Source organism: Hemitrygon akajei, unplaced genomic scaffold (genome assembly GCF_048418815.1).
Source record: "Hemitrygon akajei unplaced genomic scaffold, sHemAka1.3 Scf000062, whole genome shotgun sequence".
In the NCBI taxonomy this organism is placed as follows: Eukaryota; Metazoa; Chordata; class Chondrichthyes; order Myliobatiformes; family Dasyatidae; genus Hemitrygon; species Hemitrygon akajei.
This window is the reverse complement of record NW_027331948.1, coordinates 3,953,361-4,023,069: the sequence shown is the minus strand read 5'-3', so window position 1 is coordinate 4,023,069 and position 69,709 is coordinate 3,953,361. Positions and strand designations below refer to the sequence as shown.

The following is a 69,709-nucleotide window of genomic DNA, read 5'->3' as shown; positions in this document are numbered from 1 at the left end:
GATCGTGATCCAATCTGATCCGGCGGGTCGCAACCAGACCAAGACATCAACGGCCAATTAAACGACGTATTGTGAACGAAAATTATATTGGTAACAACAGTCTTCAGGAACGGAGCGGCAAGTCGATCAAATCAATGGTCGCAGTGGAGTGATCGCATTCCAGCCGGAAGGATCTTACCATTGGAAACAGAAGCTCAGCACGTCAGTAGAATCGGGGGAGGTGTCGTCCCTTTAACAGAGGCTTGGTGAACACGGGACATGTGCAATTTATTTATAATTCAGTCCAGAAATAATGCAGCTACATGCTGAGAGAGGAAAAGGGATATCAGTATCTCGATACCATTTCCGGTCACTGAAGCTATGTTTAATATCACTTTTGCTCGCGTGTGCCTGAAACAATTCGCCGAAGTAAATATTGAGTTTAATCGACAGCACAACGAACCAAGGCGAAGTTCAATTAGAGCGTTTCTGCAGCATGGCTTCAGGAAAGGTCGGGTTGGTTTCTTCACCATTTGCTTGACTGAATTGCGAAGACAGGAATGTGGGGTCACAGATGCGTTGATTCAACAAAGATGCCACCTGTTCAGACACGTTCAACACCGGGAAGCGAGGTTACGCGTGTTGAACGAAAGAACCAAACAGGGAGAATGCCTGCAGCCCGGCGGACACTGCCTTTTAGTGAGTAAGGGATGATCTCCTGCAAAACGTTTAACCTCACGGCCCCTTGCTCAGTTCAAAACTCAGAGTGGCATCGTTTCAAAGTCAAATCTAAATAATAACCAGGGTATGTCACCAGAACAAAATTAAATGGAGCATTTCAGTTGAATGCTCAGCTTGAGAGACGCCCAATCACCTGTACGTTGCAAGCATTAAAATCACAAGTGCTCTAGGTGAGGTTCGAACTTACAGCCTCGGCATTTCTCCGCCGTGTACTGTCATATAAGTACCGCGTGCTAACCGATTGCGCCACGAGAACACAATGCTGGAAACACGTGGTTTTACATATCTGGAAAGAAAAATTAGAAGAAATTCTTAGAGCATAGAGCAACGAAATATACCTGAAAATGTCATCAAATATGCATATCAAATACCAGCTATGATTTTGCTGATGATGCAAATATTGTTGATAGAATCTCAGATGAAGACGATAAAGCGTACAGGAGCAAGATATGTTAACTAGTGAGCGGTGCACAGCAAAAACCTTGCACTGTGCGTCAGTAAGACGAAAGAGTTTAATGTGGACTTCAGGAAGGATAAGACGAAGGAACACATACTAATATTCAGAGGTATCAGAAGTGGAGGAAATGAGGAGTTTCAAGTTCCTGGGTATCAAGATCCCTGAGGACTTAACCTGGTCTCAACATACTGATGCAGTTATAAAGAAGGCTAGAAAACGACTATACTTCATTAGTAGTTTGAAGAGGTTTGGTATGTCTACCAATACATTTAAGATCTTCTATAGTTATACCGTGGAGACCATTCTGACAGGCTGCATTACTGTCTGGTATGTGTGTTTGGGGGGGGGGGGGGTGGCGGAGGGGCGAGGTTTTGCTACAGCACTGGACGGAAAGAAGTTGCAGAGTGTTTTTGAATTTAGTCCGCTCCATCTTGGGTACTAGCCTACAAAGTACCCAGGAGATCTTCGAGGAGCGCTGTGTCAGAAAGGTAGCGTCCACTATCAAGGACCTCCAGCACCCAAAGCATGTCCTTTTCTCAATGTTACCATCAGATATGAGGTTCCGAAGCCTGAAGGCACACGCTCAGCGATTCAGAAAAGGCTTCTTCACCTCTGCCGTCCGATTTCTAAATGCACATTGAACCCGTGAACACTACTTCACTTTTTGAAATACATAGTATTTGTTTAATTTTTAACCCAATTTTAAGCTGTTCGATATATGTATACTTTCATTGATTTACTTCTTTATAATTATTTTATTTTCTTCTTCTATATTATGTATTACTTTGAACCGCTGCTGCTCAGTTACAACATTTCAGGACACCTACCGGCGATAATATTCTTTTTCTGAATTCCGATACTGATCTCTTTAAAACCTCTAATGTTCTCGTTTCTACCACCATACGATGCAGTACACTCCAAGCATCGACCATTCTGATGTAAAAGCTTGACTTGTCATCTCCCCAGATTCTATCTCCTCTCATCTTCAATGCATAGCATCTTGAATTAGTTATTTCAACCCTGGGAAACCGACACTCCCTTTCGACTCTGTCTCTTCCACTCATAATATTCTAAACCTCTACTAGATCTCCTCTCAGCTCCCGGCGCTCCAGAGAAAACAAACCGTGTTAATCCAAACTTTCATAAACGCACATACCCACTAAGCCAGGCACCATTCAGGTAAACCGCCTCTTCAACCTCATCAAGACCTCAACATCCTCCTGCAGTAATTGTAATGGTGCATCTGTAGAATTGTAAGCAATACTCCTAAGTAGCCTAATCACATTCTTATAAATTTGCAACATAACCTCTTCACTTTTGAACTTAATGCTTCGACCGATAATTGCAAGTTTTATCTCATAAAAAGAAGTTTGATCGATCAACCATCTTATCGATCTTCGCTTTCAGCACAAGCGGGTATAACTTGAGGACCAAAAGCACATTATCAAATTATACAAATCTTCTTCTAATTCGAGTGAAAATGAAACGAAGAAAGATACGAAAGGCAGCAGAATCATCAACCCACATATCCCACACCGCACACAAAAATAACATAACAACGGAGCTGGTACACCCCGCACCACCCGACCCTGCGCGAAAAAAAAACACAAACAAAATGGAATAGGCACATCGACCCCTAATTCCCCTCGCTGTGCACAGAAAAGGAGGAAGATCAGGCGAGAAACGCAAAACACAGAAGAAATACAAGTACAAGACTAAAAAAATGTTCCAATGCCTATCAAATGTATTCACCCCCTTGGAAGTTTTAATTTTTATTGTTTAATAACATTGAATTCAACATGTTTTCTTTAAACCGATCAACAAAAAGCACCCTTCTGTGTCAATGAGAAAACAAATGTCGACTAAGTGTTCGGAATTAATTATATTGAAAGGAGACGGGGAATCAAAAAGAAAGCTGGTTTAGGGAGCACAAAGAACGCACAAACACAGCCAGAAAAATGCGAGTGCCTGAAGTTCCATATGAGATTATAAGAAATAGCAACGAATGGAAGTATACTAGCACTGATAACATTCATTGGTATTGGTATGAATCTTCATATTTCCTTCATAGTGGATTAATATATGTCACCAATTTTCTTTCAAATTTGAAAGAGTGACCGAATGTTTGACAGAAACATGTATAAATATAGAAAGTCTACAACACATTACAGGCTATTCGTCTCGGTGTTGTGCCAAGCATGGAAACTACTCTAGAAGCTGCAAGAAATTCCCAACCGCATATCCCTCTATTTTTCTAAACTCAATTTACTTGTCTAAGAGGCTCTTCAAAAATCCTGTTGTATCCGCCTCTACCACCTTCGCTGGCAGTGTATTCCACACAGCCAGTACTCTGTGAAAACACACCACTGATGTCCCCACTGTACCTAATTCCAAGCACCTCAAAACTATCACCGCTCTTGTTAGCCATTTCAATCCTGGGCGAAATCCTCCGGCTTTCCACACGATCAATACCTCTCATCATCGTATACACATATATCAGGTCACCTCCCATCCTCCATCGATCCAAGGAGGATGACCAAGTTCGCTCAACATAAGACATGTTCTCCAATCCAGGTACCATCCTTGTAAATCTCCTAATGCAAAAGCCTAAAGAGAAACCACAAATCATTCATCAAAATACCGTCCTGCCACAAACGATGTATAGAATTGTAACAACATGCATTTCACAACTAATCACCCCTCGCTTAGATAACTAGAATATACTCACAAAACAGCAGGAAAGATGCGGTGAGGGTCTGCAAGGACATAAAGAAGAAACAATATTAGAGCGGCTCGCTGTTGCTTTCGCACATTTTTAGACGTGATTCACCAGCCGTTACGCCATGTCAAGTGATGTCTCCACTTTATTCCATTCAATGATCGGCCTCTTTTGGCCATGGGCATTTGGTAATTTATGACACAGTGTTTTCTCAGCGTCAGTAATGTGGTAGATATTGTTTCAAGGTCATAAACAGAAACATAGACCAGTAGAATTTGTCCAGTGAAACAGACACCATAGAAAGCGAGATAAGTGAACAATCACTCTCGAGCCTTCGTCAAGAGTGTACGTGTGCCAATAGTCAAAATGAAGATTGCGCGACGTGATAAGATAAACTAGACTGTGGTGCTTGTGGAGCGTGAAATACTGGCTGTGATTTTGGGTTTTATCATACCAGGGTGAGAAAGGGACATGGGCATAACCATAAAAAGGAGAGGACAGTTCAGCCGGTGCAAAACCAAAGAAACATTACGCAGTTCTTTCCCAGTCGTGGCAGGCCACTCAGTGTGAGGACGAAATGCCGTTTCTTCCATTTATGCTCTTCCTCACCATGGCAGTGGAGAAGGTCGCCGACAGAGGTTAAGGTCCTGATGTCAGTGGATTCAGCATGAAACAGAAACACGGGACTAACCGCGTGGACAAGTATTCTGCAGACAAGAGCAGCCAAACTGAGTGTTTTTATTGTTATAATGTTTCTCGTTGTGATCAATGAAAGTTATCAGTAGCCTCGGCCGGCGAACGTGCAATTACATCGTTGCGTCATTGCATTACGTCAGAATGAAGCGAAGAAAGTCAGCACATTACGCGAACATACGCTAAAACTTACACTTACAATGAACCTGTCCATCGTATTACATGCAACTGATACAGAAAAATTTTTACAAATCTGAACACTTACCTCGCTTATACTTTTTAATCTTACGTGTGAAGCATCTCTTCCTCCCCAGTATCAAATAGAGAATGACAGATTATCCGACTGATATCTGGAATGATCTAGGTTCGGACCTTCCTCGTGAAACCCCTCTGCATCGGCCCCATTGCATTCACAGCAGGAACATTAAGATCTCTAATCAGACTCACAGATTAGTTTGTGTTGCTTGGATTTCCATCATCTGCAGATTTTCTCTTGTTTGTGAAATATTACATATTATTATGTCATGACCTTTCCGGTCAGGGAATGTGTTCAACACTACATTATCAACCGGTATCTGAAAATCGTTATTGATGTTTGAACATCCATGTTGTTCTCCTTCCCCTTGTAATCCTTGTCTGCCCTTCTCTGACCGTCAGACAAACTGATCAATTTCATCGCATATCTGACGTATGGCTTATGTCTTCAACTACCATCTCGACACGGTGAAAGGCCCTTCTTATGTACTGTTCAGTTCAGACCATTCAACCGATCGAGTGTGAATGGAAAACGACAGGAAAAATGAACAGGATATATGTTGTTGTGTTGTATTTACAGCGAAAGGACGGTTAAGATTGTCAAATAAGTAAATTCGAATATCTACCTCACTGTTAACAACGCTACTAATTTCCAGCATCTGCGAAACAATTTTCACTGTTGATACAATTGCAATGAATGTAGATGTTCTGTCGGTTTAGGTATTTGCACCAATTCGAGAGACATGTATAGTGATTCAAATGCTTTGCTTCAAACTGGTGTGAACTTTGGTGGCAGCTGATTTACTATGCGAGAAACTGCATCAGTATGTAGCGCATTCAAAGTTCAGGAGGGCCTCAGCAGGTCAGGCAGCAATGGGGGCGGGGGGAGCGGAGAACATGCTTGAATATGACTGGTGGAGACAGGTGGATGGAGTAGAGGAACGAAATAAATAGCCTGGGTTGATAAGTGGAAAATGCAAAGGGCTGGAGAAGAAAAAGTTCAATAGGAGAGAGGATCATGGGAGAAAAGGGAGGAGGGGGGCAGCAGAGGGAGGTGATAGGCAGGTAAAAAGAAGAGTATAAGGCCATGGGTAAATGAGAGGGAAAGGAGAGAAGGGAAATACCGGAATATAGAGATATCCGTTTCGTGCCATAATATTGGATGTTACCAAGACGGTGCATGTGATCTTACATCTCCAACACAACAGAAGGAATGAGCCGGGGAGAGAGAGAGAGAGACTGAGGAATGATACAAACGAAGGCAAAGTAACACGATAGGAAAATAGAGAAAGACAGCGATGGGGATAGACCCTGTGGCGAATGAAAGAGAGAGAAGCTGGAAGACAGGAGAGACTGGGGGAGAGAAAGAGGTATATAAAAGGATGGGGGACAGTACGCGGGGGAGGCAGGATCGGGGACGAGAGACTACGAAGGAAGAAATTGCAAAGGAAAAGAGACTTGGTTGAGAGAAAATCTGTGGGTTAGAGATGGCGAATTGACTGGAGAGACTGGAGGAGAAAGATTTTGGAGAGAGAGGTGGTGTAGAGAGTGGCGGAGAGGAAAACTAGGGGAGAGATAGACTAGGAGGGGAGAGAGAGATTGGGAAGATATAGAGAGACAGACGAGAGAGAATGGAGGGAAAGATGGAATGGGAAGAGGGTCTCGGGAAAGAGAGTCTTGGAAAGAGTGACTGCGAGAGAAAGATTCGTGGAGAACAAAGCGAGAGTAGGATGGGAAAGGGAGACTGCGATGACAGAGAGACTGTGGCAGACAGAGTGCGGGATATGAGATATGAGACAGACTGGGAGAAGAGAGAGAGAGAGAGAGAGAGAGAGAGAGAGAGAGAGAGAGAGAGAGAGAGAGAGAGAGAGAGAGAGAGAGAGAGAGAGAGAGAGAGAGAGAGAGAGAGAGAGATGGACTGACAAACAGACAGATTGATGCTGGCACTGTCTGCACGGGCCGCTCCACACAGCCGTCTGACTTTTAGCTCTCCTTCACTGACTCAGTTTCCTTCTCCTACGTGAGATGGGAGAATGCGGAGGGAGCTTCACTATATATCTAATAGTGGGAGTGTGTGATGGTGCTGGTGTGATGTTGTGAGGCAGCTTCACTGTGTCTGGCACCGGTATTGTGAGATGAGACCTGTAGAAACAGCTTCACTCTGTCTGACCCCAGGAATGTGTGATGGTATATTGTGCCGGGAGCTAAATTACAACGAATATAAGCCTATACCGTGTGCTTTAGATTTGTGTGGGATCTTCTTAAAAGTATTTTGAAAATCCAATTATACCACATCCACTGGTTATCCCCATCCACTCTACTAGTACCATGAGCTCCCTGCCGGTTGCCTCCATACGCTCCAGTGTTTGTTTGTTTTTTTCAATTTCAAGTCTTCCTGCGCGAGAACCAACAGCTGTCCACCGTTTAGCAATTTCCTTTCAAGTTTTTGTAGACTGTAACTGGACAAATGCGCTCCAGTCTTTCACGGCGAAACTCGACACAAAACATGTCGCTTGTTTTCTGTAGATGTGTCCTGCACAGGTCCAGTAGGAGGATTCGCCCAAACACCCACTTTAAAGTGGACGGAGGCAGTTTCAAAAACGCCTAATGCGGACGCGAAACCGTTTTTACGCGAAAATGGCGTTTTCAAAATTATCCGGTCTAGTGTGGACGTAGCCTAAATCATTGGATATATTTAAAGAGGAGCTTTTGTTCCAAGTGATCTGTTTTTACAGATTCCTTTTTAACAATTTACTCTGACGTCTGCAGCTACTGGAGTTTGAATAGAATTATTATATGTTTTGATCCTGTCTGACACCACATTTTAATCTGACACCACATTTTATTTGCAACAGGAAACACACAGAGATCAGAGAGCTGTTTACTTCACTCATGCAAATTTAATCCTTTTAATCTGACAGAACATTTGCAGCAGGAAATACACAGATTGAGAACAAAGGGCTGTTTGTTTCACTCACGCAGGTATAACTTGTTTGAAAGTCACACATGCAAATTCACCCACAGACAGAGTGAAAGGAGTTCCTGAAATTGGGTGGGGTGTAGGTTCAGTGAAAGAGAGATAAAGAGGTGGGAGAGAAGGATACCAAACAGTTACTGGGTCAGAATATTCAGTTTATCTGTAAAATATTCCAAATTATTCACTCTTGCTTCTGAGGCCATTGCAGATCTAATCTGAACATCCCACAGCTTAATTCTCGCCTGTTCTCTTCTGTGTCACAGAATGTGAACAGACTGGGAACATAGGGTTTTTTTAAAAAACGAGGTGATGAGGGAGTGATGGGGAGCATGGGGAAGTGAGAGATGAGGGAGAGATCGTCTCACTCAGACAACACAGAGAAAGGTCCTTTGACCCATTGAGAACATGCTGACCATTAAATACCATTGTCACTGATTCCACACTAAACTGACAATATTGTCTACATTCCCCTGGATGTATTTTTCTGTGGTCATTTGATTGCCTGATCAATGGGTGGAATTAAATCAGGACACCGTGCTCTAAAATTAGCTTCCGAGGCTTCTCCATCTCATGATGCATGAAGACAACACACTAGCAGCAAGAGGAAATTGCCCTACCCATCAAATCGAGGCTGCTACTCATTGGTCAATCTGTCCTAGTCTCACACCAATGCACAAGAATCGATAAGCCTATGGAAAGTGATGGATACCAGCCAGTCCCCAGGAGAAGCCCACTTCACCTTTGAGCCCATCTTCAAGGAGCGTAGACACAAGAAAGCAGTATCCATTATCAAGGATCCCCGCGACCCAAACATGCTCTCTTCTCAGGGCTGCTCTTTGGCAGCAGATACAGAAGCCTGAGGTCTCACACCACCAGATCAAGGACAGTTGTTGTTACACTTCAACATCAGGCAGCTGGATCAGCGTGGATAACTTAACTCACCTCGATATTAAACAGATTCCATAACATATGGACTCACTTTCAACGACTCTTCAGCTCAGGTTTTTAGCATTATATAAGAGGGGTGAGTGATATCTTTGTGGCCTAAGGTAGAAGAAGATGAGCTATTAATTTCAATCTTTCTGCATTATCAATCAAAGTGTTGACCTGCATGTAACGAGAACGTCTTGGACCTCCAGGTGGTCCAAAGCAGGGGTGATTGGTAAGTTCGTGGCCTAATGTAGAAGGAGATGAGTTGTATGTTATATGCGCGTGCAGTTCCAACTCTATGAGTGAAAATGCAGAAAAGTTGATGTTCACAACCATTCTCATTCTACCGTAGGCTCTTTGCAAAATTGCACAAGCTGTGCCAAGTTAGTATGGAGCAGTGGTGGACAGCAATTGTGAGGTCTTGTCACAGATGTTCGAAAAGGCAGGATTCAGATTGGGCCACTCAAGGCCATTAATTTTCTGCATTTGTAGCCATTTCATGGTTGCTCTGACAGGGTCCTTTGAGTTGTTGTCTTAATAAAATACAAATTTCCTCACTAGTTTAAGCTTTATGGCAGAGCTAGCAGGTATTTAATTATACTGAATCTCTCTGTATTTAGCAGCAACCAATCCTGCTCAGTCTTCCAGTCCCTGCTCCTCATATGCATCCCCACGGCATGATGCTACCTCCACAGTTTGTCTTGGTTGTGTGCACTTTTTCATTGTTTCTATTGTATTTCTTTGTAACACTGAGTCTCTACATGGAGAAGTGGAGGGAATGAGCAAGTTCAAGTTCCTGGGTGTCAAGATCTCTGAGGACCTAACCTGGCCCCAACGTACTGATACAGTTATAAAGAAGGCAAGACAGCGACTGTACTTCATTAGGAGTTTGAAGAGATTTGGTCTGTCAAAAATATACACTAAAAAACTCCTAAGATGTACGGTGGAGAGCATTCTCACAGACTATATCACTGTCTGGTGTAGGGGTGGGCGAAGCTACTCCACAGGACTGAAAGCAGTTACAGGGGGTTGTAAATTTAGTCGGCTCCATTTTGTGTACTAGTCTATAAAGTATCCAGGATTTCTTCATGGACTGTCTCAGAAAGGCAGCGTCCATTATTAAGGACCTCCAAAATCGAGGGCATGCACATTTTTCACTATTACCATCGGGTAGGTAGTGCAGAAGCCGGAAGGGACAAACTCAGCGATTCAGGAAAAGCCATCCAATTCCTAAATTGACAACAGTGACCCTCAGACAATTCCTCACATTTTAAAGTATATTAAAAAGTGCACTGTTTTTAATCTATTCAATATATGCAAACTGTAATTGCTTACTTATTTAGTTATTATCATTTTTTTTCTTCTAAAATATGTATTGCATTGAACTGCTACTGCTAAGTTAAAAAATTGCATGACACATGCCGGTGATAATAAACCTGATTCTGATTTTGAACCTCTGACTGCTGACCGTAAAACTGTCTCTCTTTTAATACCTATCTGGTCTGAGAATGGCTACTGGTAGCATCTCGGGGGCAGCTGCTGGATATTGTGAAAAGTGACGGAGATCAGCCAGAGTGTCATTGTTCACCTTGGTACTAACAGCAGGGGGATGAGATGTTACAATGTCTGCTTTGAGAGTTGAGTTGTTGGTTGAAGATCAAGGTTTCCAAGTTTATAATCTCTGTACCACTCGCTCTGAGTTTAGAAATATGAGATTGGTCAGTAAGTGCTCGGCTAATGTGATAATTGAGAAGAGTGGACTTTGAATTCGAGTTTCTTTTCGAAAGATATATAGATTTTTGCTATAAATTTGAAGGGGGGGCAGGCACATTTATGATAATAAGACAGGACCTGGTGAATCATAAATATGAGATTCTGCAAATGCTGGAAATCCAGAATAACAGGGGCAAAATGCTGGCGGAACTCAACAGGTCAGGCAAGATCTGTGGAAAAGAGTAAAGAGTTGACATTTCAAGCTTGAACCCGAGGGGGACCAATATCATTGTGGACAGGTTTCCTAGAGCTGTCATGCAGGGTTTGAACTTTGGCAGGGGAATGAAAACCAGAGTGACAGGGCTGAGAATGAGGCAGTTGGTATACAAGTGAATATGGTGTATGGCTAAGACTGTGAAAAAGGGGAGTCAAGTTTATTGTCATTTAATTATGCACAGGTATACCGTCAAATGAGACAACATTTCTCTGTAAAGCACTGTAGTGCACACAATAACTTCGGAAAGTAAGAGTAAGATCTGCAAATGAATTGTGCATAAATACACCAAGTAAAGTGGATAAATTAAAGATTGTCGGCTACAGAACCAATGCACCAATGACACTTTGAATATGATCTTGTAGTGAGTTCAGAAGCAGAGTGGCCTGAGGGAAGGTACTGTTTCCCATCCTGATGTTTTCGTCTTAATGCATCACAGTCTCCTGTTTGGTGATAGGAAGTCAGTCAAAGACGATGCTGGATATATGGGTGGCATACGAAGAGCTGTGTCTTCATGGCGCTCCTGATAAATGTCAATGATAGAAGACCCCTATGATAATCTCTGTTATTCTCACAGTCATTTGTAGGGACTTCAGATCCCATGCTCTGCTGCTAGAAAGAGATACAATTTGTCAGGGATCCTGTAAAACTCAGTTAACATAGACGGGTGCGAGCTCACTTATCTGAATCTCCTTATAGAAAGTGGCAGTGCTGATGAAATTTACAGCTATGATGTTATGGTCATCGCTGAGATGTAGTTGAAAGAAGATTGTAGTTAGGAGATTAACATGCAAGGATACACATCGTATCGAATGGACCAGAGGTCAGAAGAGAGGGACAGTTGAAATAGGTTGGGGAAGATGTAGAATCCTTTTCAGCAATGTTAGGAAACTGCAAATGTAAAAATAAGACCTGGATGAGAGTTGTGTACAGGCCTCAGAACTTGAGCTATGATGTGTGCTACAAATTACATAGGATATAGAAAGGACATTTCAAAAACGGCCATGTATTTCAATTTGCAGGTAGATTGGGAAAATTATGTTAGCAATGGACCCCAACGAAGAAATTTGTAGAATGCCTTCTAGATTGCATCTTTTCAAGCATGTTAAGGTTAAGCCCACTTGGGTGAAGGCAAGATTGGATTTGGTGTTGTGTAATCAGGCATTGATCGTAACTTACCTTGCAGTTTGAGACGGAGAAGCTGAAAATTGATGCGTCAGTATTGCAGTAGATACAGGTAACTACAGAGACATGAGAGAGAACGTGCCAAGAGTTGAATGGAAGGTGTCGTTCGCATGGATGATGTCAGAGCAGCAATGGATGGAGTTTCTGGGATTAATTCACAAAGCGCAGTATGGATACATATCAAAGATGGTGAAATATTTTAAAGGGAGGATGAGGTCTCTGAGGCTGAAAATACGTAGTCAAAGACAGCACAAAAACAAACGAGAGGGCTCATAATAAAGCAATAATCAATGGTAAGCGAGAAGATTTTAAAGCCAAGTTCAGGAAATAAAAGCCAATAAGGAAAAAACATTGAATATGAAGTTTAATTAGTCAATAATATACAAGAGGATACCATGAGTTTTCTCAGATTTACAAAGAGTAAAGGACAGGCAGGAGTGAAATGTGGCACTGGTGAGGTAGTAATGTGGAATAAAGAAAAACAGACAAAATTAAGAAATATTTTGTGTTCGTCTTCACCACGAAGAACACCATCAGAATACCAGAATTTCATGTGTTAGGGAACAGAAGTCAGTGTAGTTGGTCTTACTAAGAGGAGCGTGTTTGGGTATCATCTTGGGCAGAACGGTATGAAAGTAGATAGGTGATATGGATCAGATGGCGAACCCCCAGTGATATGAAAGAGGTACCTGAAATGAACATAGAGGCATTAGTGATGAACTTTCAACAACCATGATGGCTTCAGAGGAATGGAAATTTGCAAACGTCACTCCATACTTGAAGAAGTGAGGGAGGGAAAAGATAGGAAATTATGCACAAGTTAGCCTGACTTCAGCGGTTCGGAAGATGTCCATTGTTAGGGTAGTTGGAGGCACATGATAAAATAAATCATAATCAGAATGGTTTCCTTCGATGATAATCTTGTCTGCCGAATCATCTGGAAAGTTCTGAGCAAATGATAGGTAGTGAAAACAAAGTAGGGTCAGTTGATGTTGTTTACTTGGATTTTCAGAAGGCCTTTGACAAGGTGACTCACAGGAAACTGCTTACCAAGAGCCCATGGATTTACAGGAAAGCCATCCGCATGATTGGAAGGGCGTCCAACATGAAGCTGAAGTTGTGAATAAAGGAGCCCTTTTCTAACTGGCTGCCTGTGACAAGTTTCCTTTCACAGTAGTCGGTGTTGAGATCATTTCTTTTCACATTCTGCTCTCAATGATCTGCTGACAGAATTATGGTCAGGTTTATGGACAATACAAAGATAGGTAGAGGGGAGTTAGTGTTGGTAGGTAGGGTGACTGCAGAGGACTTGTATAGATCAGGAGAGTGCGCAAAGTATGGCTGATAGAATACAGTGTAGGGAGTTATGTAATCATGTACTTTGTGTTACGTGACCAAGGGTTTCGTTTACTGTGGGTGTCATTTTAAAAACACCAGAATGATGTAGGACTATGATTTCAGTATAACAAGCTGCAATGGACCGCTGGAATTTTCAGCAGTGTAAAGAGAGAGATAATCTTTGGACTGAAATGCTGCTGGCAGTAGTTTGCTACGATATGGGTAAAGTCTGCTAGTTCCCCATGCCCAAAAGTGTAGGTTGATTAACGGCACACTGTGTACATTGAATGTGTTACTGTCACTTCGAATAATCCGTATGTGGATTTTCGTTGGCGTATCCCGTGGAAAAGACTTTTGTTAACCTTTACCTGGATTCGGGTGTTATGTGGTAACGACTAGTGTTGAAGGGATATTCTGTGACGGTCACATTTGGGAACGACTCAACGGATAAGCTGTTATTTCGTTTACACAGCGTGGAACCTGGGGAATCTTTCGTAATCACCTTCTCTCTACATTTTAACGTGGATTTACAAATCTCCGCCATAATTTATTCCATGGATTACTGGACCTTTCTAGTTTGTCATCTTAAGACTTTAAGAACTGTTCCTGAACTTAATAGTTTAGGAGCAACACACACGCATAACACTGTTAACTTCTGTCGATTTTGGTTAATCTTTTTTTTATATTGAGCAGATACTAATAAAGGTAATGGTTTTAACATTAAAATATGGCTCAATTTGTGTTCTATTGCTGCTGGTATGTAATATTTGGTAGAAGGATTAAAGGTTTAGACTATTTTCTAAACGCAGAAAAAAAAACTTATCAATCACCCCTCGTATGAGGATTGGCCAATAAATTTGTGAATATAGGGATGGTTCAGAAGAGTAGATTTTCAATTCAAGATGCTTTAGAGAAAAGATTTAGATTCAAGTTTTAAACTTGGAGGGATTAGGCAGCCAATTTTAAGGTAATAAGACATGAACTGAGATGAACATGAGATTCTGAACATGCTGAAAATCCGGAGTAATGCATGCAAAATGCTGGAGAACCCAGCAGGTCAGGCAAATGAATAAGCAGTTGACAGCTGAAACCCTTCTTTAGGACTGCAAAACATAGTTTAGGAAAATCCAGTTCAGGAAACACTACATCTGCACAGTGGAAAGCAGTCAAAGGGAAGCGGGTTACACATGAATCAAGAGGAGGATCAATATCCATGTGGGCTGGTTTACTAGAGCTGCTGTGGAACCTTTCAACTAATTTGACAGGGGAATAGAAACTACAGTGATATGGTTGAAGATGGGGCAGATAGTATACTGTACAAGTTGAGACGTTGAAGAAGGCTAGTTAAGTCCAGTTATAAGTTTATTGTTATATAATTCTATGTGTATGCTGTAAAAAGAGACAAAGTTTCTCCGAACCAAGGTATAAAGCACAGTAGTAAAATAGTCACACAGAATAACATAGGAAAGTAAGAATGAAATCTACAAATGAATTGCCCATATTACAGAGCATGAATTAAACTTTGTAAGGTACAGAACTAAATAACTAATAGTTCAAAAGAATGGTCTTTCAAGGTGCATTCAGCTTTTCATTTTGGAGGGGTGGTGCAGTCAATTTAACTATAGTACCACCGGACCTGGCAAATCATAAACATGAGATCCTGCAGATGCTAGAAATCCAGAGTAACACATGCAAAATGCTGGAGGAACTCAACAGGTCAGGCAACATCTTTGGAATGAATAAGCAGTTAACATTTCAGACCTGAACCCACAGGGAGCAAAATTCTTCCTGGGCAGGCTTGCTAGAGCTGTTGTGGTGGGCTTGAATTACTTTGGCAGGGAAATGAAAAACTGGAGTGATAAGGCAGAGGACAGAGCAGTTTGAATACAAGTAGATGCAGTGTATGGCTGAGATGGTGATAAAGGTTTGTCAAGTCAAGTTTGTCATTGAAATATGTACATATATACCATTAAAAGGAGACAACATTCCTCTGGGCCAGGGTGTAAAGCACAGTCATGCACATGACACACAATAAATTAGGAAAGTAAGAATAAAATCTGCAAATGAATTATGTATAAATACACAAAGTAAAATGGATAAATGAAAGATTCCTGGCTGCAGAATGAATAAACCAGTTACACTTTAAATATAATATGGCAGTGAGTTCATCCACCTAATGTCCTGAGGGAAGAAACTGTCGCCCATCCTGACCATTCTTGTCTTAATGCATCGGAGTCTCCTGCCTGATGGTAGAAAGTCTGTCAAAGAGGATGTTGGATGGATGGATGGTATTTTTAATAATACTAAGGGCCGCATGTACACTGCGGTCCAGATATATGTTCCCGATGGTTATTGAGGAGACCGCTATGACCCCATTCTCACAGTCCTCCCCACAAGCTTCTGGCCCTCCTTTGGAAATGGAGGTACAGCTGTGCCTTTTTATTCCGGGAGGTGATATTGAGGAACCAGAGTGAGTTTGCCTCTCATATGAGCATGCATTCACATCTTTTGCTACTGGCGCACAAAGGAACTGCACAAAGAATTTTCTTTGGGATGGAGTTTAGGACCTGGTGGGGGCTGGGAGGGGATTGGTGGTGGGTGGTTTCCTCCTACAACTGCTGTTTAGTCCTTGTTCAGGAGCAAGTCTGTTTGAATATCAATTTATGGAGTTTGAAATTAACACAAATTCAGAATTATCAATCCATTAACAGTATCCACGAATGGAACAGAAATACTATGAATTCACCAGCAGTCACGGGTGGCAGTTACTAAATTCCCTGAATCTCTCGGGTACAAAAGTCGATCGTTATAAAGGTAATTCTTTCTACACTTCCTTAGTGCGCCAGCAAGAAAAGATGTGTACACGCCAAGCACCTTAGAGTGATCAGTACCCAATCATTTCTCTGGTCTTATGTACGTTCAGTCTTAGCTGGTTGTTCTCACACCAGTCCGCCACCAGCTCCACTTCATCTCTATACTCGGACTCTTCATTATTGCTGATGAGGACACACCACTATTGTGTCATCCACAAACTGGATGACATGGTTTGAGCTGAATCCTGCGACACAGAAGTGCATCAGCAGGAGCCTGCGAACACAGCCCTGGGGAGCGTCAGTGCTCAGAGTAATTTGACTAGAGATGTTGCCACCCACACAGAATAACTGTGATCTGTCTGTTAAGAATCCAGGATCCAGTTACAGATAGGGTGTTGAGACCCAGTGAGGACAGTTTTCAGCCAGATATAGTATCCACTCCCTGCTGTGTCTTTCTCACCAGCACTCTGTTCTGTGCATGACACTGAACATAAAAGACAATCAGGCTATTGGGGAGTGAGTCATCCTGGTCACTGACGCACAGGGTAGACTTGTCTGTAATCTGAATTGCCTGCCACATGAGCTTCTTTCCTTTGGTATCACAGAAGGGGTTCTATATTCTCTGAGAATGCTCCCATTTTACCTTCCAGATGGAGTGGAAAGCACAGTTTTTCTTTCTCCGAAAGCTGTTATGCCTCCCCACCCCCAATCTAAATGTAGCAACATGATCCCCCAGCCATGCAAGATGGGGCCAATGCACAATGACTCCTCAGTTGACATCTTCCAGATAGCTCACAAAAATGTTTTTTTTAAACTTCCGTTACATCAGTTTTTCCCCATAAATATGTTTCTGGGGTTGTTAGAGCCTGTAATTTACAGCTCGGAAACTGGTTGAGTGATGCAACACTTTTCTCTCTCTGAGAAGATTCCAGGAAGTGAGTGCGTGCTCGGAAAAAATCTTTGAGATGGGTTGATGTTCCGCTCTATTTTGCCAGTTAAAGATCCATTATTCACCAATTAAAGCATCAACGATTGAGATAATGGCAAATGTGGAAGATGAGCCAGAGTTTAGCACTGACGGCCTTTGTTTTGTTCTCTAACAGAGAAGGAATCTGTGAGCAGCCTATCGCCAAGTAGCTCGCTATGGCAGGTGGGTAGGCCTCTTGTGTTAGTTTCCCTCTCTTTCAATGAATGTTGATGATATCATAGGATTATGGATTGGGCTTCTTTTGACGTATGTTTTTTATATTCTTTGTTTTTTAACACCTGCTCCTTTTCCATTTTGTGTGGAGGGTATTGGGGGATAACGTTTGTTTGTGTTCTGTTAACTTTTTTTAGTGGAGAGGAGGGGTTGTATTTTGGGGGTCGATTATATGTGTTTTGGGGCTTGAGGATCGGGATGCTGTTCTTTTTTGTATGGGGGATGGTGTTTCTTTTTGAATTGCTTACATGTTCTTTGTTTTTTTTGGCTATCTGGAGAAGGCAAATTTCAAAGTTTCAGACATGCTTTGATAATGAATGAACCTTTCAAAAGGGAAGGAGAGTGCATAAAAGACAAGAATATCAGGAAGGGGTTTAAATTTAAAATTTAAAATGATGGTAACATGGGAGCACAATTGAAAAGGCTGATGAATACAGCGCTGAAGGTGTTATTTTTGAGTGCTCACACTGAATGAATAATGTCAACAATCTTGAGGCACAGTTAGAAATTGGTAGGTATGACGTTGTGGGCATCATTAAGTTGTGGTTGAAAGAAGATCATATTTGGGAGCTTAACATGCAAGGATAGACATTGTATTGAATGGGCAAGAGGCTGAGGAGGAAAATTTTTGAGAGAAAGTTGGCATAGGACTGGGAAGATGTGGAATCCTTGTGCATAGTATTAAGAAACTGCAAGGGTAAAAAGACTCTGATGGGAGTTGTATACAAGCCTTGGTAGTTAGGATGTGGACTACTAATTACAACAGGAGATAGAAAGTACATGTGAAAAGGCTAATGTAATGATAGCCATGTGGTGGTGCTGGGGGGGGGGGGGAGGTGTTAAATTTGCAGTTAGATTGGTAAAATAAGCATGGTACAGAATCCCAAAGGAAGGAATTTGTACAATGTCTAAACAGATGGCTTTTTAAAGCAGCTTGTGTTTGAGCCAAGGGAAACGACATCTGGATTTGGTGTTGAATGATTATAATATGATAGAATTCACACTGCAGTTTGAGAGAGAGAAGCTAAAGTCAGATATATCAGTATTGCAGTGAAGGGAACTACAGGGGCATGAGAGCGGACCTGGCCAAAGTTGATTGGAAGGGGACATTAGCAGGGATTATGGAGTCTCTGGGAGTAATTCAGAAGGTGCAGGACAGGTAGGTACCTCAGATGGAGAAATACTGTAAAGGATGAATGAGTCACTTGTGGCTGAACAGGGGAAGTCAGAAAGAGCATAAAACCAAAAGAGAGGGCATACAATAAAGCAATAATTTGGAGGAATAAAGCAATAATTTGGAATCTGGAGGATTTAAAAGAAAAGAAGTGAAGGCAATAAAGAAGAAATGAGAAAAGATGAAATGTGAAGGTGATTTACCACATTATATAAAAGAAGATACCAAAAGCTTTTTTGGAGATATAAAGAGTAAGATAGAGGCAGAAGTGAAAAGTGCCCTGGAGAGGTTGTTATTGGGAATAACGAAAGACTGACAAACATATTGTATTTTGAGTTTGATTTTCACTGTGAAAGACACCATCACTATGCCAGAATTATGAGTGCTGGGGCAGAAGTGGGTGTATTTGCTATTACGAAGAAGTGGCTTAGATAGTTCTGAAAATAGGTAAGTCCCTGGGATGAGGTGGAATACCCTCCAGGGTTCTGAAAGATTTGACTGAAATGATTTGAAGGCATTGGGAGTGATCTTCCAAAAATTACTAGATTCTGTAATGGTTGCAGAGGAAAGGAAAATTACAAATGTCACTCCACTCCTTTGGACGGGAGGGAGGCAAAAGACAGGAAATTATCGGCAACATAAAACACACAGATTGGGAACAAAGGTTCAGTCACGTAGGTATTGCGTGTTGAAAACCACAAATGCAAATTCACCAACAGACAGAGTTCCTGGAATAGTGTGGAGAGCCAGTACAGGGAGAGTGATAAAGATAAACAGAAATGGGGGAGGGGGGCTTGTGAGACAGAGTCAGAGAGATGCCATGTAGTTTGTTGGGCGGAATATTCTGTTTTTCTGCAAAACATTCCAAATGATTCACTCTTACTTCTGTGGCCATTACAGATCTAACATGAACATTCCCGTTTCATTTTGCCCTATTTTGTTGTTTCCATTTAGCACCAGATACAAACAAATCGAGATCAGAGGGGTTTTCACAGCATTTACCTTCCACCGAATGTTACCTGCACCTCAGTTCGAACCATGAGGTATTGGTACAGTGTGAGGTGTCTGGGGGAGGGGTGTGGAGAATGTGGAGGGCATGAAAGTGCAAGGCAGCGAAGGTGAGGGTAGAAGGGTTAGATATTCAGAGTTATACATCACAGAAACAGGCCCTTTGGCCCACTGAGTATGTACTGTCCATTGATACCGTTGACACTGATTTTACTTTAATCCCACGTTATTGTCTCCACATTCCCCTTGAGGCTGTTTCCTGTGGTCATTTAATCTCCTGATCAGTGTGTGGAATGAAACCAGGACACTGTGCACTTCAACTACTTCCTGAGACCCTCCACCTCATTAGGTAAGAAGACAACACACTAGGAGCAATAGGACTTCCCCCTGCCCCTCAATCTGTGCCACCACTCCATTGCAGGAAAAACTGTCCCCACCACTGAACACATCCAAATGAGCGCTGACACAAGAAAGCAGCCTCCATCATGAAGGAGTTCACTTTTCAGACCATTGAGCCTGAGGTCTCACACCACCAGATCAAGGACAATTTTTAGCCTTCAAACATCATGTTGCTGACAAAGTGGATGAGTGATTCCACAACCTATGGAATCACTTTCAAGGTCTCATGTTGTCAGGATTGTATATCGATCTATCTAACTAAAGTGCCTTCTAAAAGTATTCAAGCCCCAACCCTTTGTTCACAGATAGGAATAATACAGCAAGGGATTTTTGATTGATTTAGCTGAGAATTTTTGTTTGTGAATCACATACTCCTTTTTTCACATTGGTGCCTGTAAAATAAACACAGAAAAAATAGTAAAGCATGCAAAACAACAAATTCAAAAACTGTAATGTCAGCAGGTCTATTTATTCCACATTGTACTTAGTTGAACCACCTCTTGCAGCTATTACAGACAATGGTCTTATATAAAACCACAGATTCACTTAGCTACCTGGACTATACCTCTTCCCACCCCGTCACTTGTAAAAGTGTCATCCCTTTCTCTCAATTTATCTGTCTCCGGCACATCTGTTCCCAGGATAAGGCTTTTCATTCCAGAACTAATGAGATATCCTCCTTCTTCAAAGAAAGGGACTTTCCTTCCTCCAGCATCAATGCTGCTCAACTGTATCTTATCCATTTCAGGCATGACTGTCCTCACCCCATACACAATCAACGCATCAGGGATAGCATTTGTCATCCTTGCCTACCACCCCAGTAGCCTCTACATCCGATATTTAATTCTCCATACATTCTGTCATCTCCAATGGGATCCCATCACCAAGCACATATTTCCCTCCACTCCACTGTCCATAGTGATAACTCCCTGTGTGACTTCATTGTCCATCCATCACTCCCTATCAATCTCCTTCCTGGCACTTGTCCTTGCAAGTGAAAACAGTGCCACAGCTGCTCTACACCTCCTCCATCACTGCCAATCAGGGCTCCAGCTAAGGCACCACTTCATCCAGGAGTCTGCTGAGGCCATCTACAGCATCTGATCCTTCTAGTGTGGCCTCCTGTTTATTGGTGGGACTCAATGAAGATTGGAGATGCCTTCGCCGGGAAAAGCAGGTTCTCTTTCAGGCCATCCATTTCAATTCTACTTCCCATTCCCATTCCGACATGACACTCCATGGCCTCCTCTACTGCCACAATGAGGCCAGACTCAGGTAGGAGGAGCAACACCATATATACAATCTAGGCAGCCTCCAGCCTGATGGCATGAACATTGATTTCTCAAACTTCCAGAAATTGCCCTCCCCGCTATTCCTTCCCCAGTCCCCATTCCCATTTCCTCCTCTCACTTTATCTCCATACTTTCCCATTACCTCCCTCTGGTGCTCATCCGCCTTTCTTTTCTTCAATTCTGTCCTCTCCTATCAGATTCTCCTTTTGCAGCCATGTATCTCTTTCACCAATCAACTTTTCAGCTCTGTACTTCACTTCTCCCCCACGCCTGATCTCAACTACTACCTTGTATTTCTTCCTGTCTTCCCTCACCTTCTTACCCTAACCTGAAACTTTATTTCTGCAGTCCTGATGAAGGGTCTCAGCCCGAACCGTTGACTGTAGCCTCCTGGCTTGAGTTCCTCCAGCATTTTGTGTGTGTTGCTTGGATTTCCACTATCTTCAGGTTTTCTCCTGTTTGAGATAGGTACTAGTCTTTTAGGATTTGTCTCTGTGAGCTTTGTGGGCAACAAAATATTTTTCTTCAGCAAACTCTTCTTCCTTGTCACTTTTCCATAAGTACCCTTTTTGGGGAAGGCTTCAGAGATTGGGCAGCCATGAACATCTTCCCCAGTTGCAGTCACTGACTTCTGCAGCTCACTCAGTGACAGAGTGGTTCCAGTTTTAGACGGCACGACTGAAGATGTGCAATAGCAGGTTCAAACAATAAGAAAGACAACTGAATAAATTATTAATAATGCATTTTCCTGTAGAGATTTGTAAACAATTACTGCAAACAATGAAGAGACGAGCGAAGGCAAGGCTTGAGGGTTGAGGAAAGCAGGTGCGAGGTGGATTCATACGGAAGTCGAGTCATGTTCAGGGAGAAGTAATCAGGGGAAGGCTGACATACTGGGGTGTGTGGAGCAGAGAAAATTACGAGTGGAAGAGTTTTGAGGTTCTTCCACTTAACGTGAGATTTGATTGATCTTAGCTCCTGGCTTATTTGCAAAGGTAGTGTATGAACCATATCGATGTGACAGGGACCGGGTACCGGATGGAGATGCAGCCTGTCAATCACGCTCAATGGTCCACATGTAAGATTCATTTAAGATGGGGGGAGCGTGGGGAGTCTTGCTTACCTCAATATCCTTAAGAAGTGGAGGCACTGCTCTGCCTTATTCCAGGAAATGATATTGAGAGACCAGGAGAGGTCATCCATGATATGAACTCCCAGGAACTTTGTGCACTTAACTCTCTACAGAGGAGCCATTTATGCGCAGAGGGGGATGGTTCATCTGCATCTTCCTAATATCCACAGTCATCTCCATGTTCAGACTTTGTTTATTGTCCATCACACACAACATGTCCTCTCTGTACTCTGAATCATCAGCATTGTTGATAAGGTTATGACCACTGTTGTGTCAGCATGACATGGTTTGAGATGAATCATGTGACACAGTCATGTGTCAGCAGCAGCTGAGCACACAGCCCTGGGAGCCCCAGTGCTCACTGTAGTGGGACTAGAGATGTTCCTGCCTGTGACCTTTCTGTTAAGCAGTCCAGGATCTCGTAACAGAGGGACGTGCTGAGACCCAGCAAGGACAGTTTTCCCAGTAGTTTCTTGTGTGTGATGGTGTTAAACACAATACGGAAGTCTATTAACAGCAGTGTGGCATCTGAGACCCCATTTTTCAGTTAGCACAGAAGAAAATGGAGGGGAGAGGCTGTGACATCATCATTGGATCAATTAGAGTGATAAGCAAACTGTAAAAGCGTCCACTGTAGTTGGGAGAAAGTCTTTAATGTGCTCCATGACCAGCCACTCAAAGCATTTCATAATGGTTGATGTTAGTGCCACCAGACAATAGTCATTTAGACAAGGTACTATAACATTTTCTGACCCTGTCTTTAGAACCAAGCAGACAACTGACAGCTCCAAAGAGATGTTTGATATATCCATGATCACTACAGTTAGTCTTTCAAAACTGTCCTGGTATATAATAGGGCCATACTGCTTTGTGTTGGTTGACTCTGGCCATGATCTTCCTCTCCTCATCTTTAGCCAGATGGAGTGTTTTCTCCCCTGGCTTCCTTTCTCTCCATCACTTTGTTCTGTACATTAAACCAATCGTTCGTACTTTCAGGAGTGAGGTGTCCTGGTCTCTGACACGCAGAGTAGACCTCTGAATCCATACCATATTCACCTTGTTTCTCTGGTATCGTAGAAGTGGTTCTTTATTCACTGAAAATGCTCCTGTTGTGCCTTCCTGATGGAGTGAAAAACACAGTTTTTGCTTTCCTGAAAGTTCTCACGTCCCCTGATCTAAACACGGCATCACAATCCCTCAGCCATGCATGGACCTCTGCAATAAGCCATGACTTCTGATTTGCCCTCATACAGATGTGTTTTGTGATGTTATTCTCGTGTGGCTGGTCACAAAATCCACTTATTCCTCAACATTAACCTGTTTGTCATAGTTGGCAGTCTTTCTGAACATCCTTCGGTTCATATTTTCAAAGAAGGCCTGAAATGCTGAGGTTGCTCCCTCAGGCTATGCTTTCAATGCTTTTAGAACTGGTTAGACCTGTTTGATCAGTGGTTAGTATGCTGCAATAAGAATTACAGACAAACGATCAGAGAGCTCAGTGTGAGACGAGGGAACTACATTATATACACTTGCTATGTTAGTATAAACCATGTCCAGTGTATTTTCTCCTCTATTAACAAAATCAACGTGCTGGTAGAATGTTTTCATTACATGTTTAAAATTAACTTTGATAATATAGATACCATCTATATTGTTTTGAAAATCACAGATGGGATGTGGAGCTCATGCAATGTCCAACTGGTATTAGCAGATGGGGGATGGCATAGACAGCTACCAACACAACTTTAGTAAACTTCCTCAGTATTTTACAAAAATTCATTCAGAGAAAGTCATAACCAAAGAGTCGTATAAGCCCATCTTATCCATACCGAATCATTTAAACCGTTGCACTGGTACCATAGCCCTACATCCCTCTACCATTCATGCACCTATCCAAATGTATTTTAAACATTTAAATTCAGCTTGCATGCATCACGTGCTGCAAGCTTGTTCCACACTCTCACAACCCTCTGAGTGAAGAAGTTTCTCCTCGAGTTCCGCTTAAACTTTTCACCCTTAACCTCACTGGAATAAACCTGCTTGCATTTACCCTATCAATACCCCTCATAATTTTGTATACCTCTCCCAAATCTCCTCTCAATCTCTTATATTCCAAGGAATAAAGTCTTTATAAATGAATGAATGAATGAATGATCTTTATTGTCATTATACATAGATACAATTATACTCTGTTTGGCTTCCTCTCAGGCAATTAAAAAAAGCGGTAAATTAAAACAAGACAGTAATAGTAAAGCAGTATTAAATAGACAAGTAGCAGGAAAATAAGTTGCAGCAGCACCGGAATAACACAGTAATGCACAAAGTGCCATTAGTGCAAGTGTTTGAGTCCTTGTGTGTGCATGTGAGTGCTCACAGTTTCAGTCATTGTTCTGTGGGAGTGGTGTGATGGAGGCCAAAGCTCTGGGGTAGAAGCTGTTCCTCAGTCTATTTGTTCTGGCTTTTAGTGTCCTGTAGTGTTTTATATCATTCACTGTAACTCAGGTCCACCAGATTTGGCAACATCCTTGTAAATTTTCCCTGTACTCTTCCAATCTTACTTGCATCTTTCCTGTAGACTAAGAGACTGCACATAATACTCATAATTAGGCCTCGCTAATGCCTTACACAACTTCAACATAGCATGTAGTCAATATGAGAATATCTGCAGATGTTGGAAATAAAAATAATGCACACAAAATGCTGCAGGAACTCAGTAAGCCTGGCAACATCTATTGAAAATGGAGAACAGCCAAGATTTTGGACAGAAACCCTTCATTACCACTGGCAAAAAGAGATTAGATGTCAGACTAAGAAGGTAGGGGGAGGAGAGGAAGAAGTACAAGGTAATACGTGACAGGTGAAAATGGGAGGGGGGGAGGACTGAAGTAAAGAGCTAGGAAGACAATAGATGAATTAGATAAAGGGCTGCAGAAGAGGAGATCTGATAAGAGAGGACAAAAGCCCATGGCAGAAAGGAAAGGGGAAGCAACAGAGGGAGGTGATGGGCAGGTAAGAGATAAGGTGAGAGAGGGGAATGGGGAATGCTGATGGAAATGTGGTGGGTTAGCAGGCAATCACCAGAAGTTTGAGAATTCAATGATCATGCCATTGATGGCGTCTAAGCAGGGTGGTAGAGGCCATGGACTAGTATATGGGAATGGGAAGTGGAACTAATATAGTTGGCTGCTGAGAGATCTCGCTTTTACTGGCAGATGGAGTATAGGTGCTCGGTGAAGCAACCGCCCAATCTAAGTCCAGTCACACCAATGGAAAGGAGACCACACTGGCAGCATCAGATACAGTAGATGACCCCAACAGATACACAAGTGAAGTGGTGCCACCCCTGGAAGGACAGTTTGGGGCACTGAATCATAGTGAGGGAGGTGGTGTAGGGGCAGGTTAGCCTTTGTTCCGCTTGCAAGTGCCAAGAGGGAGATAAGTGGGGAGGTACAAATGGACAAGTGGATGCGTAGGGAGTGATTCTTTGGAAAGTGGGGTATGGAGAGATGACGGGTTATGGGGAATTATGTGCTGGATGCAGAGGCTGGTGGGGTAGTAGGTGAGGACAAGAGGACCCCTATTCCTAGTGGGGTTGCGGTTGGATAGGGGTGATGGCAGAACTACATGAAATGGCAGAGCTGTCGGTGTAGGCAGCTTTGATGATGGAAGAAAGGAAGCACCTTTCTTTGAAAAAGGGTGGCATCTCACTGGTTATGGAATGAAAAGACTCACCCTGAGAGCAGATGCAGCAGAGGGACTAATTGAGAGAAGGGGAGGGAATTTTCTCAAGTTACAGAGTGGGAAGAGGTATAGTCCAGGCAGCTGTGAGAGCCCGTGGGTTTATAATTGACATCAGTGGGTACACTCTCTCCTGAGAGAAAGAGGCAGAGAGATCAAGAAGGGGTGGAAGGTGTCGGAAATGGATCAGCTAAATTTGAGGGAAATGTGGAGGCCAAATTGATGACCTTTGAAGTTGAAGCAGCTGAGGTCAGGATTGAACTTGAGTGTCTGGTGCCAAAAAGCTGTGGCTGTACTAGTTGACACAGTGGTGAATCCTAAAACTCCCTGGTGGTCCAATTGTTGTCTTAATGTAGACATAGATGGTCCTTTAGTGGACTGACAGAGATTTCTCTTTTTGAAGCCCCCTCTCTTAACAGTGTCCACAGCTGCTAATTCTAAATATATTTAACACCAATATCCACTCACATTGCTGAACATTACTAAATACTGAACCACATCTCATGTAGTTTGTGTCAGAAAAAAATACTACATTGGTAATAATACCCTTTTCATTTCATTGGAGGTGGAGCGGTACTGATTTGTTTATTTTGCATGTTTTTCTATATCATATATCAGGACTGCTGCTAGAAAGCTCCAGTGCCATTTACTGAGGAAGCCAGTGTCAGAAGCTTTTGCCGACCCCAACACCACTCACAGCCGATTGCCCTGAGACTGAGGAAGTTGCAAGTGGTCCCTTCTCGTTGGACATCAATGACTCTCATGACAATTCATGTAAGCAGGCTTCACTTGATGAAGCTCAAGATTTTCTCGTGTGTGTGTGTGTGTGTGTGTGTGTGTGTGTGTGTGTGTGTGTGTGTGTGTGTGTGTGTGTGTGTGTGTGTGTGTGTGTGTGTGTGTGTGTGTGTGTGTGTGTGTGTGTGTGTGTATTTAATATCACCAGCACATGTGATATTTGTTAACTTTATGCCAGCATTATGATAAAATAGGTTACTAATAAATATAGATAAGAAAAACTGAGTTCCATTAACTGTGTGGAGCAGGTTAAGACCTACAAGTATCTGGGAGTACAGTAAGACGAGAAGCTAGACTGGACTGCCAACACAGATGCCTTGTGCAGGAAGGCACAGAGTCGACTGTACTTCCTAAGAAGGTTGGCGTCATTCAATGTCTGTAGTGAAATGCTGAAGATGTTCTATAGGTCAGTTGTGGAGAGCGCCCTCTTCTTTGTGGTGGCGTGTTGGGGAGGAAGCATTAAGAAGAGGGACGCCTCACGTCTTAATAAGCTGGTAAGGAAGGCGGGCTCTGTCGTGGGCAAAGTACTGGAGAGTTTAACATCGGTAGCTGAGCGAAGGGCCCTGAGTAGGCTACGGTCAATTATGGATAACTCTGAACATCCTCTACATAGCACCATCCAGAGACAGAGAAGCAGTTTCAGCGACAGGTTACTATCGATGCAATGCTCCTCAGACAGGATGAAGAGGTCAATACTCCCCAATGCCATTAGGCTTTACAATTCTACCGCCAGGATTTAAGAACTTTTTAAAAGCTATTATTAATGCTTTTTGAGATAGTGATTTAGATGCATATCATATTTTTTACTGAGTTAAGTATTGTATGTAATTAGTTTTGCTACAACAAGTATATGGGACATTGGAAAAAAGGTGAATTTCCCTATGGGGATGAATAAAGTATCTATCTATCTATCTATATATATATATATGTTTATTAAATAGTTACGATAAGCAGTGGAAAATAACAGAAATAAAAAAGTAATGAGGTGTTGTTCAAGGGTTCAATGTCCATTTAGAAATCCAATGGCAGAAGTGAAGAAGCTGTTTCTGTATCACTAAGTTTGTGTATTTAGCCTGTACATCCTTCCCAATGGTAACAGTGTGAAAAGGGCATTTCCTGGGTTGTGGGGGTTCCTTACTGATTGATGCTGCCTTTCTAAGGCTCTGCTCCTAAAAGGTGTCCTGGAAGATGTTACCCATGATAGAGCTGACAAATTTTTCAACTTTCTGCAACTTACTTCGACCTTGTGCAGTAGCCCCCATACCAGACGGTGATGCATCCAGTCAGAACACCGTCTACTTTTTGTACCAGTTTTAGTTGACAAACTAAATCTTCTTAAACTCCTAATGAAATAGCACTAGTCTTTCCTTCTTTATAGCTGCATCAATATGTCGAGTCCAGTTTAGATCCTCAGAGATACTGACACCCAGGAGCTTGAAATTACTCTCTCTCTAGTTCTAATCTATCATTGATTATTGGTTTGTGTTCCCTCATCTTAACCTTTCAGAAGTCCACAATCAGCTCTTTGGTCGTGCCGACATTGAGTGCAATGTTGCTGCTGTGACACCACTCAACTAGCTGACATACCTTCCTTCCTCACACCCTATTGTCACCACCTGAAATTCTGCCAACATTGCTTGTATCATCTACAAATTTATAGATTCTAGTTGAGCTAAGCCTACCCTCATGGGAGTAAGAGAGTAGAGCAGTGGGCTTAGCACACATTCATGTGGAGCACCAGTGAGGTGGTGATATTATTTCTGGTACAACAGGCTGTGGTTTCCAGTTAGGAAGCTGAGGATCCAGTTCCGGAGGCAGCTGCAGAGGCCCAGGGTCTAGATTTTTGATCAGTACTGTAAGAATGCTGCTGTTAAATATTGAGCTATAGTCAATAAGCAGCATCCTGATGTAACAACTGGAAACCAGGAATTGGACTTTATTATGGAAACAAAGGTGATGTAGCTCACCCTTATCTGTGCTGATTTGGTGAAGGTGAGACAGAGTTCTTACTTCTGTAATGTGCAGGGAAGAACAAAGGGAGATCTGACCTCTGACTACAGAGTCACACACAGTTAGAGAAAGAGATCTCCCATCTCTATAGGATTTCAGTAAAGGAGCAAAGTTAAATTGCTCCTGAGTCCCAGTGAGGGAGAGAATGGGTTCTCACGCCTGTTTGCTGGGTCCTTGTGAGGGAGGGATGTTACTTTTCTCTTTTGGAGTTCAGGAGATTGACAGCTCATGGTCTATAGTTTGCCATGGCACCCGATATCTCAATTCTCTCTGATTTTGATTTTGTTTTCCTTTGCAGAATGTCCCTTGGTAGAATGAGTGTTTTGCTCCTGACTCTGGGCTCTCTGAGTGAGTAATTTATAACTACACACTGTGTACAACAGCAGAAGTTGTTTTTATGTTACTGTTTGTGTAGAGGACCAACAGTGCTCCAGCTTCATGGTTTCAGATACCTGAATTTAGTATCGCTGTTAGTTACCATCTGTACAGTTTCTCATTGGCCCCAGTTCTGCAACAGTTCAATCATTAAGTTGTCTGATTTAAATATTTTTAGTAGTCCACCAGCCTGTGGAGTTTCACAAACCTCTTGTACAAGTTCTTACTCACTTTAGTTTTAAATTACACTCTGTCAGCGGTGGAAACAATTCAGTATCTACCTTGTCATACCCAGTGAGAATCTTAAATGCTTCACCAAGATCACCTTCCTTTTTTCTAGACTCTAATGCTTGCAGATCCAATCCCTTTTCACTGCATATCAAAGGTTAACTATTTCCACCCAGGTATTTACTGAATGAACCATTTCAGAATCAGAAACAGGTTTAATATCACCGACATACATCGTGAAAGTTATAGAATTCCCTCCAGGCTTTGGCTGTCTCTAGATGACTTGGCGATTCAAGTGTTGGTAAAGTAACCTCCAAAATTTTATGAGAATATCTGCCTCCACCCTGCACTCAGACAGTGTGATCCAGATTGCAACCACGCTCTGGGTGATTAAGATGTCCTCTAACCCTCTAGTCCTTGAAAAACAGCAACATTCCAGTATTGATCCCAGTGTCATACTGGTGTCATTATCTTTGAGTTTCAAAGTAAAGCCACCATTATCACCTTCTCCCTGTCCCAAGCCAGTTCTGGATCTGATGGGCTCACAATGTATAAGCCATTTAAAAGGCTTTACTTGAGACTAGTGAGTCAACAGCAATTGCAGTTTCTCACCAATATATATGTATTTTGCTGAAAAAAAACTATGTTCGTAATAACAAACCCACTATGATTCTTTGCTTAAACCATCTCAGTAAGTGTCCCTTAATTGTATTCAGCTTATTTTTTGTTTGTTTCAGTAGTTCCTCACAACAGACATTGATGTCATTCAAAATAACTCAGACGTTGTTCTTATATTTAATCGTGATTTTAGTAACTGAATTGCCAGCATGGTGTAATGCACTGAGTGGAGTAGCCCTGCAATCTCATTGTCCTCAAGAATGACAGTAAAGCTCTAACTAAGCTCACTGGACTCTACTTAATTGGCATATTTCTGCTGCCCTTCCTGGATAAGTGTACAGCAATTGCATTCCATTGTGCATCTGGCACCTCATCTGTGTTCATGAAAAAAATGACAAATGTCTGCCACTCTTCCACAACATCCTCCCTTCTCTGTGTGCTTGGTGACTCACTGAGTTAACAATTCTGCAACTAAGTCCTCATTGGCTCTGTTTCTGAACACTGTTATTTCACATTCACAAGGTAAATGTCATTGCTGAAATTGTTATCTATACATGTAATGATTACCTGTACAAAACTTTCATTCAGAATGGTTTACAGGTCCAACGGGAGGTGGAGCCATACTGGACCTGGTGTTGAGTAATAAGCCTGGCCAGGTGAATGACCTTTCAGTGGGTGAGCAGGTATACAGGTCTTTCACCTCCAAGTACACACTGGTTTTTGTATATTGCCCAACAATTCTCCAGTTTGCATTTACTTTGTGTATGTGTATTCACTAAATATCGCAGTCACATTTCTTGATTTTGTCTGTTTTAACATTCATGTATTGCGCCTTTCTGATTTTCTTTGTAATATAATTAATGAATACTGTAGACCACTGCATTTTTCAGCTCTGATTTCCTAAATCACACCCTCCCACCATACTTTTGCTTTACCTTACCTGTATGTTCTACAGCGATGTGGTTTTGAATTGGGAGAACCGTCTCTCCTCACAGAGATATTACTGTTGTTACTGTTTCTCCTGAAATAAGCTCCTCCTTCTCAGCTGAATCCCCTTCAGGTGGAGGTATTAAACAGAGTTTTTATATTCATTCTCAAGCAACCGAGCATATTGACTGCTGTGCTCAGCCACGACAGACAGCACTTGATAAACGCAGCACTTGCATGCGCACACACACACTCACTCAGTCTTACTTGTCATTCTGCTGTTGTTGTGCTGAGTGCATGTACTTCAATGTCTTCCTCAGTATGTTCTCAGAGTGTATCCAGAAACTAGTTGTTACACTCGATTTGGCTTTATCACAAACGAGAAAACCTGCAGATGTTGGAAATCTGAGCAGCACACAGAAAATGCAGAAGGAACTCAGTAGGCCTGCAAAGGGTTTTCACCTGAAACATACTTTATTTTTTTCCATAGAAGCTGCCTGACCTGTTGAGTTTCCCCAGCATTTTGTGTAGCTTGGCTTTATGGTGCCTTTCATGCCATTCATGAAATTCAATTTCTTTAGTAATGAGGATATGTACAGTAAATGTGTATATGTTATTTGTATACTGTAGATACATCTGCTTAATTTGTAGTATGAATGTAATGTCATTCTGAGGTGCATCATAGTCTAACACATGTGTGGTTTTAAGTTAACTTTGTTGGTAATTAAAGAAGGTATATACCAGTAGAAAGAAAATGGGCTGATTCCCTCAATTGGGAGACAGATGGGTAGGGGGGATGCCAGGAGTTCACACTGGACAAGAATTAGTATGGAGCTATTATTGTGTTTCCTGGTAGTTTTTATTTTCCTTTTGTAAATTTGGGCAGTTTGTTTTTCACTATTTTCATGATTTTTGCAAATTTGATTTTTTGCACACCTAATGAATGCCCTTTCATTAAAACGCTAAATGACCAGCAAGTTTCCTTTGGCCATTACACAAGTTTGTAATACTAGTGACCCTGATCTTTTGTGCTTATTCTGAAGTCCGTGTCCAGAATTGCTATCTCTTCTGTTGGTCTTGCTATAAATGATTCAAGAATGATATCTTGAGTGTATTCCAAAGACTCTACTGATTCTTCTTCCTTACTGTGGTCTGAACCCAGTTAGTAACAGGATATGTTGAAAGCCACCAATCTTTACACAGCTTATAAAGTTGCCCATGAAACTTTTCTTTGATGTCTCACTGATGTTGAGCAGCCTGTTGTGCACCGCACAATGCGCATAACCATCTAATCGTTCACATTTTGAACAGCATGACCTCACTTGCACATTACTCCATGTTTATCTTCAGTAAATTTGGCTCAAACTCTTCCCATTTCATCTGAAACTAGTAATGGGTGGCTTCTTCTCCCAACACTAAGGCTTGACACTATCATAAGCCCATGACAAAACCTGGTCTCATTCTCTGCATCATATTTCTCTGTCTGACTGCATTCATTACAATTTGTACAATTGAGACAAGACACAAGAATTTTTTGTTTCTCTCTGCCCCACTCCTTGTTTCATCTGCCTACCTCACTCATACCTCCGTCTCTGGCTAATTCAGTAAGGGTGATCTGCTGTCCTTCTTTCTAAACTGTTTTAGCCTCTTTCTGTACTCCCATACCACTGTGTCTGATTGAAAGCTCTGAGATGCAGATCGGGGACATCAGACTGAAGTTTCAGACTGATTTTCAATGCAGTATTGAATCAATCATACAGGGAGATGGGCACTTCGTTAGAGTTTCTCACCACGCTGCAGGACAACTAGAAAACTTAATGTATTGCCCAGTAAATCAATTTATAAAAGGAAACATGTTGATTGTAGGCACCTCATTGTTTCCCCAGTTCAGAAATTAATCACTGTATTTCCACATTTCTCATTCAGTTAATCAGGGCACTCAGCATATTTGAGCGTTTGGGATAATATTATTTGAATGAAGTGTGTTCATCCTGAACCTTGAGTTCTGTGATGCTTTGTAACCTGTTGTTTTGTTCTGGCATTAACTGTTTTATTTTATTTCTGAGATCATCAGTATTCTATCAATGTAAGCTTCTCTGTGACAGACTGAGCTGCCTGCTCACAGGGAGCTAGCTGGGTGTTTGAATATTCTATAGACCAAAAGACATAGGAGCAGAATTAGGCCAGTTGTCCAGTCGAGGCTTCTTCACCACGCCATCATGGCTGATTTATTATCCCTCTCAACCCCATACTCCTGTCTTCTCCCCTTAAGCTTTGACACCCTGACTAACCAATAACCTATCAACCTCTATTTTAATATACTCAGTGAACTGGTCTCCACGAATATCTATGGAAATGAATTTCACAGGTTCATCACAATCTGGCTAAAGAAATCCCTCCTTATTTCTGTAATAAATGGATGCTGTTCTATACTGAGTTTCTGCCTTGTGGTCTGAGACTCACCCACAAAAGGAAATACCCTCTCCACATCCCCGCTATCTAGGCCTATCAATATTCAAGAGGTTTTAATCACATCCTTTCTCATTCTTCTAAACCCCAGCTAGCAAATCCTAGAGTCCTCAAATGCTCCTAATCCTTTCATTTCCAGAATAAATCTTGGGAACCTCCTCTGGATCCTCTCCCACACGAGAATATGTTTTCTTAAATAAGTTGCCCAAGACAGCTCACAATATTCAAAGACTGGCCAGGACTCAGCAGCACATCCTTGCTCATATATTCTAGCCCTCTGGAAAGGAATGGTAACAGTTCATTTGCCTTCCTTACTACCATCTCAATGTGTAAGGCAACCTTTAGGGAATCCTGCACAAGGACTCACAAGTCCCTTAGGAACTCTCATATTTGTAATTTTCTCCTTGTTTATAAACCATCTATGTCTATTTCTTCTACAAAAGTGCATGAACATACACTTCCCTACATTATCCTATCTGCCACTTCTTTGCCCATTCCCCCAATGTGTCTATGTCCTCCTGCAGACTCCCTGCTTTCCCAACATTTCCTGTCCTCCATATATATTTCTATTGTCTGACAACTTAGCCACAAAACCATCAGTTCCAACATCCAAATCATGGACATATAATCTAAAAAGAAATGGTCCCAAAACCGACCCTTGTAGAACACCACTATTCACCGACAGCCAATCAGAAAAAGCATTCTTTATTACATTTGTTTGCCTGCTTCAAGTCAGTCAATGATCTATCCAGGTTAGTATTTTTTCTGTAATGCCATGGGCATTTATATTGTTAAGCAGCTTTATATACGGCAGCTTGTCAAAAGCCTTCTGTTAATCCAGGGAAACAGCATCCGCTGACTCTCTTTTGTCTATCATGCCGCTATTTCCTCAAAGAAGTCCATCAGAGTTGTCTGGCAAGATTTCCCCTGAAGGAAAACATACTGACTTTGGCTACTTTATCATACGCAGCCAACATCTTCCCAACCACTGAAGTCAGGCTAACTGGCCTTTGATTTCCTTTGTTTTGACTCTTTCCCTTCTTAATGATTAGATTGACATTTGCAACTTTCCCTTGCTCCAGAAACATTCCAGATCTAGTGATTCTTGAAAAATCAACTGTAATTCATCCACAATTTCTCACTTGCCTTGTTCAGAACCCTGTGATTTATCCATCTGGTCCAGGTGACTGATCTTCAGACCTTTTGGCTTCGCAAGCACCTTTTCCACAGTAATGGAAACTCTCTTCTGTCCCCTGACTCTTCCAAAGTTCTGATGCAGAATACTCATTAACTTCATCCATCATTTCTTTGTCTCACATTATTACCTCTCTGGCATTATTTTCCAGTGGTCCAATATCCATGCTAGCCTCTATTTTACTCTTTATATATCTGACAAACTCTTCTATTATCCCCTTTGATGTTATTGTCAAGCCTACCATCATCATTCATCTTTTATCTCATTTTTTTTAGTTGACTTCTGTTGAATTTTGTAAGTTTCCCAATCTTTGACCTTACAACAAATGTTTGCTCTATTCTATGCCCTCTCTTTTGCTTTAATGCTGTCTTTAACTTCCCTTGTCAACCACGGCTACCTCATCCTTCCTTTAGAATATATGTTCATCTTTGGGATTTATCTATCCCGCACCTTCCTGAATTGCCCCCAGAAACACATGCTCCCTGCATGGCCACATATTTTTTACCTGGTTCTCCTCTTTCCTCCCACATCACAAAGACTTGTAGGAATGGAGTTGGGTGGGGGATAGTAAAGGCTGAATGATCAGTGAATATTGCATAAAAATATCATCATTCTGTCCCTCAGTCGGAGACTCCACCACTGTTGATCCGTGTGAAAATCACACCGTCCTGGATCAGCCCTGGAGGAGCACGAATTGCTCTGAAACTCGGTGCAGTGGTCGGTGGATGGATGACGGACACCTTACAGAAGGATGGTACAGATTTAGCAGGTGAGGTTCATTAGGTTCAGCAGCTCCTGTTGCTTCTTGCATCTCCGGGTTTCCCAGTTACATCCTAATGGGATGCTGTAAATGAATCCCCATCTTCTTCCTGGTTGTTACTATATTCCATGTGTGAGCTAGCAATATTAATTGCCCTCTAAATTCCCTAGCCTAAGCAAATGTATGGGTTGGTGGGGCAGAGATACCCAAGGAGGTGTAAGGTGTTCCTTCCCTCCGCTAGACTGCAGGTCATCCTTAGGCAAGGTGTCCCACCTGCTTAGACCATACCCCCACCACCACCACCACCACCCCCCCCCACCCCACCACCTCCGATCCGGGACACATGAAGCTAGAGGAGCAGGTAGTGGATGGTCGTATAGCAGTTGGTGCATATCACAGGTCCTGGTTATCTGACCACCAATACCAGACAGACGACCTCTGAAGACTATTGATAATGGCTATGGTCACCATCTTTTAAAGACACTGCCCAGCAGAAGGGAACGGCAAATCACTTCTGTAGAAGGGTTTGTGAAGAACAATCATGGAAAGACCTTGTTCGGCCATGGCCACATGACACAACACATAATAATGACAAGAAAAACAGATGTAAATGAATTAGGTGGGTTTGGTAGAGGAATTTTTTGCATAGAAGAATGTGTTCAAAGCTACACTACTCAAGGGTACAGTCTGACCCTAAATGGCTGAATGGTTTTCATTCTGCATTAGCACTTATATAGTGAGGGTAAGATTTGATAGGATGTCATGCAAAGAGGTGGGGGATGTCACTTCTTTGGAGGGGCCACGGTGTGGGTGCAGAGAAAAACAAACCCTCACTCATCTGTGAGGAAATGGTTATTCACACAAGAATTTGGAAGGGGAAGAGGACAAACTGAGTTTCCTGTGAACTGACCAGAGCTGGACAGTGTGTGGATATAATAGACTTGAGGTCCTGATCTGGACTGACTCTCTGATCATTGTTTCAGTCATGGCAATGTGAAGATTCCCGAGACTACGGTTCCATTCTTTCACTGCTCTACATGGAGTCCAGGCTGGTTAAAAGGTAGGTTTACAAGAATTTACCACAGTGATTATTGAGTTTGGCAAGATTGACAATGTCAGTCTCTTATATTCCAGGGAGCTATGTTGGCTGGAGTCAGGGCTTTAGCTGTCTGCAGTAGGGTAAGCAGCAGCGTTCACTGAGTGGTTTCCTCGCAGTTACTCAGTCTCCACTCCAGTTCAGGATCTTTATGGAGTCCAGAAGAGGGGCGGGTTTGCAGGAGTGTTGTGGATCAACTTTCTTGATCCCCTTATAGATTGAATAGAGCACCACTTCACTGAAAGTTCTTCTTTGGTTAAAAATTCTCTTTTGCCATTCACAACGCTTGTGTTTAGGCCAACAATGAAAGCCCGCCATTGCCCAATTCCATCTCCAAATGGCCCAATTCCATTCCAATAGCTTGTGGTCTCATGGACAGGGATTCACAGCCTTTTGTATGCCATGGAACCCTCTCATTAAGACCATAGGAGCAGAATGCAGCCATTTGGACCATTGAGTCTACTGCACCATTCAATGATGGCTGATCATTTTTTCCGATCCTCTGCCCCACTCCCTGGCCTTCTCCCTGTAACATCCAGTGCCATGGCTAATCAAGAATCTTCAAGCTCTGCCTTAAATACATGCAATGACCTAGCCTACACAGCTGACTAAGGAGGGGTCTGTGGACCTCAGCTTGGGAATCCCTGTCCGAGCATGAAGTGACCTCAGGGTGCATGGATTGAGGGGAGCGGAATGTGAACTTTTGACTGAGAATGGAACGGTCCTCGGGTTGTGAACCACTGTGTTTTGGTAGGTACTGATCTCATTCCCCTTTGTGCCATAGGAGCAGATTCATTTTAGACTGTTTGTAAACGTCATTCCAGGTCCCCATCCCGACTTGGGAGCGGATTCATTTTACAGTGTTTATAAACCTCATTTCAGGTCTCCTTCCTGACATGGGATACAGGTTCACTTCACAGTATTTCCAAACCACATTCCAGGTCCCCATCCCGACATGGGTGCGGGTTCTTCTCACAATGGCTGTAAACCTCATTCCGGATCCCCATCCGGACATGGAAACGGGTTCATTTCACAGTGTTTGTAAACTTCATTCCAGATTCCCATCCTGATGCGGGAGCAGGCGAAGTGACCAGGACTGTCTGTTTCAACTGGGTCAAAGATAACCCACAGAGAGACACTTGCAGCAAGCACATGGAGATCACAATCAAAAACTGCACAGCTTACTTTGTGTACAAGCTGAAACCAACACCGGGCTTATATAGTGTGTATTGTACGGGTATGTTTCTCTTCATATTGGCTCCATACATCTGTGTGTCTGTGTGAAGCCCAGTGAATTTCTGGAGCATCCAAGTCTTCCGACAGCCAGAGTGGCCTGAATTTTCCAGTGGACCATCAGTGATCAGCTCACTTAGTTTTCCCTGACCTTCAGAATGAGGCAGATGCTGTGTCTGAACTCAATGACTTGACCAATAAAAGCAGGCATTCCATAAGTCTCCTTAACCACCTTATCAACCTGTGTAGCCACTTTCAAGGAGTTACGAACCAAGATTCCAAGATCTCTCCACTCAGCAATAATGCTGAGGACCTTGCCCTTAACAGTGTAGTGTTTCTTTCCTTTTTTTACTTTGTCTGAAATTTTCAGGTTTTGAAACTCTGTGAAAATTTTGAGGAACCTGAGTTACAGCAGTTTTATTGAACTGCGTTTAACACAGTTGAAGCACACCAAACACTCCAGCAGAAAACATCTGTAACTAGTGGGATGACTATTAAGAGGCTGGGAATTTGTCCTGATATCCATGTACACTAACAGCTAGGCTAGGAGAGGTTGGCCATTGCCTGCAGGGCTTCCCACATTGAAACACAGAACATGAATGCAGAACTTGTTTTCTGGTGTGGAAGATAATTCTCAGAGTGACCACACAGAATGGGAGCTGAAGCAGAAACTGTTCTTTGAGTTTACTGGACATCATAAGACAGTAAGTTATAGGAGAACCAATAGGCCATTTGCCCCATCGAGTCTGCTCTGCCATTTCATCATGGCTGATCCATTTCCCTCTCAGCTCCAATCTCCTGCCTTCATGCCCATAATCTATCACCTCCACCTTAAATATACCCAATGACTTGGCCTCCGCACCCTACTGTGCCAATGAATTGCACCTATTTACTATTCTCTGTGCTAAAGATTTTCCTCCTCATCTCCATTCTAAATGGATATATTTTTGTGTAGTTATTTTATTTCTTACATCCAATGGACTAAACCCCCTTATATTGCATCTTCAATGCATTGTACGAGCTATAAAGAAGGGAAATTGGGAGGATATTGCACAATCACTCGCATTGTATATTTCAAAAAGGAAATATCCACAAAATAAAAATGAAAACGTAAATAAATAAAATCTGAGAATAGCGGAGAGACGTTGGAATGGTGGTACTGAATGGAGGAGAGACAGAAAAGAGCAGAAGAGCATTGGACAGGATTGAGGAGAGGTTGCAGGAGTGTGGCAGGGAATGAGGTCGGCCAAGCTCTGTGAAAAGAGCAGTTGGAATGGCACTTGTTACAGGGGAGAGAGTGTAGCTGGGGATGAGGATAGCACCGGGGAATGGTGGTGGGAAGATGGACATGGCCCTCAGGACTTTGATCAGCATCAGAGTGCAGACTGCGTGAGACCATTTCAGCAGACATGGATGACAGCGTTTCCTGCATTACCACAACTCTGAGTTCAGTTGACTAACATCCTCCATTACACCCAGAGAGAATGGCTGGGGCTTCTCTTTCTGTTACCCATCAGGATATCACTAGTGTGAGTTTGTGGGAGTGCTGAACTAAGTGAATGGAGCTAAGTTTTGGAATGATGCAAAGTTTCCTCCATTCACTTGTGGAATTGTTCACTGATTGGAGAACAAGACTGTTGCTTGCCCTGTGAGAATGGTGGAAGTGGGCTGGGTGAATAAGATATTGTGCGATATCAGGTGATCCTAAAACCTAATTATTGTCACCATGTCCCCCAGTTACAGATTCTGCACTGGGTGATCCGTGTGTAAATTACAGCATCTTGGATCAGCCCTGGAGAAGAATGAATTCTCCCAGCATGAGAGGACAATGTATGTCTGACAAAAATCTTGAACGACGATGGTACAGATTCAGCAGGTAATGTGGAAATGATGGCTTCAACCCAGCAAGAAGGGAGATTGAAGAGTGTGAGAAGGGGTATTGCTGGAGGACCAGATGTCACAATGTGGCAGCGGGAAACTGTAGGGATAAGAGAGCTGATGCATTCTGCACAGTGAGTGAGTGCCCTGGAGAGAGAAATGGAAAAGGTGAATCAAAGATTATAAATGAAAATTAGATGTCATGGGGGAAGGTTGAAAGCAGACAGGGTGGGGATATGGTTCAATTCTCAAAATGAATCCTCCATTCTCCAATTGTTATTTCAGTTCCGGCAGATGGAAAATTCCCGAGACAGTAGTTCCATCGGTTTGTTGCTGCGGGAAGAGACAAGGCTGGTTGGAAGGTAGGCTCAGAGTTCACAACAGTCAGGCTTAGTTTGCCTTTGAGGAGGGTCAGAATGATGACCCAGGTCTCTGCTCAAGCCTTTAAGCATGGACACTGATGCTTCCCACAGTCACTCAAACCATACACTTGTCTTGAATCCTCATGGAATCTGACAGGGGAGTGCCACCTTCCTGGTCATTTCTGGCAGTGGTGCTGTGGGTCTGCCTGCTGACCACTCTGAGGTAACGGACTGAAACAAATGGTTTCCTGATTCAGCTGTGGATTCACTTTTGTACACTTCAATTCAGAATGCCATCAGCTTACATACATTGTTTACCACATTGGATGGTTGATGATCTTTTTTAAAAAAAAACATAGTTTCTTTTGTTTTTCTACTGTTTGGGATTGCCTGTAAGGAGTCACACCTCACAATTGTATACAGTATTCATATTTTGCTATTAAATGCACCTTGAGCTCCGGATCAGACCCAGGGAAGGTTCTGTAGCTCCATTGCTTGGCATGGAGGAGCAGTTCCCAAGCAGCCCAGCCTATCTCAGGGCACACAGAGCTCATGAGCTAATAGAGGTACTTAAAGTGATGCTGTTTCTATTTCAAATCGTGTAAATTCAGCTTTTCAGTGCTGAGTATCTGACTTTAATTTGTGCTTTCTAAATTTTTGTGTTACAATTTCTTTTTATGTTAAATTTATTTTAAATTGTTTGTATTTTTAAGGTTACATGTAAAATGTTTTCGCAAGAACCGAAACATACATATATTTATAATATGTGCAGTGAGTATGGTTGGAGTGTGTTGTAAGTAAAAATAAGTTTAATCAATAATTAATTTATTTCCTTTATGATAAGTGGACCACTGTCCACTGTCCACTGGAGAAACATTGAGAGGTTTTAAACAAGGTCAAGTCCCTCAATACTCAGTAGCAGCAGTACCTTCACAGTTGTCCTTCACCACAACATGATTTTATGACCGGTGATTGTTTCTGAATATCAGTGAATCCAATAGACTTTGACCTTCTTATCTGCTTAGCTTGGGTATTGGCTTTGTTGCCAATTAACTCCTTAATCACACTTCATTTACTTATGCACACGACTGGCACCACTGTTCTGAAGGTTGAACACAGAAACTGACCAGTGGTTAAAGATACTGACCAATTGGTAACCTTGTATTTGTTCAAACCCCTAGTTGCATGGTGAATCCCTAATCACACAACAATAATACTGATATTAGTCATCAATATAATCTATACATAAAAGGACAATAATACTCAGAATAAGTATACATTAACTCATACAATGCAATTGTTCATTTGCATTTTTGTAATGGCAAATGGCTCCAGTCCACTGCTGTGCAAATGAAGCTGTGCTCTTCAAAGTCTTCTCTTCAGTGATTCATCTTGTTCTATCCCACTTTATCCTCCATTGGCTCTACACTTTAACTTCCTTAATTGCTCCCCCTTTCACCATCACCCATTCCTGTTTCCCTCTCTCATCTTATCTCCTTACCTGCCCAATACCTTCTGGCGCTCCTCCCCGTTCCCTTTCTTCAATTGACTTCTGTCATCTCCTGTCGGATTCCCCTTTCTCCAGCCCATTATCTGTTTAAGCAATCGACTTCCCAGCTCTTTACTTCAACCTTCCCCTTCTCCCAGTTTTACCGACCAACTACCACCTTGTACTTCTTCTTCCCCTTCTGCCAACTCACTGTTCTGTCTTCTCGTCTTTCCTTTCCCAGTCCTGATGAAAATTCTCGGCCTGAATCACTGACTCTTTAATCTTTTTCCATGGAGGCTGCCTGGGCTGCTGAACTTCTCCAGCATTTTGTGCATGTTGCATAAACTAAATTTGCCTGAACACTACCTTAACCCTTGACCTGCTGCGTCTTCTAATACCTCAGAGTCTGCCAGGGCAAACCTGGAGAATTACAAGCCCATAGCAGCTGGAGCCAACTTTAGAGAGTGAACTGATCATGTTTATTTTGGGTATTATGGTTAACTGCAATACGTGTTGAACATGTGAACGTCTCTACGTGAAACAATGTTTTAGTTGAAATGTGATCATTTGTCCTGGTGGTGCAGCTTCCCCAGCAGTCCAATACTCACCAGGGGTGAGGCTGGAGTTTCTTGTCCAAGCCCTGGGCCCACAGGCTCTCACCAGCAGGAGCTGATCTCAGGGAGCAGGATCTGTAGCAGTGAGTTTGGATTGCAGGGTGAGGTGGGGTTGAATGCAGCAGGTGACTGAGGCCAGATCAGATCACGGGTGAATCTGAAACACTGGAATACAATGGTCCAAATTCACATATCCTGTGGGGCTGGGTACAATTTGTTCTGTTTGCTGTCTGGTAAGATGGCACACACATGAAGATAGTAAGAGCTGTCTTTTTAAAAATATTTTTTCTTTCAATCCCAAGCTGGGCATTAAGAATTACTTCAAGCAATGCAGGTCTACTCCATCAGCGTGTTGCTCCTTGGTGGAGGAGCTGGACCTTTTGCGGTCCGTTCTGCCGTTAGAGTTGGTGTTCGAAGGTGGTGTGCAGTCTAACAGCCTGTAATAGGGGATTAGTTGTTTCTCCTATGATTGCGAGTCCCTGTTGGACATTGATAATATGGAATGCTGAGTCTGGTTCACTGTTTTATTGATGAGATCAGCTGTAATGTGGACCAGGTATCATTAGGCTGTGGTGTCACCTGTTTGCAGCCATCCAGGAGAGAGACATCGGAGTTAGTGCCGGAGACGGTGTAACGTGGCGGCTATGCTGACATCGGTGCTGCCCTCCAGTGGCCACTCAGTGGATGATGATCTGGACTAGGTTCGACTGCATATAGCTGTGGGCCTGTTCTTGCCAACACATTCATGTGCTCGAAGAATTGGGCTATTTTATATTTTTGGGTGATTGTATCTTTGAATGCTATCATATATATGTAATATGTGCCTTGTGATGTGTATTACTGTTGGCACAGTGTTTTTCACCTTGACCCTGGAGTAACACTGTTTTGGTTGTATTCATGGCTATTCATGTATGGTTGAATCACGATTAAACTTGTACCAACCTTATTCCAGGTTCACATCCAATCGTGACAGAGGGAGAGGTGATGAGAAGGGTTTGCTTCCTCATAACTGAGGCTGGCATGCGTATAAATGAGACAAGTCAGTGCAACACCACTTGTCTGGATATTAAAATCAAAAATTGCATTTTCTACTTTGTGTATCTGCTGAAGCCGACACCTAATAATCACACTCTGTACTGCACAGGTAAGTCATTGCTGTCAATCACATAGAGGTGTGAGTGGTGATGGGAAATTCTGGGATATCCTGAGTCATCGGTACCTGACAATGCCCCATACTGAACTAAACAGCCTAGCACATAGTTCTGAGCCTAGATGCAGCACATTGTCTTCACATGTGGCCAAATACTTACAATTTAATCTGTAACGCTCACAAAATGCTGTTGGAACTCAGCAGACCAGGCAGCATCTATAGGATGAAGTACAATTGTCGTTTTGGGTTGAGACCCTTCATCAGGACTAACTGAAAAAAGAGATAGTTAGATATTTGAAAGTGTGGTAGGGGTAGACCCGAAATGACAGGAGGAGCAGGGATGAAGCTAAGATCTGGGGAGCTGATTGGCAAAAGGGATACAAGGGTAGAGAAGGGGGAGGATCATAGGATGGAAGGCCTTAGAAGAAAGAAAGGAGGAGGAACGCACCAGAGGAAGATGGCGACAAGGCAAGAAGTTATTTTGAGAGGGAAAGAGAGAGAAAAAGAAAGGACAAAATATGTATATAATAATATATAAATAGATAGATAGATAAAACAATCAGTAAATAGATAGATAGATAAATAGATAATTAATAAATGAATGAATGAATAAATAAATACATACATACATACATACATAGATAAATAAATAGGGATAGGGTAAGAAGGGGAGGAGGGGCATTAACGGAAGTTAGAGAAATCCGTGTTCATGCCATCAGGTGGAGGCTACCCAGATAGAATATAAGGTAAACACAAAATACACTGCAGAATTTGGGGTCAACGTAAAACGCACAACATGCTGGAGGAACTCAGCAGGTCAGGCAGAAAAGTTGCCTGTTCATTTCCATGGATGCTGCCTCACCTGTTGAGTTCCTTCAATGTGTTGTGCGTGTTGGCATATAAAGTGTTCCTCCAACCTGAGTGTGGCTTCATCTTGACAGCAGAGGAGGACATGGATTGACATATTAGAATGGAATGGGACGTGGAATTAAAATGCGTGGCCACTGGGAGATCCTGCTTTCTCTGGTGGACACAGCGTAGGTATTTAGCGAAACGATCTCCCAGTCTGCGACGGGTCTCACCAATAAATAGAAGGTTGCACTGGGAGAACCAGACACAGTATATCACCCCAGCCGACTCACAGGTGAAGTATCGCTTCACTTGGAAGGACTGTCTAGGGCCCTGAATGGAGGTGATGGAGGAAGGGTAAAGGCAGGTGTAGCACTTCTTCCGCTTATGAGGATGTCAGGTGGTAGGAAGGTATGGGGAGGGGGACGAATGGACAAGGGAGTCGCGTAGGAAGTGATCCCTGCGGAAAGCAGTAAGGGGGGGGGAGGGGAAGATCTGCTTGGTGGTGGAAGTTACGGAGAATTATATATTGGACCTGGAGGCTGGTGGGGTGGTAGGTGAGGACGAGAGGAACCCTATCCCTAGTGGGGTGGAGGAAGAATGGGGTGAGAGCAGATGTGCGTGTAATGGGAGAGATGCATTGTCATGGTTTCAAACAGGTTAATCTCTGTTTAAGTATTACACCTCCCAGCAAGTAAATGCTTCCTTATAGCTAGATTCTGCACATTCAGTTTTACCACTGCATCTTTTCTTTGGTGGAGTGACAAATATAGATCAAATGTAAATACTAAACTCTTGCATTCTGTGCATTTCATATCAGAAACTAATGGAGACAATTTCTCCCAATGCATTGATTCCAGCCTTCAGTGTCGGACCCGATCCCCTCCTGCTTATGTCACTGTAACCCTGCAACTTTTTTATTTTTCTTAGATTCCCGAGTTCTCCTGTAGTTGTTTCCAATCAGCATGGAATAATGGGTAATTTATAATATCCAATTCACCTGCTCATAGTTCATTGGACTGTGGAAAGAAACCAGAGCACGGGGGTGGCGGGTGTCTGGGGATTCCCAATCATTCATCCAGACACCGCACTGAGCAGGCCAGGCAGCAACTGTGGAAAAGACTAAATAGTTAACATTTCAGGCTTAGACTCTTCATAAGCACTGGAGAAAAAATGATGAGGTCAGAGTAAGAAGGTCGGGAGAGGAAAGGAAGAAATACAAGGTGGTAGGTGCTATGTGAAAACTGGAGAGGGGGAAAGAAGCTGGAACTTTGATTGGTAAAAGAGAGAATGGGGTGGATATGGGGAATATTGTAGGAGAGAACAGAAGGCAATAGTGGAAAGGGACGGGTGAAGAGCACCAGAGGTTGGTGATGGTAAGGAGATACGGTAAAAAGGAAATAGGAATGAGGAATAGTTCAGGAGAGGAGGTGGGCCATTTCTGGAAGTTCATGAAATCGATGTTCATCCCATTAGGTTGGAGGCTACACAGACATTGTTTCTCCAACCTGAGCATGGATTCATCAGAACAGTAGAGAAGGACATGTATTGACATATCGGCTTGGGAATGGGAAGAAGAATTACAGTGGGCGGCCACTGGGAGATCCTGCTTCTTCAGGCAGACAAAGGTGCTCAGCGAAGCAAACTGTCAAGTCTCACCAATACACAGTAGGGTACACCGGGAGCACCGATACAGTAGATGAACCCAACAGACTCACAGTTGAAGTTTTGCCTGATCGGAAGGACTGTTTAGGGCCCTGAATAGTAGTGAAGGATGAGTTGTAGGGGAAGGTGTGGCACTTGTTCCACTTGTAAGGATGTGCCTGGAGGGTGATCAGTTTGTAGGGGTGAATGGACAAGTGAGACACATAGGAAGCATTCACTGCAGAAAACAGAAATTGGGTGGGGGAGAGAGGGAAGGATGTGCTTGGTGGGATCCTGTTGAAGATGGTGGAAGTTACAATCAATTATGTGCTGGACATGCAGTATGGTGGGATGGTAGGTGAGGACAAGGGAGCCGTATTTCTGATGGGGTGAGGGCAGATGTGCGTGAAATGGAAAAAAAATGCATTTGAAGGCAGCGCTGATGGTGGAGGAATGGAAGCCACTTCCTTTGAAGAAAGAGGATATTTCATTAGTTCTAAACTGAAAAGCCTCATCCTGAGAGCAGATGCAGCAGAGATGGAGGAGTTGAGAGAGGGGGATTGGCATTTCTACAAGTAAAAATGGGAAGAGGTGGAGTCAAGGTAGCTTTGAGGATCTGTGGGTTTATGACAGATAGTACATAAGTGGTCTCCAGTTATAGCAAACGAGCGATAGAGAAAGGATTGGAAGGTGTCGGAAATGGACCAGGTAAATTTGAGGGCAGGGTGAAAGTTGGAGCAAAGTTGAAGTCAATAAGTTCGGCATGGGTGCAGGAAGCAGTACCAATGTCGTCGATGTAGCATAGGAAAAGTTGGAGAGTGACACCAGTGTAGGCTTGGAACACAGACTTCCATGTAGCTGACAAAAAGGCAGGCATACCTGGGAGCCATGCAAGTGCCCATGGCTATACTTTTTGTTTGAAGGAAGTCAGAGGATCCAAAGGAGAAATTATTAAGAGTGACGACAAGTTCCGCTAGACTCAGGAGATTGGTGGTGGAGGGGAATTGCTTGGGTCTCGTATCCATAAAGAATTGGGGCTTTGGGGTTTTGAGGCTTTGGGGTACTGCAAATCTGTGTCCCTGCAGTTGCTTTGCTCATGCTTGAGAGCTCGGTGGCGGGTGCGGAAGTTTTTTTTGGCTGGTGGATAGAAACTGGATTGTTACTTTCACGTGGGAGGTTTGGAAGCTGGGGGTGGGGGGAATCTAGATTCTAACATTTAACTGTCATCCAGTCTTTGTGGGCACTCTGCTGTTTTCGTGGCTGGTTGCAAAGAAAATGCATTTCAAAATGTATATTGTATGTTTTTCTGATAGTAAATGCACCTTTGCATCCTTCCAAACCTTCCTGATGTGGACCGGACATCCATCATCAAAGTAAGATGGTCGAAGCCAGGGATCTTGAAATCATTGAAAAAATCAAGAGTGTTTTTAGTGTTACGGATGAAAATAAGAAGGAACTGAAGCGGGGGTGGGGGGATAAAATTGAGTCAAAGTATGTAGATACAAATTTGGTGAGGCAGGAGCAAGTAGAATCTATGGGTCTACATGGACTCTCCGATTTACTTATGCTACATCTACATTGGTGCAGCTTTCTGCAACCATGCTGAGCTTAAAGTCTTAAAGTTCTCATCAACTTTTCCCCCAACTTCCACCCTGTCTTCAAATTTACCTGATCCATTTCAGGCACCTGCCTCACCTTTCTCGTCCTTTCTGTCTCTATCTCTGGAGACAGCTTATCGATTAATATCTTTTATAAACCCACTGACTCTCAAAGCTACCTCGGTCTATACATCTTCCCACCCTGTTAGTTGTAAAGTGCCATCCCCTTCTCTCAATTTCTCTGTTTCTGCTGCATCTGCTCTCAGGATGAGGTTTTTCATTCCAGAACGAAGGATAATCCCTCCGGCTTCAAAGGACAGGGCTTCCTTTTCTCCACCATCAATGTTGACCTCAACTGCATTTCTTCTATTTCGTGCATGTCTGCCCTCAACCCATCCTCCCTCCGCCCCACCAAGGATAGGACTCTCCTTGTCCTCAGTGACCACCCACTGTCCTCTTTGTCCACCACATAATTGTCTGTAACTTCTGCCACCACCAAGTACATATTTCCCTCCAACCCCCGTGTTCTGCTTTCTGCAGGGATCACTGCCAATATCTTCTTATCTGCCCATCACCTCACTCCCAATATCTTCTTATCTGCCCATCACCTCCCACTTCCCTTTATTCCATGGCCTGCTGCCCTCTCCTTTCAGATTCCCCCTTCTCCAGCTCTTTAACTCTTTAAACCAATTGACTTCCTGCCACTTCACTTCACCCCTCCCCCTCACCCAGTTTCACACTTCACCTACCACCTTGACTTTCTTCTTTGCTCCTACCACCTTCTTACCCTGACTCCTCATCTTTTTTCGCCAGTTCATCTGAAGGGTCTCAGCCCGAAATGTCGACTGCACTCTTTTCCACAGATGTTGCCTGGCCGGCTGAGTTCCTCCAACATTCTGTGTATGTTGTTTGGATTTCTAGCATCTGCAGATTTTCTCTTGTTTGTGATAAGTCTCCACACTGACTGTAGAGGATGGTGCTTCCCTCCAGAAAGGCTGTGTCAGAGGGGATGGTCAGAGGCTCTGAGGTTCGACGGACTCGGCGTGGGATGACGAGTCTATCGGGACCCTAAGGAATTGTGGAAACTGTTTTTTGGTTTCTTTCGAACTTGTAATCTTTTAACATCTTTGGACTATTTTTACTGTGCCCATGGTCTGTTTTTTTTTAATTAATTATGGTTTTGTTTACACTGTTGTAGCTATGTGTTGTAGCTATGTGCTTTTGTATAGGTCTTGTAGCTTTAGTTTTTAGTGTGTTGGGTGGTAGAGTTGGTCTCCTGATTTTCTATCTCTGGGTAGTCTTGTTTAGTCTGGTGGATTTCGAGTTCCTTTCCGGAATCGCGCTAAGATGGTAGCATGATATTAATACGCAGCAGCCTCTCCAGACTCTGGATTTGGGGATTGCCAAACGTTATGTGAATTTTCTGGTGCAGTCTGTACTTTTGAGGTATCATTCTAGAGGAACGTTGTCTCATTTTAATACATACTGCATTGCAGTTGTGGTTTCTAAATGACAATAAACTGAAATTCAATTCAATACAAATTTGATTGGAATTTTGAGTGTCAACTCATGGAGCTCCAAACTAGTAGTAATAAATGCATTCAAAATCCGTCCATCCCTCTGCATTTCTTGCTGTGCTTCAGGTATCCCACATTGCCTCACATTGTATGGACATGCCTGTGGTATTTTCACCAGATTTCTCCAAAGATATTTCTATTTGCTGCTTCTGTTCCCATCTAAACTTTCCACTGTGTTTTCCAACAGACGTTTTTTCTTCAAAGCAAAGAATGCCATTGGCATCATATGCACTGCTGACAGATAACAACAAATTTCACAAATATGAATTAGAATTTAGTAAAATGCCAGTCCAATTTTACACAAAGATAGATACAAAGAAGTGGTTGAGGTATTTACCTGTATCTTGTCACCTCCACAAATGTTCAGTAACAGGAACTAAATTCAATACCAATCCAACTATCAAAAGTTGCATTTGGTTTTAGCTGAATACGTTTTCCAGCAAGCTTTGCAATCCCAGTTTCAAGTTTAGTCTCACTCTGCACCCATTTGGACTCCAGCTCTCAGTCACTGTCCTTAACCATCTCCTTACTGCTTTGTGCACAGGGCACTGGTAAACGTACATAGCATTGGGCCTTTACACGTGTTTTCACTTGAGATGTTTCTCTATTTGCATTTCAGTGGTTCATCTTTCAATAACTTTGACTGCTCGCAAATTCCTTTGTCACTTGATCTCGTTCATTTTTAATCATTTCTGAAATATATTTTTCCTTCTCTTCAGTTTAATCCATCCCCTGTACAATATATCACTTCCAACATCTCTGTTACACACAGTTCATCTTCTAAGTATAGGTTCAGAACCACCTCCTCTCCTGCTTGGCTAGCAACTTGCTGATTAAAGCCTGAGCTCTCAATCACATTTCAAGACTTGACTCTTTTACTAACTTTCCTTCTGTTCCTTCACAATTAGCGACAGGGTAATTGGAATCCACAGTCATCATTAATCTGGCACGTTTGCACAGCTCAGAAATGTCTGAACATGTGCGTAACGCAACACCATCAAAATCTGGGTCAGGCAGTATCTGTGGAAATGAATACACAGTGGATGGCTCAGCCATTGACCCTTCCTCTGGACTGGAAAGGAATTTGGAACACCCCAAAATTAAAAAAAATAAATGTGGGGAGAAGGAACAGAGGAAGATGATAGATTAAACCAGATGGATGGGAAACGTAAAAGCCTGAAGAGAAATCAATCAGATTGGTGAGGAGATGTTTTAAATATCTTTCCCTCTGATGATTGAGGTCTAAGCTCTGTTTTCTTCATACTTATTCTGTCTCTGAAGCTCATTATTTTATCTTTTCATTAGATGCAAGGAAACCCAAACTTGCCTCTTGGTGTTAACTGTCATATCCGATACCAGGCAACACCCTGGTGAATCTGCTCTGCAGCGTTACCTGGGATATTATTGGGAGTGGAGTGTAATTCCCTAACCAAGATCATTACAGCACAGTACTGCTCTTCAGCCTACATGTTAGTCTGAAGTTTTAACCTAATCATTGCCTAATAAATAACTCTCCACTTGTTCTATCATTCGTATGCTTTTCTGTGAGTTTCTTAATTGTCCCACATGTATTTGCACCATGTACCCACCAGACATTGAATTCAATGAGACAGAGTAATTTGAATGTATATACTTGAATGACTTGGATTTAGACATGTGAGGCATGATAGTAAATTTGCCGATGGCATGAAGGTTGGTGAGTGCTTTACGGTGCTAGAATTTGTCAGACTACACAGAGAGATCCATGTGTTGGTGCAGTAACAATATCTGTGAAGAAGCTGCACAGACTAGCAAATGGAATATAATACAATTTAGATTGGTCTAGATTAATTAATCACATTTACATTTACACATGCAGTTTAGGATATTGATAAGACTAATGCATACCATGAGTATGAGGGTGGATTGGATGTGTAGGCATTGTTTGGAGAGGCCAAGACAGCTATTTGTGAATATAGATGTGATACCAGTCTTCATTACTCAGAGTACCGAATACAAAACTATACAAAACTTTTGTCAGACATCGGTGATAGTTTTGGTCACCAGAACATGGGAAGAATGCAGGGGTAGTACATCACCAGGTTGGAGTGTTTTGGTTACGATGAGAGAGTGGAGAGGTTAGGTATGTTCTCCTGGGCCAAAGGAGCTGAAAATAAATATATTGGTATATAAAATGTTAGGGGACCGAGAGGGTCGGCTGCAGGTAACCATTTCAATATCAATGATGTGGAATTGATGACTTTGTTGCACAGTTTACAGTCTATACAATGACAGGTGGAGGGCCAGGTAGTTTTGATGAAGTAGAGAAGCTACAGTAGGTCCTAGACAGATTAGGAAAACTGGCAAAGAGCTGGCAGATTGAATATAGTGTCAGGAACTTTGCTTGACGAAATAATGGTTAGACTATTTTCTAAATGGAGATAAAATTCAGAAATATGAAGTGCAAAGAGACTTGGGAGTTCTTGTACAGGATTTCCTAAAGGTTAATTTGCATTTTGAGTCAGTGGTGAGAAAGGAAAAATGCAATTTTACCATTAATTTCAAGAGGACTGGAATATAAAAGCAAAGATATCATGTTGAGGCTTTATAAAGCACTGGTGAGGTATCCCCGAGAGTATTGTCAGCAGGTTTGGGCACCTTATCTTAGAAAGGATGTGCTGAAACTTGACAGGTTTCAAGGAGCTTCATGAAAATGATTCCAGGATTGAGCAGCTTGTCAATGTCTCCTCTGGTGGGAGACTCCAGGAACAAAGGATGCAGCATCGGAACAGAAGGTCAGCCTTTTAGAATGGAGATGAGGAGGACTTTCTTTAGCCAGAGAGTGGTGAATCTGTGGATTTCATTACCACAGATGACATTGGGTGCTGTGTTTATATATATTTAAGGCAGAGCTTGATAGATTCTTGATTGGTCAGGGCATGAAGGGATCTGGGGAGAAGGCAGGATATAGGAGAAGAAAATTGGATCATTCATGATGAAATATCGGAGCAGACTCCAAATTGTCTAATTCTGCTCCTCCTGTATGTCTTATTGTCTTAAAACATGACTTTCAGTTGTAGTCTCATCCAACCTCAGTGGAAATACCCTGCTTGCATTCACCCTAAACATCCGACTCATAATTTTGTTTACCCTTATGAAATTGCCCCTCAATTGTTTACATTCTCAGGAATAAAGCCCTAACTTCTTCTACCTGTGCATATAACTCAGTTCCTCCAGATCCAACAACATCCTTCTAATTTTCTCTGAACCCTTGCAACATTATTTACATCTGTCCAGTAGGTACAGTTGGTGACCAAAAATGTAGACAATACTCAAAATTGGGCTTCGCCAATGTCTTCTACAATTTCAACACAGCTTCCCAGCTCCTGGACTCAAAAGGTTGATTTAAGAAGGCCAATGCTCTCTTAACTACCTCTGATGCCACTTTGAGAAATTATGGATCTGTATTTCCAGATCTCTCTATTCTACGGCACTCCTTTGTTCCTGACCACTTACCGTATAAGAGGTCACCAGGTTGTAGTCCAAAAGTGGAATACCTCATATTTTTCTACCTTAAATTTCCTCTGCCATTTTTCAGCCAGTTTTTCCAGCAGGTCCAGATCTTTCTGTAGGCTTTTTATGTTCCCTCTGTTGTCTTTGTTTAATCATTCACTAGGATATTTATCTACGAAATAATCACGTTTTTATTTGAAAAGTGATCTATTACTTAATATGTTATTTTAACAAAGTGCAATCATTTCTCTGTATAATTTTTTTTTAGAAAATGAATGTGTCAAAATCTAAAATTTACTCTCTTCTATTGACATATCAAAGGAAAACAAAAATGAAAATAAGCAACTGAAACAAAATGTATCCCAGAAATTTAGGGCCCTCAGACTTTTAACAGTACTGTAGAATCCAGCTTTAGGCCTTTCAGCCCATAGTGTCAGTTTTGACCATGATGTGAAATGTAACTTATCCCATCTCATCCCATCTTCGTTATAATCCCTCTGACCCTGCCCTGTGAAGATAAGACGTAGAACAGAATTAGGTCATTCAGCCATCAATTCCTCATTGCCATTTCAATATGGCTGATCTATTGTCCCAACCATATCTTCCTGGCATTTCTCCATTATATTTGCCTGCTGAGTTCCTCCAGCATTTTACATATGTTGCTTGGATTTCCAACATCTGAAATTAACTTTTGCTTCTCCTGGATCTGTGTGACAAAAAAGATCATGTCCACTGTCTTTCTGTTAGTTCTGAAACAATATTGGCTCTCTTGACAATGTCATCAAGGTGGTGAGAGGTAATCCTGTTGAGTATGTTAAGGGCCATGATCTTCCCTGCAATGTTCAAGAGAGACATGACTTTGCGTTTGTCACTGTACCCCTTGTTCCTGTGCAGGTGGAAGCAGTTTTCATCCCTAAACTCCTGTGATTTTCTCCCAGAAGCTGCATGAGCTCTGCCAGCCTCTGCAGAAGGGTTTGTGACCTTGAAGAATTCTGGTTGGATCCCATCCAAGCCAGGGGCCTTAGCTGGCTGCAGCTGATTGACTACCTTCCTAGCTTCCCAGTGATGTGGGGGAATGGACAAGGGCCTCTAAGACTGGGCAATGATAATGGCATGGATAAAGCAGTGGTAAATTTTCAGGAGGCAAAGAGATGGAATGAAGGGAGGCTTTTCTGTTTGGCTGCAGCTGATGTTCTGCAGGGGTCTGTGAATGGGACAACCATTTTTTTTTTGTTCTACGTCAATGACAGATAACGGAATAAATGATATTTTTCCAGGTTTTCAGATGATACAAAGATAGATGGTGGGGCAGGTTGTTTTGAGGAAGTAGAGAGGCTACAGAAGGACTTGGCAAACAAGTGGCTGTTGGAATATAATGTCTGAAAGTGTATGATCATGCATGTAAGTATAAAAAAATAAAAGGTTAGACTATAATATGCCAGAAAATTCAGAAATCTGTGGTTTAAGGGGACTTAAGAGTCCTTGCACAGGATTCCCTGAAGATTAATTTGCAGTTTGTGTCTCTGGTCACAAAGGCAAATGTGATGTTGGCATTCTTTTCAAGAGGACTAGAATATAAAATCAAGGATATAATGTGGAGGCTTCAGAAAACACTGTTAAGGCCTCATTTAGAGTATTGTGAGCAGTTTGTTGCCCTTTATCTCACAAAGTATGTGCTAACACTGGACAGTCGAAAGAATATTCCTGAAAATAATTCCAGGATTGAACAGCTTGTCGTGTGGAGAGTGTTTCATGACTTTCGCCTCGTATTCACTGGGATTCAGAAGAATGAAGGGTGACCTGATTGAAGCCTATTGAATTTTGAAAGGTCTCAGTAGAGTGGACATGGAAGGGATGTTTGATGTGATGAGAATTTAGGACCAGAAGGGATAGCCTCAGAATAGAAGAGCATCCTTTTTGAACAAGGTTGAGGAGGAATTTATTTTGTGAATCTATTGAATTCATTGCCATGGGCTTTACATATATTTAAGGGAGAAGTTGATAGGTTTTTTATGGGGCATGGAGGATTACATGGGGAAGGCAGGAGATCGCGGCTGAGAGGAAAAATGGATCAGCCATGATCAAATTGTGAAGCAGACTCAATGGGACAAATGGCCTAATTCTGCTCTTATGTCTTATTAACTTATGTACTTGTATCAAAGACAGATAAAATGAGGGAATATGCAGCAGTGGTTTAGATGGTTTTCAAAGGCAACCTCAACCCACAAAGAAGCAAATGTTTAGAATGCACTGCCTCAGAGATGGTTGTTGACAGAATTTACGAGGTTAGATGAGTAAGAATGATTTACACAAAGAAGGGATAAGGAGATCATCGGATCTGAAAGAACTGAGGATCAGCCACTGTCAGCATGGATATTTCTATGCACCATGATTCAGTGTTACTGTCACCAATTCAATAAAGAGAGCTGAAAGGTGAAACTGCACTGACAGTGTTCATGTGCGTAGGTGACTATTATTTAGAAAGTGCAACTGAAGTTGGTGGAGGAGGGGGTGAGTTACAAGAGGCATTAATATCAACGCTGTTAATTTGTAACGCCAATTAACATTATAGTTTATACCATTGACACTGAGCATACGCTTGCTGCAGATTCTACATTCGGTGATCCGTGTGTAAACCACACTATCCTGGATCAGCCCTGGAGGAGTACGGATTTTTCATCGATAGAATGCAATGGATTATTGAATGATGAAACCCGGACAGAAGGATGGTACCGATTTAAGAGGTAACTGGAGGAGACAATTAAATTAATATCTATCAATGAAATGTGGTAAATGTGGTAAGTTGGATCCGCAAATTTGCTGTTGATACAAAGATTGGAGGTGTAGTGGACAGTGAGGAAGATTTTCAAAGCTTACAAAGGGATTTGGATCAGCTCGAAAAATAGGCTGAAAAATGGCAGAATGAGTTTAATGCAGACAAGTGTGAGGTATTGCACTTTGGAAGGACAAACTAAGGTAAAAAATACAAGGTAAATAGTAGGACACTAAGGAGTACAGTAAAACACAGGGATCTGGGAATACAGATACGTAATTCCCAAAAAGTGGTGTCACACGTAGATAGGGTCATAAAGAAAGCTTTTGGTACATTCGCCTTTATAGATCAAAGTATTGAGTATAAGAGTTGGAATATTATGGCGAGGCTGTATAAGACATTGGTGAGGCCGAATTTGGAGCATTGTGTGCAGTTCTGGTCACCTAATTAAAGGAAGGATATTAGTAAGGTTGAAAGAGTGCAGAGAAGATTTACAAGGATGTTGCTGGGACCTGAGAAACCGAGTTACAGAGAAAGGTTAAATAGGTTAGGACTTTATTCCCTGGAGCACAGAAGAATGAGGGGAAATTTGATAGAGGTATATAAAATTATGATGGATATAGGTAGACTGAATGCAAGCAGGCTTTTACCACTCAGGCTAGGGGAGAAAAAATCCAGAGGACATGGGTTAAGGGTGAAGTGGGAAAAGTTTAAAGGGAACATGGGGAGGGGGGCAGGCTTCTTGACACAGAGAGTGTTGGGAGTGTAGAATGAGCTGCCAGATAAAGTGGTAAATGTGGGCTCACGTTTAACATTTAAGAAACGCTTGGACAGGTACATGGATGAGAGGTGTATGGAGGGATATGGTCCATTTTTCAGGTCAGTGGGACTAGGCAGAAAAATGGTTTGGTACAGCCAGAAGGGTCAAAGGGCCTGTTTCTGAGCTGTAATGTTCTATTGTTAAACAGAAAATATGTGGGGAAACAAAAGGAATGTGAAGAGAATTTTATTTATTTTGTCACAGGAATGTGGCAGAGTCCATAAACATCTTTTGTCTGGGACAGAGACTGGATAAGGTTGCATGGGATTGTCATGTAGAAAGGAATGGATACTCAGGGATTGGAGTCATTGGTCAATGAAATGCGACAAGTTGTGGATACATAGAGACAGGGTTCTCGGTCAAACGGAGTGGGATCATTAGTTTCAGGCATGGAACAGAAAGTGGGTACAGGAAGTCAGAGGTCATCATTCAGTAATGTGGCATGGAATAAATGTTGGAAGTGGAAAGCTCACAGCCCCTTTCCCAGACGATAAGTCGTTGATGAAATAGAGAAAAGCACAACACATGGGAAGTGTTGGAGGAACTCAGCAGGTTGAGCAGCGTATAAAGCTCACCATTTTAAGCCAACAACCTTCATCAGGACTGGAAAAAAGGGGGTAGAATCCAGTTGAAGATGATGGAGGATAGGGAATGAAGTGGCGTACAAGCTGGAAGGTGATAGAGAAGAGCAAGTGAGGGGGAAGGTGATGACAATGTGAGAAACTGAGATTTGATGGTTGGAAGAGACTGTGGGCTGAGGAAGATGAAATCTGATAGAAGTGGACAGTGCAGTAAAGAGAATGAGATGGGAAACAGAGGGAGGTGGTGGCCTTGACATGAGGATAGGGAGGAGAAGAGAAGAGAAGTGGGTGAGTAGGCTACATTCTGCTTCTGTTTGGATAAAGAGTCTCAGCTCAAAATGTCATATGCTTATTGTCCACAGATGCTGCATTTAATTTCTGCATTTGCACGGTTTATGTACAGTTCAGTTTTGATGTGTACAATTTACAGATCTCGTTTACAGTTACTGTTCTTAAACATTTGCAAAATATGCCCACACAAAAAGCACCTCAGGCTTGTATGTGGTGACGGTATGTACTCTGGTAATAACTTTTACTTTGAACTTTGCCTAACTTGCTGAATTTCTGCGGCATTTCATGAGAGTTGCTCACGATTTCCTGCATCTGAAAAATGTTTTATGTCAAAGGTTAAATGGAGCTTACTTAGATTAGGGAGAATGCTAAACCAATGGAATAGGCACCAATTCCTGATCACTTTCTCAGTGGATGATCAGTTGAGGATGGAGATGTTATTTTTGTTTCAGTTCTGGTGGCTGGAGGATTCCAGAGACTGCCGTTCCAAAACACAAGTGCTCCAAGACAAGTCCAGGCTGGTTAAACGGTAAGTCAGCGTGTGCAACAGTGAGGCTTGGTTAATTTTAAGGTAGGGCAAACTAGACACAGATCATGTCAGATAACCCCTTGTACAGGAACAGATCTCGTCATCCCTGAGAAATGCTCCCCACAGTCACTTAAGCCACTCTGAAACCCTGGAAGTGGTGCATCAGCAACCCGGAGATTCTTGGTACCTGTAGTTTGTCTCCGGATCTGCCAATTAAGTCCACTCTAGATAAGATGTGGTGTAATTTCAGTGGAGGAGCAGCACCCAGGGAGTTGAATGTATTTCATAGCAGCCCACAGTTCATGATTTAATTAATAAACTACTGTAATTCTTCAATTAAACTCTAATGTCTATGAAGGTTCTCAATCATCCAGGTCATTGCATTTCAAGCAGTTACAAATAAAGGCAACTGGACTTGCTGTGTTGTCTGGAAGACATTCCGCCACACAACCGGGAGGCTTCTTCAGCTCTGATCCATGCTGGGTAGTTGTCCGTCTTATAAACTCTGTTTAAAGGTATAGCGATGACATGAGGGTTGCTATGGGTCATAGAGTTAATGAGGGGGTCATTAGTCTTATGTTTGCATGAATGGAGGTATGACTGTTGTAGAGATGCTGCCGTAGAGATGTTAGGAATGCATTGGAAGTAGTAATAGGTTGTGTTGTAACCAACCCCCTCTGTTCTGGGATAGGATTTCCAGTTTAATTAAGATGGCTTCTTTAACCCATCTTCGCTGTCCTTGTTATCAAAGGAATATCCTTGTCCTTTAGGTATAGATAGGCAGCTGAGTCTTTACCTGAGGTGTTAGCCCTCCTGTTAGGCCACCTGTTTGTGAAGCGGTTGTTTGGTCTCACTGATATACAGATCTGAGCAGTTCTCATTACATTGGATAACATATACAATATTGTCAAACACGAGGAAATCTGCAGATGCTGGAAATTCAAGCAACACACACAAGATGCTGGTGGAACGCAGCAGGCCAGGCAGCATTGTGTGTGTTGCATATACAATATCGTTCTGTTTATGTTTGGGTGTAGGATCCTTGGGGTGGACGATTTTCTGTCTGAGTATGTTTGTAGGTTTGTACAACACAGGGATTTGTTGTTTTTTTCTTGACAACACAGAAAGTCCAGTTCCCTTTATTTACCACTGCTTGACAATACTCTGCAATGTTTTCACTTAAACCCATTCCTTAGTTTTCATGTTGCAATGATTCTAAGTCTTGGTAATGTAGATATTTAAGCATTTCCAAAAAAATATAAGAGACATGAATTTTAAGAACTTACCACCAGTGCAATTGCTATCAGTTTTATATATTGTTTGAGATTGCAGAGGACTCTGATTCTCTTTCAAAATATTTAACAGTGGGTCAGCTTGCTCATGGCTTCAGTGTTGTCAAGGCACTTCAGGGGAAGGACGTGTTTCATGGGAGAGGGTTCCACAAGGTCTCATCAACAGTAGCTGTCCTCTGCGTCTGGGTGTGGCTGTGGGGAAGACAACAGCTCACACTGACTGAGCAAGGTTCGGACAGTGGGCTGTAAAGAATGGCTTTGCAGTGGGTCTGGTTGCATGTTTCTCATTGTACTGTGGAGACAGGTATATCTTACAATGTTTACAAACCCCCATTTCAGGGAGCCATCCCAGCGTGGGAGAGGGTGAGGTCAAAAGGACTGTCTGCTTCAGCTGGGCACAAAGCAACTGTGAAACACAGCGGACAATCAAGATCAAAAACTGTGGTGATTTCTTCATTTACTGGCTGAAGCCCACACTCTGTTGTAACAAAGTTTATTGTACAGGTCTGTTACTGTTCTCCATTAACAAACTGGTGGGGGCGGGGGGGGGAGTTATTTGGAAATTTTGAAACATCCTAAATGATCAAAACACAGTTTGCTGAATATTCCAGTGTACCACATTATCATCTGATCATCTCAGTTATTTCCCCTGTACCCACAGTCCAAGACAATCTTCCATGTCAGAACCTCGCCCTCCTGGTCTGACATGTAACATCCTCTCACACACCGAGAGTAACATGAAACATCCGCTGTCTGTGTCACCAAGCTTGAGTCAACCCCTCCAACTCCCATGAGGAACATGCAGACCTCTACATTTTTACAAGGACCAGATTGCCCATCTTCCCCTCTTTCACTTCCCCTCTAGGTAAAATCATTCAACTCCATACAGAGAAATGGTAAATCGTCCTTCCCTCAAACTGAGCCAACATCTCTTCTTTCCCAATCAAACCATGAGTTGGAACATATCATAAACAAAAGAAATTTGCAGGTGCTGGAAATCTAAGCAATACACACAAAGTGCTGGAGGAAATCAGCAGGCCAGGCAGTGACTGAAGAAAAAAAACACTGTCGACATTCTGGGCCGAGAACCTTCAGTAGGATATATAATTCCCTCTTTCCCCTTCCCAAGTGGGATAAATGATGTTTGGAATGTGAATGGAAAGCAGATGGCCACATGCAGCTTCCTCCCAGATATCATCAGAAGTTAGGATTGAAGCTTGTTTGCAAAGCGTCTGAGCCAACAGCTCGACCACAAGACTATAAGATACAAAAGCAGAATTAGGTCATTCACCCACTGCACCGGCGTTGCTAGTTAATCATTGTTTACTCATTTATTCTCTCAACCGCATTCTCCTGCTTTCTTCCAGTAACCTTTGGCACCCTGACTAATGAGGAATCTATCAACATCCACTTTAAATATACCAAATATCATCACTCCAGCACCAACCATAGAAATGAGTTCTCCAGATTCATACCGTCTGAGTAAATATATTTCTCATTATCTCTGCTCTAAATGGACACCCCTCTCTTTAGATGTTTGTCCTAGACTTGCCCAAAACAGGAAACATTCTCTGCGCACGCACTTTATCTATACTTCCAATATTCTATAGGTCCACTAATTACTGGCAACCAACAAGAAAAGGCCCTCCTTTATTCCCACTCTGCCTCCAGCCGGTCAGCCAGTTTTCTACATATGCTAGTATCTTCCCAGTTGGGCACTGTTCCTATTAAGTAGCCTCATGTGTGGCATCTTGTCAAAGGCCTTTTGAAAATCCAAATAAACATCCAGTGACTCTCTTTTGTCTGATCTACCTGTTATTTCCTTAAAGAATTCCAAAAGTTTTGTCAGACAACATTCCCTCTCAGGGAAACCATGCTGAATTCTGCATATCTTATCGTGCCCCCAAACACCTCATCCTTTATAATGGATTTGAACATCTTCCCACCACTGAAGTCCAGGCTAACTGGCCTCGAATTTCCTTTTATAACTTATAATTTCCTCTAATTTCTAAATTCCTTTTTTTCTGTCTCTCTCCCCTCTTCAAGGGTGGACTGACATTTGCAACTTTCTAGTTCTCCAGAACCATTCCAGGATCCAGTTATTGCTGAAAGATCACCAATAATGCCTCCATAATCTGCTCATCTACCTCTTTCAGAACACTGATGTGTAATCCACCTGGTCCAGGTGACTTAACTTCTTTAAGACTTCCTGCTTTCAGTTGTCTTCTCATGAGTGACAGCAACTACACTCACTTCTGCCCCCGAAACACAAATTTCTGGCATGCTGGTAGTGTCTCTTACACAGTGAAAACTGACACAAAATGCTTATTAAGTTCAACCACCATTTAATTTGTCCCTCATTATTGCTTCCCCATCACAATTATTCAGTGATCTAAGAGCCACATTCACTTTTTTTCTCTTAAAAGATTTTTTCTCTATCCTCATTTACATATCGGTTACCTTACCTTCATATTTCATGTCTATGAAGGCTCTCAGTCATCTAGGTCAACATACATCAAGCAACATCAAGACAACTGAACTTGGCTGTGTTGTCTAGAACTTATCCAAGAGCCTTCTTCAATTCTGATCCATGATGGGTAGTTTTCTAGTTTATAAACTCTGAGTTGTTTTAATGTATAGCAATCACACAAGGGTCGCTAAGCGTTGTAAAGGTAAGGAGAGGGTCAATTGTCTTACCTTTGCATGAATGGAGGTGTGAACTGTTTGGAGATACTAGGATAGAGGTGGAAGGACTGCATTGTAAGTAGCTGATAGGTTGTGTCATACCCCACCCCTCTCTTCAGGGATGGGTTTTGCAGTTTGACGAAGATGGCTTCTTTAAGCGTTCTTTCAAACCACCTGTCTTCCCAGTCCTTGTTATCAAAGGAGTGTCCTTGTTCTTTAGGTGTACAGCTGAATATATGACAGCTCCACAGATCTGTATATCAGAGAGACAGAACAACCAATTCACAAATGGATGGCCCAGCATAGGAGGACTAACACCTTGAGCCAAGACTCAGCTGTATTTCTACACCTAAAGGAAAAGGGATACCCCTTCAGTGATAACAAGATAAGACTATTGTCCCTCTCATTACCTCTATGACTTGTAATGACCCTTATGAGATTGATATAGCTTTAAACAACTCACTGAGTTTATAAGTTGGAAAACTACCCACCGTGGATAAGAACTGAAGAAGCATCTTGTATGAGTTGTCTTCCGAGCAACACAGCCAGGCCAATTCCCTTGATTTTATACTTCATATTTCATGTTTTTGTTCCTAATGGCTTTTTAAGTTGACTTCTTTTGTTTCGTTTATTTAAAGAAACTGTTGGATTCTGTTGTATTTTAAACCATAGTTCTTTTTTGGAAGTCAGGAAAGAAGCACAAAACTTGTTGCTTCCTGGTCATTTTATTATGTATTGATAAACAAGGGAAGATTAAAAATGGACAGTCACCTGCTAGTAACAGACGAAGAGGCAACACAAAACAGGCAGTGCTGCTGTGTGGTCAGCTCTTTTTATACCCTAGGGTAAGAATCATTCTGTTCAAATATGTAGATAAAAGTCAACCAGTCAGATAACCCCTATTCAAATAATACAGCAACATAGATACTTCCAGAAACAAATGTAACCACCAGGGGTCACATTGAACAATGATTTTAACATCAGCATAGAATGGCTACTTTGATCTGTGAAGGCTTAAGTTCTAAAAGCTTTATTTACAGCTAGATCTACGCAGGTTGGACTTACTGAGTTGCAACAACTCACATGTCTTCATTCATTTCCATCTGCCATTTTTCAGCCCAGTTTTCAGCTGATCCAGATCCCTTTGCAAGCCATGATGGCCTTCCTCACTGCCCATTGCAAACTCAATCTCAGTCATCAGCAAACGTGCTGATCTGTTTAACCTCTTTATCATCCAGATTGTTGATGTTGATGACAAGGTACAATGGACTCCAGACAGATCCCTGCGGCTCTCCATTAGTGACAGGACTCCAGACAGAGAGGCAACCATCTACTTCCACTCCTTGGCTTCTCCCAGAAAGTCAATGTCTAATTAAAGATCCTGATTCATCTTGAATTTTGAGCAGCTGAACCTTCTTGACCAACCTCCCATGTTTTGTCAAATGCCTTGCTGAAGTCCATGTAAACAATCTCCACTGCCCTGCTTCCATAACCTTTCCTGGTAACTTCCTCAAAAGCGATTTCAGATTGGTTAGACTTGATCTATCACCATGAAATCATGCTGACTGTCATTAATCAGACCATGTTTATCCAAATACACATCCATTAGAATAGCTTCCAATAACTCTCCCATTACTGATATCAGGCTCACTGGTTTCTAATTTCCTGGGTTATTTTTAGAGCATTGCTAAAACAGCGTAACAACGTTGGCTATCCTGTAATACTCCAGCACCGCACCTGTCGCAAAGGATAATTTAAAGATGTCTGATGGAGCCCTAGCGACTTTTGTATTTGCCATCCACGGGGTCGAAAATAACACTTTATCAAGCCCTGGGGATTTATTCACTCTAATTTTGCTCAGGACAGCAAATGCCTCCTCTTCTGTAATCATTGAGCAGAGGCCAGTCCGAGTGATCAGAAACTGGAGAGGACGTAATTCACTCAGGTTCGTTGATTGAGTATTAAGGGCAGTGACACTTGGCAGAATTTCGGAACTTGGAGCAGCAGCCAGTTAGAGAGATTAGAAGATTGAGAGGATATAAAACACTCAGGTTCACTGATCAAGAATTACGGTCAGTGACTCTCGGAATTTTATTTTTTTGGAGCTTTGAACAACGGCCAGTCGAAGAGATCAGAAGCTTGAGATGACATAATTCACTCAGATCCGCTGATCGAGTATTGAAAGCAACAAAGTGTGGTGTTTTTCGCATGCTTTCAGTGACAGCTAATCAGTTTTCAAGAGTGATTAGCAAGGACAAATTAAACTAAGGCAAGTGCAAGCGGAGCAGCCATCATTGGAGTGGACAAAGTTAGAGTGGAAATTTTGAGGCTTTAGCTCTTATGACTTCAAGAAAAAAATGTATGTGGGAAGACACTTCCAGTGTCCCTGACGACTTTGTGAAATACACCCAGCTGCAGCTTCTAACAATTGGTGAAGAGGAGTTGGAGCTGGAACCGGATGAACTCTGGATAACTTGGGAGGCTAAGGTGTGATAGATACACTCGAGGTGCAGAACACAGGAACTGGGTGATCGTCAGGAAGGGGAAATGGATTAAGGAGTCAGTGCTGAGAACCCCTGTGACCAACCCCTCAACAATAGGTGAATATTTGAATATTTTTTGGGTGTGGGTGGCGGATGATTGAGCAGAGAAAAGTCTCTGTAACCAAGTCTGCCACTGTGCCTCAGAAGGGAACTGGAGAGAAGAGGTGAGGATGCTGGGGATTCATTAGCTAGGGGAACAGAAAGGATGCTCTGTGGGCGAGAACGAGATTCCTGGATGGTATGATGTCTCCCGGGTGCCAGAGTCCAGAACAACTCAGATTAGTGCTGAACATCCTTAAGTGGAAGGGTGTACATCTAGAGGTTGTGGTCCATGTAGCTACCAATGTTGTGGGAAGAGAGAGTGATGAGATTCAACAGGACCTCCAGGGTTGTAATCATGAGGCTAGAAATAGGATGATTATAGTTTAATATTTGTCTTGGAGTTGGATTTTTGGATCATTAGGCTCTCCTCCAGGGATAGTGGGACAAGTTTACACTTGTACTGGAAGGGAAATAATACTCGATCAGGAAGTTTTGTTAATGCTGCATGTGTGGTTTAAACTAGAGTTGCAGGGAGATGGGAACCAGAGTGCCAGAAGAGTTAATGAAAGGATCTGGAGGCTAATGCTGGTAAGACCACAGACAAAATCAGAAATCTATAGGTTGAGTATGGTACATCTCATGTCCTGAACTGCATATATTGTAGGAAAGGTGGATGAGCTCAGGGTATAGGAATTATTTTTATTGGAGCATATCATGCCTTACAAACATGAGGAGGCCAGGTCTTGCCTTAAAAACATGATTGAATTCTTTGAGGATGTAATAAAAGACAATGATGAAGTTAAAGCAGTAGATGTAGTATATATGGATTTCAGTAAAGCATTTGATAAGGATCCCCATGCGAGGCTCATTCAGAAAGTAATGAGGCATGGAATCCAAGGAGACCTTGCTTTGTGGATCCAGATTTGTCGTGCCCACAAAAGCCAAAGGGTGGTTGTGGATGGTTCACATTCTGATTGGAGGACAGTAACCAGTGGTGTTCCACAGAAATCTGTTCTGGGACTCCTGCTCTTTGTGATTTTATAAATGACCTGGATGAAGAAGTAGAAGGGTGGGTTAGTAAGTTTTTTGATGACACAAATGTTAGGGTTTTTGTGAATAGTTTGGAGGGTAGTCAGAGGTTGCACCGGGACATCAATAGGAAGCAGAACTGAGCTGAGAAGTGCAGGTGGAGTTTAGCCCAGATGAGTTTAAAGCTACCATTTCGGTAGGTAAAATTTGAAGATAATATTAATGGTAAGACTCTTGGCAGTGTGAAGGATCAGGGAGATCTTGGGGAGTATGTATATAGGACGCTCAAAGCTGCTGCACAGGTTGACAGTATTGTTTGAAGGTGTATGGTGTGTTGGCCTTCATCATCCATGGGATTGAGTTCAAGAGCGTTGAGGTAATGTCACAGCTTTTCAAGGCCTTGGTCAGACCCTACATGGGGTATTGTGTTCAGTCCTGGTCAACACATTATAGGAAGGATGATGCCAAGATTGCAGAGCATGCCTTATGCGAATAGGTTGAGTGAAATGGACCTTTTCTCCTTGGGTCGAAGAAGGATGAGAGGTGACCTAATAGAGTTGTATACGATGATGAGATGCATTGATCATGTGGATAGCCAGAGGCTTTTTCCCCAGATCTGAAATGTCATACTCGAGGGGTCATAGTCGTAAGATGCTTGGAGGTGTGTGCAAGGGGGATGACAAGGATGTCAAAAGAATTTTTTTTCACACAGAGTTTGGCATGTGTTTGGAATGCACTGTTGGTGGCAGAGGTGGAAGCAGGTACAATCGGGTCTTTTCAGAGACCCTTAGATACATGGATCTAATAGAGGGTTATGTGGTAGTGAAATTCAAGGCTGTATCTAGAGTAGCTAACATGGCCGGGAAAACATTGTGGGATGAAGTGCCTGTAATGTGCTGTAGATTTCTATATTCTCTGATATTGCAGTCATCATTGAGACGGTTACAGGAAGGGCAGGACTTCCAGCCACTATGAAACATTCCAAATAATTCAAAGGTTATCAGTTGTTCTCAAAAATACAAACTGCAAAGAAAATAACAAGTAAACAGTCAAATCAAACACTTCCCAATCCACCAAACAATTCATACTAGAGCGTACAATCATCACAGTAATATTTGTTTCTGCGCTTCGCGCTATAATCAGGATTATAAATATTTAGGATAAACATTTTCTATGCCTTCAAAATTGGTCCCAGAAACTCCAACCATTGTATTTCTGCCTTCATCCCTACTCGTGTCTACTTAATCTCTCAATTTTTCCATGTGTTGGGATTAATGCTGTCCATCCTCAGTTTCAGATACTGATTTGGAGGTATATGGAAATTATGAAGTGAGAATGGTGAGTGTCTTGCAATGACTCAGGGAGTGAGCAATGCTTAGAGAATGAGGACTCAGAATTATAGGAGAGTTCATCAGTCTGGTGTCAATCATTGTTGACAGATTGCCTCCAAACTGAAGTGTTGATCCATTTCATCTTCCCACAGATGAAGACTGACTGCGTCTGCATTCCAGTGTTTTCTCCTTCCGGTTTAGATTTCCAAAGCCTGCAGTTCCATTGTTATTGTTGATTGTTCTCTTCACTGTAATTTCATCCCAGCGGGGTGGCCAATTGCCTTTTTTTCTTTTCCCAACATGTGCCCCTGTGTATTACAGATCCAGCATCTGTACCAACTCCACAACACGAAGGGACAACTTTTCAGCCAAGTGATGATTTGTCCAAGATCACGGACCCAGATACAAATTCAGGTATCAGTTGTGGGGATGTGTTTTAAACAGACTCCTCTCTGAAATCATCATCCATCAGATTCAAACAGAATCAAGCAGTGTGTGGGATTGACTGAGGGGAGAATGGTGATAGAGTGACCATGAGTAATTGAGGGACTGAGGAGAGCAGGGTGGAGGAGGATCTTAATGGTGTGGGACAAACCAAGGGGAGGGGGGAATTGAATTGACTTGACTTTATTTCAGTACACTTCATGTTGGTATGGAGCTCGCAACACGCCTGCTGTACGCAGCGCAATCTTGTAATTCTTGGGTTGGTGGGGGGGATGCAACGTGTTGAGGGAATGAGTGAGGGGGAGAGTAAGATACCGAAGGAAGGCATATGATTGAGAGATTGTAGGGGTGATGGAAAAACTGATGGGAGAAGAGCGAGGGAGTGACAAAAAGAGTGAGATAGGCGGCAGGGGTTTTGAGGACAGACAGGTGTGGGAAGGCCAAAAAGGTACGGAAGTGACGAAGGTGTGAGTGGTGAGGAAGCAAGTAAAAGAGTGTTGCATGTCAGGTCTGACCAATGGGAATGGAGACAAATATGTAGATTTCCACTGAGAATGGGGGTGGGGGAGTACGACTGGGTCTGGTACATGGGTGAATGGGATGAACAGATGCTCGTGCGTTGAAATAAACTGGAAGTGAAATGAATATACAGATGTTCTGATTACTTGAGTGGCTGCTGTAGATAGGGTCATATCTGAATATCCCTGTATGTTGCATCTTGGAGGATTGTTCTGGAGTGACAGACGGACAGGCAAGGAATATCTCTGAGTGAGGGAATTGTCAAAGAGGTGTTCCAGCCATTGTTTGGAATGATGGAGTTGATTTGGACAAGATGATTTAAGTTAGTTGCGTAGGATGCAAAATGCAGTTACTGGTGTTTAGGAAAGGGTGTGATCAGCATGTTAAACGTGTCTTTCCTTTAGTTACGTCCCATCATGTGGTCATTCAATACTTCCTCTCCTGCACTCACTATGTTGGCCTAATTTAAACCTGATTCAGGATTTCTTGGAAAATTACAAATGTCACTCCACTCTTCAAGAACGTAGAGAGTTAGAAGGAAGAAAATGATATGCCAGTCATTCTGAAGTCAGTTTTTGGGAAGATGCTGGATGCCCAAATGTGGTTAATTGTCTGTTCCACTGTTCCCACCATGTACCCCTGTTTGTTACAGATCTAATATGTGTACCAACTCCACAACCTACGGGGACAAGTTCTGACCCAAGCAAAGATTTGTCCACGATCACAGACCCAGTTTCAAGATCAGGTATCAGTTCTGGGGACATGTTTTACACAGACTCCTCTCTGAAATTTTTATTGAAGTTATTCAACCAGAATCAAGTGACTGAGTGAGGTGACATGGGTGACAGAATGACCAAGGGAGACGGGTGACGGAAAGGCTGAGGGGGTTGGGTGACGGAGTGGCCGAGTGAGATTGGTGATGGAATGGCCAAGGTAGATGTGTGACGGAACGGCCAAGGGAGATAGGTGACGGAGGGATGAGGAAACAAGAAAGAGTGTTACAGAATGGTTCTGACCAATAGGAACAGACACATATATCTAGGTATTCTGAGCTGTGGGATGGTGGAGGCCTCTCAGCCTGGTATGTGGTGTGAGCAGTGTGACCAGATGTTTGGTCATTCAGATAAACGTGAAGTGAAATGAATGCAAAGATACAGGGTATAATTTTGTTCCAAAGCACAGAGGGTCAGATATGACTATCACTGGGTGTTGTATCCTCAGGAATTGTTCTGAGTGATGTATGTACAGTCAAGGATAACTCAGGATGGGTATGAAAAGGGTCAAAGAGGGTTCTAGCCATCAGTTTGAAAGATGGAGGTGATTTGTTTGTTATGACTTACGACAGCTGAGTGGAACTCTCATGGGAGGAGCATGGGGAATACAGTGAATGGTGGTTGGGTGAGTACTGTATAACCTTATATTGCAGCTCTGGTGGACATTTGCTAGAATGATGGAAGGTTGGTTTTGATAATTCCTGTAGTTTCTCCTATCACAAGTGAGCTAAATATTTCTTCTCCCCGCACTCACCATGTGTCCCAAAGTTTTTTTTTAGCGATTTCTCTCTCTCCCCCTCTCTCTCCCCGTCTCTCTCCCACTCTGTCTCCCCCCCTCTCTCTCTCTCTGTCTCTCTCCTCCTCCCTCCCTCCCTCCCTCTCCTCTCCTCTCTCTCTCACTCTCTCTCTCTCTCTCTCTCTCTCTCTCTCTCTCTCTCTCTCTCTCTCTCTCTCTCTCTCTCCTCTCTCTCTCTCTCTCTCTCTCTCTCTCTTCTCTCTCTCTCTCTCTCTCTCTCCCTCTCCCTCTCCCTCTCCCTCTCCTCCCTCCAACCCCATCTTGTTTTACAGCAGTTGGCATGTTTCCCTAACCTAAAAACATATTCAGGGTCTCTGGGGAACAGTAGGGTATAGAGCAGGTCTTTGCCAAAAATCCCAATTACCATCTAAAACACATTTGTCAGTGGTAGTTTTTTGTAGGAACTTGGCCTCCTGCAAGTCTCTATGGTGAATGCCAGTATTACCATAACTGGAGAGAAGTTCGGAATGTAGATAAATAATCTGGACTAGATGGTTTAACCCTAGTGTTCTGGAAGAGATTGTGGAGGCATTTGGAATGATCTTTCAAGAATCATTAGATTCTGGAATGGTTCCGGAAGACTGGAAAATTGTAAATGTCACTCCACTCTTCAAGAAGGTAGAGTGGTTGAAGAAAGGAAACTATAGGCCAGTTATTCTGACGTCAGTGGTTGGGAAGATGTTGAAGTCCCCATTGTCTGTTCCTCTGTAATCCCCGTTTATTACAGTTCCAGCATCTGTACCAATTCCCCAACGCGAGGGGACAACACCTGAGCCAAGCGATGATTTGTCCAAGTTTACAGAGCCGGAAACAAGCTCAGGTATCAGTTGCTGGGTTCTGTTTTACATAAAATCTGTAAAAGAGACGATAGTTGATGATAGAAT

General features: G+C 42.4%; 1 long non-coding RNA gene across 1 annotated transcript; it reads left to right on the top strand.

Annotated features, from left to right (window-relative positions):
* Positions 1–26,672: 26,672 nt before the first annotated feature.
* LOC140721826 (uncharacterized) lies at positions 26,673–35,376 on the top strand. Its single transcript, XR_012097474.1, has 3 exons — positions 26,673–26,792; positions 29,122–29,171; positions 35,260–35,376. It is a non-coding gene; the product is annotated as an uncharacterized lncRNA (long non-coding RNA).
* Positions 35,377–69,709: the final 34,333 nt, after the last annotated feature.